Source organism: Glycine max, chromosome 17, assembly GCF_000004515.6.
Source record: "Glycine max cultivar Williams 82 chromosome 17, Glycine_max_v4.0, whole genome shotgun sequence".
In the NCBI taxonomy this organism is placed as follows: Eukaryota; Viridiplantae; Streptophyta; class Magnoliopsida; order Fabales; family Fabaceae; genus Glycine; species Glycine max.
The window spans coordinates 32,248,934-32,321,022 of NC_038253.2; the positions used below are offsets into that span (position 1 = coordinate 32,248,934).

The 72,089-nt window shown below is 37.2% G+C and overlaps 2 protein-coding genes across 2 annotated transcripts; one reads left to right on the plus strand and one right to left on the minus strand.

Annotated features, from left to right (window-relative positions):
* Positions 1-3,909: 3,909 nt before the first annotated feature.
* LOC100780195 (pentatricopeptide repeat-containing protein At5g14820, mitochondrial) lies at positions 3,910-5,537 on the minus strand. Its single transcript, XM_026126379.2, is given in 2 exon segments — positions 3,910-5,438; positions 5,534-5,537. Coding segments are annotated over 2 exon segments (1,533 nt in total).
* Positions 5,538-37,873: 32,336 nt separating this feature from the next.
* On the plus strand, positions 37,874-39,779 carry LOC100780730 (molybdate transporter 1). Its single transcript, XM_003549184.5, has one exon. It carries the CDS (start codon positions 37,965-37,967, stop codon positions 39,441-39,443), a length of 1,479 nt encoding a protein of 492 aa, XP_003549232.1. The 5' UTR covers positions 37,874-37,964; the 3' UTR covers positions 39,444-39,779.
* Positions 39,780-72,089: the final 32,310 nt, after the last annotated feature.

Here is a 72,089-nt window from a genome sequence, read left to right on the forward strand (position 1 = left end):
AAAGTTAGATACCATATTAGGAATGAAAAAAATGAAAGATAGATGAAAAACAGCTTTAGGATTCATTCATTGATTACAAAGTTGATGTATTTATACAAAGATAGAAAATAACTAACTTGAGTAACCAACACTAACTTACTCAAATGACTTCTAGTAACTATAACTTGAGTAACCAACTAACTTACTCAAATAACTTCTAGTAACTAACTATATTAATTTTATGTCTAATATGGTATTTCTGGGATTTGGGATTTTGAAGGGTATCATTTTTTTTTTATCAATGGAATGCAAGGTTTTCAAAAGGCAATTCAGTCTTTTAACACTACTAAGCCATATTTGTGACTGGTTTTTAAAGACAAATCGATCATTTGTCATGAGAGAACCATTATTTAAACGTTCTTATATAAATGATGGGAGAGTGTACATACCGATTAAATGTAACTACTCAGTAAAAAAAAAACGCATATGTACTATCAAAGTTTGTTGTCTATATAAATGAGTCTTGATACGAGTATTTTTTTTAATGTGGGTATTATTCCTTGCACTACTACAAAAGCTTGAATTTACGACGCGCCATCTATGACGGTTCTCAAGAACTGATTTAGAATATGGCGCAGTGGCAATTTTGTAAATAAGGAAACAAAAATTTGTTTTTACGTCGTACATTCTAAGGCGGTTATAAATAACCGTCTTAGAATGGGTGTTGGTGGCAATTTTGTAATTACTATAAATTAAGACAACATCGGTTTTTATCCTAAGACCGTCTTTGTATAACATAATAACCTAAGGCGCTTCTACTCCTGGCCCTCACCCATTCTCTGAGCCATCGTGTTTTCCTGAGCCATTCTCTCCCCACCTCACGCAGATTCTGTCCCTCAACCTCAACTATCAATTAAGACAAAGCTTGTTCCTCAGCCATTCCTCAACCTCACGCACACTCTGAACTTAGTGAACCACACCACACAACACAGACAATATCTCAGTCTCAATCTCAGGTACGTATTTTTCTTATCTTTCTTCTTTCTTTTCTCTCCAACACCTTAATTGCATTCATTCGCACTTTGTCTACACTTATTCTTCGAAATTAGCCTCTGCTTCGTTGAAACCCTTTTCTCTTAGTTTGCGAAAATCATTTTCACTTTTTTTTTTCGCACACGCTCAACCAAGTAAACCCTAATTACTTACTCACACAAAGTATTGGGTATAGTCAGTTATGAACTCCTACAAGTTGCTGCTGCTTCTTTTAGATTTCCTTGTCTTTTATTTTGCATGCGTTGCTGTTAGGTTTTGTAGGCATCAATAGGTTGCACGTTTGGAATTGGATGGTAATGTATGCAATATTTTCTCAGCTATGATAGTTTTTCAATGAAATTATGTGTCATATTAATTAGATTTGTGCTCTGGATTCCTTTTTTTTTTTTTCGTGTACTATCAAAACTTGTGTGTTGTTTTCTTCTTGAGATAATCTTTGAAAGTTGATATGGAAGCCCCTTTTTATTGCCAATAAATTATTGATTGTTCTATTGGGATGGGGGGAAATTGAGTGAAACTAATTAGGCCTTAGAACTAAGCTGAATTGAACCACGTATACCCTAATCCTTTAAAGCCTGTTGTTTCTACTCCAATTTTTTATAAGCACTGCTCGATACTGTTTATTTGTTACCTGTGCAGTTCGATGATTTTTTATTTGAAATGCCTTAACTGAATTCTGTTTTTATCTGTTTATTTCCCTGGTCTTTTTTTAGAAAAGGAAGATTTAAAACCTACAACATATTTGTTTGCATCATGTGAGTAGTGTTAGATTTTAAAGTTGCTGATGTTTGCCTACAGGTCATTGCTCATAACTTAGTTGCGCTTTGCTTTCTATTTTCACTTGACTGCAGTTGAACAAATCTATACTCACATCACAGGTGAGTAGCATATTTAATTTTGATTTTGAAACGTGATTTCTTTTGATCATTTTATTTCTTTTCTGTGTTTGGGTCCTTGTGGAAAGTGAATTTGATTTAATGTAGTCAGAGGAAGTGCAACCTTTTGACAAGAAAAAGAAAAAAATGAGAACCTCAAGAGAGAAAATGTTTAGAAATATTACCATAGTGGGAAAGAAGCTCTTGGGAAATTAAAAAGGTTCATTGGACATATGGCCAAAATAAGGGTTTTTGAAATATTATAATGCTAAAACTTTCTTTCTAAACCTAGTGAGCAATGTAGGCATAGAACTCCCAATCCCATAAAGTTCCACTTCTCAAAACAATTTCCATTGTCCCGACCCTATAGTACTAAGGGGGAACTATAAACAGAAGTTCAAGTGCTCTGCTTTTTCTTTCTAATAATGCAACAGAGGTTATGCATTATGTTCATTAAGTGATCAATTATAATGTGCATGCAGGGTGATTTTATCTTTGTATTTGGTTTGGGTGGTGGGCAGCATAATAATTTTCCAAATTATCTAAAGTTTAGTTTGTATTAAAGTATTAAAGAACTTTCTGAAGTTTTTACTTGTTTTTGTTTATAGGTTGCTTCCTATGAGTTTACCACCTTAACTTGCATCCCAGGTGTGATCACATATCGTGGAGCTAAAATCCAGGTATCTCCACATAAACATATTATATGTTGATAAATTTATCACCTTACTGTGCAAAAGATATTCTGCTTGTGGGTTGATAATCTTGGGATGCCTAAAGCTGAATTTAGTTGTACCTTTTTCTGATAATAGTTGAGAGAAGATTAAATGATATGTGAATGTTGCCTCTCTATATTAGTAGCCTCTGACTATAAGTTGCATGTGTGCTCGGGTCTAAGGAACATTGGCATAGGTGAATAATTGAAAATGGAAAAGCAACAAAGAGTTGCATTGGTGTGACTGAAAAAATAAGCAAGGTGCAGTGACCGCACCGCCTACTCGAACACACACTCAGTCATTATTAATTTATAGAAGAAAGTTGTCTTTTACCAAATAGAATGTTAGTTGCAGTTTGTTGCCAAGTATTTCACTGCTATATTCTTCTTATAAGTTATAACTTGTTTTCATTAATTTTTATAACACTTTATAAAATACATTAAATAAAACATAAATACGTTCAATGTCTTAAAAACATATAAAACATTTAATACTTTTCTTTCAGTAAGAGAATATTAAATAATATTGTAAAAAAAATATAGTTATTCTTTTACCTTTATCCTGTATAAATTTTTTTAGCATGCTCATGCAGCTTTAAATCTACTAAAATTTCCAGACTCATCCATGTTTCTAATTGCTAATTTGAATAAACAAACCTTTGAAATAACCATTCATAGTATGGATCATCGATGTTAGTATCCCAGTTGTCAATTTTATAAAGGTTACATGTGACCGAGAAAGTAAAGAGATCCTTATCAAGCATTTTGGCATATGTATGCCCATTGACAGTAGAAACTTCTTTTTTTAAAAAAAAAACTGACAGTAAGAACTTAGTCCTATACCTTATCACAAATTATTTGTTAGGGCAATCTCTTGTTATACCATAGATCAAACATAGAAGTGAAAAGAATAAAACGAAAATTTAGGCACGGGAATTACCAATCAACTAATAGGTTCATTGAATAAAAGTACAACAAAAAAATCTGATGTAAACCAGTTTGTCATGTGATGTGGTAGTTACCACTTGCCTGCTTCAATGTAAAACAACAAATTGACAAAGACTTCAAGAAGGATCAGCCAAATGTTTCATTCAAACTAGTACATGCCATTATACACACAACCAACAACAATATACAAAATAAATAGTTTTTTTTTAGATGGAGCGGGGGTACAAAAAAGAAGTTCACACAAAAACTAGAATCTAAACATGATCAGTAGCTCAGAGGATGTGTTGCCATAACAACCTTGGACCAAAGGGGTCCTTGGCCAATTGTAATTCAATCAAGTAATCATGTAAATTGCCTAGCAGATGTTGTAGGCTCTTTTCTCTTGGCACTTTTCTTCATCATGTCAGCCCAACTAGCCAAGACATTAGACACTTCAAACTTACCAACAAAATTCATCTTTCGAGCTAACTCCTCAAGAATGACAGCATTCCCAGTCTTAGAAATATCAGAAGCAAACTTGTTATAATCAAGCTTCAAAGCTTTCATTCCCTTCTCTAACATTTCCTCTAAATATTTACATGCCTCACCAGACCTGTCCTGTCTTATAAGCCCACCAATGTATACAATGTAGGAATTATCATCAGGACAGCACCCCTTCGGATGCATCTCATCCCAAATCTCATGACCCATTTCATAATTTTTTGTCACAAAATAGGATTTCATTATCATGTTGTAAGTGTGAATTGTTGGTTTGATGCCACTTTGAATCATCTTCTTGTATATTCTCACTGCATCATCTGGCATATGTTGGCTAGTCATCAGTTTTATCAAAGCGTTGTAGGTCCTTCCATCAGGTGGACAACCTCTTTCCCTCATTTCCTTCAGTAGACTATATACCATATCCATTTTCTTCTGCCTCCCAAACCCAGTGATCAAACACGTGTAAAGTGCAGCATCAGGTTGACACCCACGATCTACCATTACATCAAAATATTCTATAGCTTCTCCCATCAACTTTTGTTTGCAGAAATCCTGTATCATAATTGTATAACTCCTAACATTGGGTGAAGGACCTTTGGCCTTCATGATTTCAAACAACTTGATGGCATCAGACTTCTTCTTACACTTCAACAATCCTTCAAGCATAACATTATGTGCAACAATATCAGGGTTAAATCCCCTATCAATCATCTCATTCCACACCCTCCCTGCTTCCAGCAAGTTTTTTAACCTGCACCAACCACTAAGAAGTATGGTGTAAGTTTGCAAACTAGGTGTAAATCTATCTTTCAGCTTCTCGAAAACAGCTTGTGCTTCTTTACCAAGCTTTGCGGTGCTGAGACTATCAAGCAAGAAATTAATCACATCAACACCCACCTTAAACCCATATTTCTTCATCAGATCAAAGATCCCAACTTCCTTTTTCCTTTGCTTTGCTTCAGCAAAGGCTTTGATAGCAATGGAGAAAGTCTCCATTGTCAAAAGGCCCTTCTCACCCATTTCCTCAAGCTTTGCCACCATGGTCTCAAACTGTCTAGTCCTCCCAAGAACACACATCATGAAGTTATAAGTCCTAGAATCATGAGCAAATCCAGGCCTCTTCCCAGCCTAACAAAAGAACCGAAAGGCCGGCTTCCTAGCATGCTTGAACCTTTGCAGCACATCCACAACTAAATCATGGGACAACCGAACCCCACATTCATCAAGAACAACCTCCATGTTCCTATCTAACGCAAACAATTCATCAATCACCTTGCATACCCTCTCAACCTCAACAGGATCTGCACATGATTCACCACTAACACCTCTACCATCATAACCCTTATCACCATCACCATCATCACCATCATAAGGTATTAAAAGGTAGGCTTCTATTAAAAAAAAAGGTAGGCTTCTATTCAAATTTAGATCATTGTTGCCCTTCGGAAATAGTGATCATTTTTTATTTTGTGTCTAAATTTTAAACCCATTTTTTTATTAATTCAAAACATCAAACTTGTCCTATTAGATTTTTTTTTTATATTCAAGGGGACTGTCATACCCTAATTTCGTCCGGGGACCTTTGCTTGGTGACATGCGACCTTTCTTTGGTCCTTGTGAGGTGCTTGGCACCCATCGTTAGGCAATTTGTGAAATTCCAGGACATGCCGGAAAACCAAAAAAATATTGATGCACAATCCGTAAGTTTCCGTGACACACCGGAAATCAAATGGAAGCATCGTTGCATAATTAAGTGAGGTTCCGTAACATTCCGTTAGTCAAAAAGGGGATGATTATGTAATCCGCAAGGTTCCGTAACATTACGGAAAGAAAACAAGTATCGTTACGAAATTCGTAAGTTTCCGTAACTTTACGAAAAAAGAATCACCAAAAAAAAGCAGAGGGGGTGTACTTAGTAAAAATGGGGGTGCAAATAGCACCCAGGCCCACTTGGGCCCTCCAGAATATTCCTCTAGAAGGCTGTTGCTTCTGGAGGAAGCAACCTGGCTCGCCTGGGCGAGCTGGGCGGCAACCACCTCCCCTATTTTGCTATAAATAGGGGAGGAAGTGAAGAAGAAAAGGGTTCAGCCCCTTAGGCACTTCTCTCTCTTTTGAATTTGCATGGAAAAATTGTTTCCGTGAAGAAAATCTAAGCCGAGGCGCTTCCGAATCGTTTCCGTAACGTTTTCCGTGAAGAATTTCGCAAAGGTTTCGACCATTCTTCGACGTTCTTCATTCGTTCTTCATCGTTCTTCGATCTTCAACGGGTAAGTACCTTGAACCAAGCTTTTCGATTCATTCTATGTACCCGTAGTGGTCCACATTGTGTTTCGTGCATTTTTATTCTCGTTTTGTTTACTTTTTATACCCCCTCTTGACGTGCTTAAGCCATTTTACTTAAGTCATTCCTCGCTTAACTTAAAAATAAAATAAATTTCCACCGAACGTTTGAATTGTATTATCCGTTAACTTCGGTTAAAATGAATTCCGACCGTTCGGTCGTGCCGTAACCACGTTGGAAATAAAAAAAAAGGTAAAAAATAATATAATAATAAAAAAAACATCTTTCAGTAAAATAAAGCGGAAAATCAATCGGACGTTTTCTCTTTGGGATTTCTCATTCTTAATCGAATTGATTAATAACTAAAGCGAAACTAAGGTTAAAATCAACTCGCCTAGTCAAGCTCGTCCATAAAAAAATAGGCTTTTGAAGTTTGTCATTTCATTTTCTCACTAAGTAAAATGGATCATTTTTAAGGTCCAACGCCTTAAAATGATCACCTCTTAAAGTAAAAAAGAATCACTTGATAAAGAAAGAACTACGTAGGTCTAATTTTCTCATCCCAAATTGAGGAATACGTAGGAGCAAAGGGAAACACCCTTGTTGACCACAAAAAGAGAAAAAATATAAAAAGGATATAAAGGATATAAGGACATAAAAGGGAACGTAAAAATCAAAGTCATGTTTGCACATTCGATTAAAGGCTGCCGTCCCTTGTGACGGACGTGTGGGGTGCTAATACCTTCCCCGCGCGTAAATACAACTCCCGAACCTTTCACTTAAAAGTTCGTAGATCGCGTCTTTTCCGGTTTTTCCGACGTTTTCCTCAAATAAACGTTGGTGGCGACTCCGCGCGTATTCCTTTCGTGGAACACGCATCCCGCGAGTCACGCGTCGCCCTCCCGCCGAAGGGTAGGTTGCGACAGTTGGCGACTCCACTGGGGACTGTTTTTAGAGAGTTAGGCCATTTAATTTTGTGCAATGTTTTACCGTGACTTACCCCTTTGTTGGTTTCCTTTCATTATGTTCTTATGTATATAAACTCTTTGTTGCTTTTAGTGCATTTTAAAATGTATGCATGAAGTAAATATTTATTCATTTGATGCACACAAACACCAACACTATTTGCACACACTGTGAGTGAAAAATGGCCCTATACCCGGGTTCATGGGAGCATAAGGAGTGGAGGTGAATCTGTGATCATGCTAGGTCTCCGACTTGCTTGATTACAGTGAACCCTCATCTAGAGCTTTTCTCTTTGAAAACCTATTGTTGCTAGTAGTCCCTACTGCTACAATATGTTCTTCGAAGGGGATGATACCTCTAGAAACCATCAAGAGAGATATAACTACCTTGGGAATTATTGCTAAAAGCCTAGTTAGTTCTCTCCCTTATAGGTCCCTTAAATAGGGGCACGGAGCAAACACGCTGCGTGCCATTTTTCACACTGCCATGCATGAGTATCATATATCCTTTTGCTTATGTTCGGTAAATATTGTCATACTGTGTACATTCCCGCATTGTGTCTTTTGCATAGGCATTGCATATGGGTTCTGTCTTGATCCCTACTATAAACAAACCAACGGAGGGTCCGTGTCGCCTTCTTAAAAACGTGCGTTGGAGCATTTTGCTACCCCTGGACGTCGTATCTAAGAAGGGGACAAATTCCCCGGACCCCCGCATTCCTAGATTGCATCTGTGTCATATGCATTCCATCATGCATTCATCCATCCCACCCATGAGATATCGGAGTTTTGATTTGCACCAGCTTTTGTCTCACTTTAGTAAGCATGGGAACAAATCAAACCGGCAAGAGGTTCTACCAAGTCAAGGTCAAAAGCCTAGATACCACCAGCATCAAGGAATTAGGGCGGTTGATGGAACCTCTCCAAATGCAAACCTTCCGCAAGACTTACGGAAAGATCTTAGAGTTGACCATAGCAGAGGTGTCCATAGAAGCCATTGTATCACTTACCCAATACTACGACCGGCCTTTGAGGTGCTTCACATTCGGAGACTTCCAATTAGTACCAACCATTGAAGAATTTGAGGAAATTCTAGGATGTCCTCTCGGGGGAAGAAAACCATATCTTTCCTCTGGGTATCTCCCCTCTTTGAGCAGAATTGCAACTGTGGTCAAGGATTCAGCAAGAGGTATGGACCGCATAAAACAGACTCGGAACGGCATAGCGGGCCTACCACAGAGGTACCTAGAAGACAAGGCGAGGGGTATGGCCAATCAAGGAGACTGGGTCCCGTTTATGGATGTGTTAGCTTTGCTAATTTTTGGGGTCGTCCTCTTTCCAAACGTGGATGGTTTGGTGGACCTAGCAGCAATCGACGCTTTCCTTGCCTACCACCATAGCAAGGAAAGTCCGGTGGTAGCTGTCTTGGCAGATCTATTTGACACATTTGACCGAAGGTGCGAAAAGAGTAGCGCACAGATCATCTGTTGCTTACCCGCCCTCTGTGTTTGGTTGGTTTCGCACTTGTTCCAACAAGACAAGACATCCATGTCCGCTCCTGAGCCATCGCTCGTGTACTGAAAAGAGGAGAATAGATTGGGACCAGCTCTTGGCCGGGATAGGAGGTAGAACAATCAGTTGGTTCCCCCGATGGAAGGAAGGAAAAGAAGGAGTCCTTTTCTCATGTGGAAGATACCCAAACGTTCCGCTGGTAGGAACGAGGGGTTGTATTAACTACAATCCCGCGCTCGCTATAAGACAACTAGGGTACCCCATGAGGGGAGCACCGACGGAAGAAAGCATGTCTCCTTTCCTTGTGAGGGATTTCGGCGCACAAAATTCCAAGACTATACAAAGAATCCATAAGGCATGGGAAACCCCGTTAAGGAAAGATCAAGAGCTTAGAGGCATTCGTAATGGCATAATTGGTGGGTACCACGAATGGCTGAAAGTTCATATACGAGGTTTAGATTGGCTCGCCAAGTTAAAAGTCGTCAGCGAAGAGAGTTTTGAAGCACCGGAAGAGGAAGAAGAAGTCCAAGCTCTCAAAAGCGAGTTAGGAAAGGCAAAACTTGCCAAGGAGAAGTTCAAGTTGGCCGCTACACACGTTCGGAAGGAGTGTGCCGGGTTACGGGAAGAGAATGCAATTACCGCAAGAGCCCTTGAACAAGAGACCAAGAGGGCTCGCAAGGAAGAGTATGGCCGGAACAAATTTCGCGGAGCTCTATGGGGTAGCAATAGTGAACTCAAGTTGCGAAGGGAAGAAAGAGACCAGTCGCGAGCACATAGCATGGTTCTGAAAGAGGAGTTAATTGCTTGTTCGAGGTCCAAAAGAAGCTTGTCTCAGCGTTTATGCGAGACGGAGACCAACATGCTAGCTATCATCGCTAAGTACCAAGAAGAGTTGGGTCTAGCCATGGCCCACGAGCATAGAATCGCGGACGAGTATGCTCAAGTGTACGCGGAAAAAAGGCTAGAGGAAGGGTGATCGACTCTTTACACCAAGAGGCAACCATGTGGATGGACCGGTTTGCTCTTACCTTGAACGGGAGTCAAGAACTTCCCCGCTTATTAGCCAAGGCCAAGGCGATGGCAAACACCTACTCCACCCCCGAAGAGATTCATGGGCTTCTCGGCTATTGTCAGCATATGATAGACTTAATGGCCCACATAATTAGAAATCGTTAGGAAACTTGTATGGTCTCTCAGACCTTGACTAGATATGACTTCCTTTTTGAAATAAAATGAGTTGGTCCCATGTTTCTACTCCAAAAAGCTTGTGCAAATCAAATCACTCCTACATTTCATCTCTAGCATGCATTTTCTTTCTTTACCCACTCCTCACGTTTGGTTTTTTAGGGAAAAACACCATAACTAAACGCGCCGCAAGGTATCCCTATCGCACCAGATCCAAATCTAGAACGATGGGTGATCAAGAGGAGACGCAGGAACAGATGAAAGCCGACATGTCGGTTCTGAAAGAACAAATGGCCTCCATGATGGAGGCCATGTTAAGTATGAAGCAGCTCATAGAGAAGAACGCGGCCACCGCCGCCGCTGTCAGTTCGGCTGCCGAAGCAGACCCGACTCTCTTGGCAACTACGCACCATCCTCCCTCAAACATAGTAGGACGGGGAAGGGACACACTGGGGCACGATGGCAGCCCTCACCTGGGATACAACCGAGCGGCTTACCCTTATGGATTGCCGCCCAACTATTCACCACCCGTTTTGCAAGAAGATGCGGGCCACATTGCTTCTCCCGTCCATGAAAGAGAACCTCCTCAACAGCCCGACGAAGTCCACAAAGACCCTCAAGATTATGCTCGAAGGGATGTCGAGTTCTATCCCCCGATCCCCGAAGGGCCGGCACCAGGCACGTTGCCTCAACCCAACATCGCAGCACCACCAATAGTTTCGTCCACGGAAGGGCCACCCCCAGCAACTGAAGAAAGGAGGAAGCTCGATCTCCTTGAGGAAAGATTGAGGGCCGTGGAAGGATTTGGGGACTATCCGTTCGCAGACATGACGGATCTTTGCTTAGTACCCGATGTTGTTATTCCCCCGAAGTTCAAAGTGCCGGACTTCGACAAGTATAAAGGGACGACTTGTCCCAAAAACCATCTCAAGATGTACTGCCGTAAGATGGGCGCCCACTCTAAAGATGAAAAGCTATTAATACACTTCTTTCAGGATAGCTTGGCCGGAGCTGCGGTAGTGTGGTACACTAATTTGGAAGCTTCCCGTATCCGTACTTGGAAGGATCTGATTACCACCTTCCTAAGCCAGTATCAGTACAATTCTGATATGGCTCCTGACCGTACTCAACTGCAGAATATGTTCAAGAAAGAGGGTGAAACCTTTAAAGAATATGCGCAGCGATGGAGGGATTTGGCGGCACAAGTAGCTCATCCCATGGTTGAGAGAGAGATGATCACCATGATGGTAGACACTCTGCCAGTGTTCTACTATGAGAAGCTAGTAGGTTACATGCCGTCCAGCTTTGCGGATCTAGTGTTTGTCGGGGAAAGAATCGAGGTAGGATTGAAAAGAGGAAAGTTTGATTACGTTTCCTCCACAAATGCGAATGCCAAAAGAATCGGGGCAACGGGGGCAAAAAAGAAGGAGGGAGATGCCCATGCCGTCTCTTCAACACCCGCGTGGGTCAAACCCCAGCAAACACCTCATGGTACCCATCAGTACGCACAACATCACCCAAGTTTCTCGGCTCATACTGGGAACGCCTCTAGTTCAACACCCGTGCAGCCTAAGGCACCCACCCAGAGGGAAGCTCCCCAAGTCCCAACTCCGAACACGACTCGACCGGCCGGTAATTCCAACACGACAAGGAACTTCCCTCCGAGGCCATTTCCGGAATTCACCCCACTCCCAATGACATACGAAGATCTTCTGTCATCCCTCATCGCCAATCATTTGGCCGTGGTAACTCCCGGAAGGGTCCTCGAACCCCCTTTCCCGAAGTGGTATGACCCTAACGCAACTTGCAAGTACCATGGGGGTGTCCCGGGGCATTCCGTCGAAAAATGCTTGGCCCTTAAATACAAGGTCCAACATTTAATGGATGCCGGATGGCTGACTTTCCAAGAGGATCGGCCCAATGTGAGAACCAACCCGCTCGCCAATCATGGAGGGGGAGCGGTTAATGCAGTTGAGTCCGATAGGCCGCACAGGTCTAAACCTTTAAGGGATGTGGCAACCCCTAGGAGGTTTATCTTTGAGGCCCTACAAAAAGGAGGTGTGATTCCCCATAGTGGGTGTAAGGAGGATTCCTGTCTGCTACACTCCGGCGAGATGCATGACATGGAGACGTGTTTGGGAGTAGAGGAATTGTTACAACGGATGATAGATCAAGGTCGACTGAAAGTCGGCATTGAAGGAAAAGAAGAGCAGCATATATGCATGCAATCTACGGAGGGGAGTGGTGTTGCGAAGCCCAAACCCTTGGTGATATACTTCACTAAAAGCGCAGCTTCGCAAAAACTTGGACACCCCTTAGTAGCCAAACCTGTTCCTTTCCCGTACCAAAATAGCCACGCGGTCCCGTGGAGATATGCACCTCCGAGGGAGAAGGAAGAAGAAGTCACTGACGTCAGCTCGCTGTCAGCTAAAGTAACAAATATCACGGGACTGAGTGGTGTGACCCGTAGTGGTCGTGTGTTCGCACCTCCGGACCTACCAGTCCAACCCGCGGACGTCAAGGGAAAAGGAAAAGTGGTGGAAGAACAAGATGGCGAAGCACCCCACGCTTCGAATAAAGATATTCCGGCAAAGGGCCCCCCGGAGAAAAAGGATGGTAAAAAGGAGGTGTCGCTAGAGGAAGCCAGCGAATTCCTTCGGATAATTCAGCAGAGCGAATTCAAGGTTATCGAACAGCTCAACAGAACCCCGACCAGGGTCTCGCTGTTGGAGTTACTTATGAGCTCCGAGCCTCATCGGGCTCTGCTAGTAAAAGTTCTGAACGAGGCTCATGTGGCCCAAGATATCTCGGTAGAAGGTTTCGAAGGGCTGGTCAACAATATCACTGCCAACAATTATCTTGCCTTCGCCGAAGAAGAAATCCCTGCCGAGGGGAGAGGGCATAATAAGGCTTTACACGTATCAGTCAAGTGTATGGACCATATCGTAGCCAAGGTGCTCATCGATAATGGTTCCAATTTAAACGTGATGCCTAAGAGCACGTTGGAGAAGTTACCATTCAATGCTTCCCACTTAAAACCGAGTTCAATGGTGGTTCGTGCCTTCGACGGCACTCGCCGAGAGGTTAGGGGAGAGATCGATCTCCCAGTACAAATAGGCCCCCACACCTGTCAAGTCACCTTCCAAATAATGGATATTAACCCCCCTTACAGCTGCCTGTTGGGGCGCCCGTGGATCCACTCAGTGGGAGTTGTGCCTTCTACACTCCACCAAAAGCTGAAATTCGTAGTGGAGGGGCACTTGGTCATCGTGTCAGGTGAGGAAGACATCTTGGTAAGCTGCCCATCCTCCATGCCTTATGTGGAAGCCGCAGAAGAATCGTTAGAAACTGCTTTCCAGTCTTTTGAGGTGGTCAGCATTTCCTCCGTGGACTCCCTCTTTGGGCAGCCTTATCTGTCCGATGCAGCGGAAATGATGGCCCGAGTTATGTTGGGGAACGGTTATGAACCCGGGATGGGTTTAGGCAAAGACAACGGTGGCATAACTAGCCTGATAAATACTCAAGGAAACCGTGGGAAGTATGGTTTAGGCTATAAGCCCACTCAGGCGGACATGAAAAGAAGCATCGCGGGAAGGAAGAACAGTGGTCAAAGCTCGCGTTGGAGACAAGAAAGTGAAGAAAGCCCGCCCTGCCACATAAGTAGAAGCTTTATAAGCGCGGGTCTGGGAGACAAAGGTCAAGTGTTCGCGATATGTGAAGATGATGTTCCGAGTACTTTGGATTTGGTACGACCATGCCCTCCTGATTTCCAGCTGGGAAATTGGCGAGTGGAGGAACGCCCCGGCATTTACGCAACGAGCATAATGTAAACCTTTACGGTTTTAAAAGCTCTATAGTTGGGCCTAGGCTTTAGAGTTTTTTCTTTTGTTAAGGCTTTGTGTCTTTTGTTTTTGAATTTATAATACAAGGATCTTTCTTCATCTGTTCCTGGTCTCTACCCATTCTCATTCATTTGCATGTTTACTTCTTTTTCTGAAACGACAGATCCGATGACGAGTCCCCCGAAGGTACTAATACCTGGGACCCGCCTATCGACTTCGAGCAAGAAATGAATCAAACGGAAGATGAAGGAAATGAGGATGTAGGACTCCCCCCAGAACTAGAAAGAATGATCGCCCATGAGGACCAAGAAACAGGGCCTCATCAAGAAGAAACAGAGCTAGTAGACTTAGGAATTGGCAGTGGAAAGAGGGAAGTAAAGATAGGTACAGGTATTACCGCACCTATCCGCGAAGAATTAATAATCCTGCTAAAAGATTACCAAGACATCTTTGCTTGGTCATACCAAGATATGCCCGGTTTGAGTTCTGACATTGTACAGCACCGATTACCTCTAAATCCCGAGTGTTCCCCGGTAAAACAGAAACTGAGAAGGATGAAGCCCGAAACCTCCTTGAAAATAAAAGAAGAAGTGAAGAAGCAATTTGACGCTGGATTTCTGGCCGTCGCTCGGTATCCAGAATGGGTGGCCAACATCATACCATGTCCTTTGGACTCAAGAATGCCGGGGCAACTTATCAACGGGCCATGGTAGCTTTGTTCCATGATATGATGCATCAAGAGATCGAGGTCTACGTGGACGACATAATTGCTAAATCTAAATCCGAGGAAGAACACCTTGTCAACCTGCGGAAGTTGTTCGAAAGGCTTAAGAAATATCAATTGAGGTTGAACCCCGCTAAGTGTACCTTTGGGGTCAAATCAGGGAAATTGCTTGGTTTCATTGTAAGCCAGAAAGGGATAGAAGTAGACCCCGAAAAAGTGAAGGCCATCCTTGAGATGCCAGAACCCCGTACAGAGAGGCAAGTCCGAGGTTTCCTGGGGCGCTTGAATTATATTGCCAGATTCATATCGCAACTCACCGCCATTTGTGAGCCGTTGTTCAAGCTCTTGCGCAAAAACCAAACTGATCGCTGGAATGAGGATTGCCAAGAGGCTTTTGGAAGGATCAAAAAGTGCCTAATGAATCCTCCCGTGCTTATGCCACCAGTACCTGGAAGGCCTCTCATTTTGTACATGACAATCTTGGACGAGTCAATGGGGTGTATGCTGGGGCAACATGACGAATCCGGGAAGAAAGAGCGCGCTGTTTACTACCTGAGTAAGAAGTTCATGACCTGTGAAATGAATTACTCCTTGCTCGAAAGAACGTGTTGTGCTTTAGTATGGGCATCCCATCGCCTAAGGCAGTACATGCTGAGCCATACTACCTTGTTGATATCCAAAATGGACCCGGTTAAGTACATCTTTGAAAAGCTAGCTCTCACGGGACGAATCGCCTGGTGGCAAGTCCTGCTATCTGAGTTTGATATAGTCTACGTCACCCAAAAGGCGATAAAAGGAAGCGCTTTAGCATATTATTTGGCTCAACAGCCTCTTAACGACTACCAGCCCATGCATCCTGAATTCCCGGATGAGGACATCATGGCCTTGTTCGAGGAAAAATTGGACGAAGATCGGGACAAATGGACTGTATGGTTTGACGGAGCGTCAAACATTCTAGGTCATGGCGTTGGGGCAGTGTTGGTCTCTCCGGACAATCAATGTGTACCTTTCACAGCCAGGCTAGGATTCGACTGCACCAACAACATGGCCGAATATGAAGCATGTGCCCTAGCCGTCCAGGCAGCAATTGACTCCAATGTCAAACTACTCAAGGTGTACGGCGACTCAGCGTTGGTAATCCATCAGCTGAGAGGGGAATGGGAGACTAGAGATCCCAAGCTGATACCCTACAAAGCCTATATCAAGGAATTGGCTAAAACCTTCGATGAGATCTCCTTCCATCATGTTCCCCGCGAGGAAAATCAAATGGCGGATGCACTTGCTACGTTGGCGTCTATGTTCCAGCTAACACCGCACGGGGATCTACCCTACATTGAATTTTGGTGTCGTGGCAAACCCGCGCATTGTTGCCAAGTGGAAGAGGAACGGGACGGGAAGCCTTGGTATTTCGACATCAAGCGATATGTCGTTGTCGTAAGCAAAGAATACCCGCCAGAAATTGCCGACAACGATAAAAGGACATTGAGAAGGTTGGCAGCCGGTTTCTTCATGAGCGGAAGCATACTGTATAAAAGAAATCACGACATGACACTCCTGCAGTGTGTGGATTCCAAGGAGGCAAATCACATGATCGAGGAAGTCCATGAAGGCTCGTTTGGAACGCACGCCAACGGGCATGCTATGGCCAGGAAGATCCTAAGAGCAGGTTATTACTGGCTTACCATGGAAAGTGATTGTTGTGTCCATGTGAGGAAATGCCACAAATGTCAAGCATTCTCAGATAATGTCAATGCCCCACCACACCCTCTGAATGTCATGTCCGCCCCTTGGCCTTTCTCCATGTGGGGAATAGATGTCATCGGGGCCATCGAGCCCAAGGCCTCGAATGGTCATCGCTTCATCCTCGTAGCGATAGATTATTTCACCAAGTGGGTCGAGGCGGCTTCATATACCAATGTCACGAGGAATGTGGTGATCAGGTTCATTAAGAAAGAGATCATCTGCCGATATGGTTTGCCAAGGAAGATTATCACGGACAACGGCACCAACCTGAATAACAAGATGATGGGGGAAATGTGCGAGGAGTTTAAAATCCAGCATCACAATTCCACACCCTACCGACCAAAGATGAATGGAGCCGTGGAAGCGGCCAATAAGAATATCAAAAAGATTATCCAAAAGATGACCGTGTCATACAAGGATTGGCACGAAATGCTCCCATTCGCGTTACACGGTTACCGGACTTCAGTGCGAACGTCAACTGGGGCAACGCCGTTCTCATTGGTATATGGGATGGAGGCTGTGTTACCGTTTGAGGTAGAAGTCCCGTCATTAAGGATCTTGGCAGAATCCGGATTAAAGGAATCAGAGTAGGCTCAAACGCGCTATGACCAGCTCAACCTCATTGAGGGTAAGCGCTTAACGGCCATGAGTCATGGGCGTTATACCAGCAAAGAATGAAGAGTGCATTCGACAAAGTACGCTTACGCAAGTTCCATGAGGGAGACCTTGTGCTAAAGAAAATGTCCCATGCTGTCAAGGACCATCGAGGGAAATGGGCCCCGAACTACGAAGGGCCTTTTGTGTGAAGAAGGGCTTTTTCCGGAGGAGCCCTGGTGCTTACCAACATGGATGGCGAAGAGCTACCTTCACCCGTGAACTCTGATGTCGTCAAACAATATTATGCTTAGAAGCTGGGGCAATTAAGGATGTCGCTACATGTTCTTTATCTTTATGCGTTTTCTGGATTTCCCCAAGGGATTTCCTGTCTGTTGTATCTCTCGTTACAATCTTTCAAAGAAATGAACGTGGATTCGAGGCTTTTAGTCCTCACGTTAGTTTCAACCTTGCGTTAATCTGTGATCACCTGAGCCCTTCCGCTCAGTTCATGGGATCCCCAAGCGCTTAATTAGAATTGAACCTGAACCAACTTTCCCTAAATTTGCTGCGTTTGAAAACATTCATGCATATTGTTGTGGTAAAACAGGGGCAAGATCATCTTGGGCTACCTTCTGGGGTAGAGACAAAACATGAACGGCAGAAACCAATCAAGGTAGGTAATGACGCGGTCAAGATTGGCCATACCTGGTTGTTTATTACTTGCAGGTACTTAAGGACGGACGCAAGTGGGGATGGGGTCACGACCGACCGATCGTTGCCCCTTCTCTGCGAAACAAGCAGAGAATGTCGCTGCAAGGCAGCCCCGTATCCTTTGTATTTTGCAGCTTTCTTTTACTAATTGTTTGTTTTTAAAAAGTAAAAATAAGTATCAACACCTAATTCTAACCTAAGTAAGTTCAAGTTAGGCAAGATGCTAATCCATGAGAAGGGAGGGGACATGGTTATGTTCCCCTCAAAAAAAAAAAAAATATGCAGGTTAGCTCGCCTGGGCGGCCACCCCTGCACCAAATTATATGACGAAAGGGGGACGTTTTTGCATTCAAAAACTTCTTTTCCCCCTTTCAAAAGCCATACCCACGGGATTGACGAGTTTGCAGCCCTAGGGCATCCTTTTTCGCATTTTTGATTCCGTTTTGCGCTTTTGTTCATCACCAACAAGTAAGTGTTCCATCCCTAAGCTTTCTAGCTTTTCATTGGTGTATTTTGATCTCCTTTTGGTGCTCTAAATTGTGGGAGTGTGCTCAAATATATGGGGCAATTTTGGTTTGTTTTCTTGCTTGATTAGGTTGAATTAGGGGTGTGTATGGGATGGCCATAGGCCTATAATGCATTTTGAACAATGGGACATGCCACATTGTCCCCGTTCTTTTGCTATTGACGCCTAAACGCGCGCCCACCAAGTGTTCGGTGAAATGCCTCAATGGCATTAGCGCGTGACTTTTGTAAGGAAACAACCCATGGGCATTTTGGTTTGTACATATTTTCTATTTTTGGAATATGTATTCATTCCTGAAAAAGGCTAGAGTAATTGCCCCGCATATATCCTAGGCTAGGAACTAAAATTTTTATGCAAAAAGAACACAAGAGGAGGTGCATATTGGGTAAAGTTACCCTTTTTGGCCAGCAATCAGCTATGGGCCACTACAATATTTTCCCTACGCCTAGATGTTTAGGAATTTTGCTCGTTTAGAATAGGTAGCAAAATACCTTTGGCAATTTACACTTTGGGTATGATAGCAAAATACTTGGATGTATGTACATATAATTTTTGGTAGTCAAAATGTCTCACAAAAAAATATATATAAATATGTTGCATGTTATGTAAAGGAAATACATTACAAAAAAAAATATACCTTTTAATTTGAATACAATTTTAGTCAGCAAAGGAAAATATACTTGAATTTGCATGCGACTTTAGGTAGCAAAAACTTGAAAAGAGCATGAAATGTAGCACCTTATTGTGTAGATAGTCAAGATTCATCATGAAGTTTGTGTATGTATAGGCATTAGAAATACCAAGATGTGCACATGTGCAATTTTTGGTACCCCAAAATGCTTTGAATATGCATGTATGTAAATTTAGCCAAGGAGATGTGTGTGATGTAAGTAACAAATACACCTTGGAAGTACATGTAAATAATCTAGATAACGAAGCTGCCTTGATTGTATATGTGTGCATTTTTTCTTAGTTAATAGAATGTCTTGTGCAAGTGAACGTTCGTAAGGAAATATGCGCATAAGCTTGCTCTAAATTTACATTGATGTTTGTATTTATGGGGGAGGTTGTATGCCATTTTTGTTTTAAGAGTAGTGTCCCGCTGGTAAAACTAACTTTCCAAATGTTTGCCTTCGCAGGAAATGGCCCCGAGGAAGCTTGCCTCAAAGAGGTCCAGGAAGGACAAGGCAGCCGAAGAACTAGTTCCGCTCCGGAGTATGACAGTCACCGCTTTAGGAGCGCTGTACACCAGCAGCGCTTCGAGGCCATCAAGGGATGGTCGTTTCTCCGGGAGCGACGCGTCCAGCTCAGGGACGACGAGTATACTGATTTCCAGGAGGAAATAGGGCGCCGGCGGTGGGCATCACTGGTTACTCCCATGGCCAAGTTTGATCCAGAAATAGTCCTTGAGTTTTATGCCAATGCTTGGCCAACAGAGAGGGCGTGCGTGACATGAGATCCTGGGTAAGGGGTCAGTGGATCCGTTTGATGCCGGCGCTATCGGCCAACTCCTAGGATATCCGTTGGTGTTGGAAGAAGGCCAGGAATGCGAGTATGGCCAGAGGAGGAACCGGTCTGATGGATTCGATGAGGAGGCCATCGCCCAGCTGCTATGTATACCGGGGCAGGATTTTGCCCGGACTGCTGCAGGGAGGCGAGTGCGAATCATGCGCACTAACATGACCACTCTGACCCAGATATGGATGACGTTGCTCCTCAGCAACATCCTGCCCATCGATCATAATTCTGACCTCCCCTGCGAAGTGTTAGCTGGTGTACGCCATCCTGACACGGATGAGCATCCATGTGGCTCAGTTGATCGCTGATGCCATCTATATTTTTGCAGGTATGGCGCCCACTAGGCACCCTTTGGACCCAGATAAGTCCAACAGGGCCCTGGGATTTCCCGCACTGATCACAGGACTCTGCCAGTCGTTCGGAGTCCCCGTTGCACCTACTAAGGTGATTCGGCCGCCCATCACCCGGGCTTTTATTGAGAAGTACTGTACCCAGAGACAGGCTCAGGTGATGCTCCACAGGCCGCAGGCGCGCCACCACCACCTCATCAGGCTGGCCAGGCTGGGGCATTTGACATGGAGCAGTATTTACGGCATTTGGTTCACCAGCAGGCGGCCAACCACCGAGCACATGTACAGACCCATGATTGTCTGTACCAGATGAGCCTTAGCATGCAGAGCCAGGGCTTCGCTTCTTTTTCATGCCCTACTCCAGACCAGTTCAGGGCAGAGGTTGCATGGCCCGGAGATTGGCCCGAGGCCCAAGCAGGAGAGGCACCCCTAGAAGCTCCCGGCGATGGAGAAGAGGCCCACGAGGACGAGGAGATGGCCGATTTGCTTGACTTCTTGGGAGGGAGTGGAGATAGGTGACTGGGAGATCCCCAGATTCATGTTTTCTTTCATATTTCTTTTATCATTTTTATTCTATGTTATTGTTTTGACTTGAGAGACTAATGTTTGTTTTTGTTGTTTCGATTGTCATTTGTACAGCGCATACATTTTTTTTAGATTGTTGTGTTAGTGTTTATATATCATTACTATCGATGGTGTTTGAAATTCTGGAACCGTGTAGAGTTCTTCGTTTAGGAACATCGTCCAAAATATATATGTAAAATAAACAAAAATCATGATAAAAATAAAAATAGAAAAGAAAAAAATGGAATGAATGAAATGGAAAAGAGAACAAAAAGGAAAAAAAAGAGAACATAAGAAAAAAGAAAGCAAGTAAGGAAAAAGGTGGAAAAAGAGAAAATAAGTTGTCTAGCTAAAAACCGACATGCTTTTGAAAAGAGATGATTTCCAACTTTTCTTTGAAAAAAAATTCATTGATCATAACCGATTTTTGAAGAAAAAAAACGTGTCTACACCTGAAGGGTGAATGCTGTGAAATTTCCCCGGACGCTCGAAATGGACTTGGAGGAATGCACAAATTGATGAAAGAACATATTTTGGAAACATTGGGTTGATTTAAAATAGAGGAAATGAATCCTGAGCCCTAGCATCACATGACCATAAAAATTTGACACTTGAGCGTCCGCATAGGTGCATGCATGACCAGTTTTGCATAAAATTTCCAAATCATCATTTTTTGCATTTGTGTCATGGAAATAATGTGGGGCATCCCTTTTACCTTGAACCAAACCAAGCCCTGACATATATCATGTCTAGCCATTCTACAAGCTTTGAGCCAAAATCCTGACTCACCATAAACCTTGACCCAGGGTGAGAATGTCAATCCTTACCCTCGGAAGCGAAAAGAATAGAAGGGAAATTTCCAATCAAAGAAAGGGAAAGAAGGAAGATTTCCAATCAAAGAGAAAGCAAAAAAAGAAAAGAAGAAAAATTCCCAATCAAAGAGTGGGAGAAAGCAAAAAGAAAAGAAAGGAAATTCCCAATCAAAGAATGGGAGAAAGTAAAAAAGGAAGAAGAAGAAGGAAAGAAAGCTCCTGATCAGGGATCGAAGGAAAAACAGAAGAAATGTGCAGAAGGTCTTTGGACCGGACAATATCTGAACAATACAGAATTGTCACCAAATAACAAAAAAGGAAGGAAAGGAAACCACGACCTAAAATGGTCTTCTCCCTTTGATTACCAACCAAAATCCCGTGCGCTAGCGACTTTTTCGCCCCGCACTAAACAAAAAAAAAACAGAAAAAAGAAAAAGCCAACAAAAATCAAAAGCCAAAAACACACAAAAGCCGAAAAACCCGCTAAAAGAACCCATTCCCAAGGGAAGTCCTATTGATCCATGATCACGCATGTAATTTTTGATTTGATAGGAAATAATTTGCAAAGTCAAGTCATGACATATCTATGGTTCAGAATTAGGATGAAACACTTACCTATGCGAGATTGATACACTTTGAGTGGATTTCTTCTATTTTTGTCGAACCCAGTGTTTCCTCTAAATGTTCATTTAGAAACGAAATGCTAACATCCAAAATCTCAGTTAAGGTTATGGGGATTTCATCAGCAGACTCTCCTTCCCCGGTGAACGCATTGTTTTTCACTCAAAAAAGCGTATGCTGCTCTAATCAGTTGGAATATTTATCTCTTTACTAAAGCATGTTTGCATTTTAGCGAAGAAAACACCGAGACTTTTTCAAGTCTCACAAGTTATCCAGAACTACGTAGGTCTGAGTTCCTCATTGGAGGATACGTAGGAGCAAGAGCCTCGCTTTTGTCGACCACACCGCCTTTTGTTGCCATGACCCGAGAGCTGGTAGCCCGCGGAGACACCTTACGGTTATCGCACCTCGTCATTTAGTGACCCAAGTGTGATTGACGAGCAGAGGCCAATGTGGTAATCTGCGCCCTTTCCGGAGATGTCAGCATCTTCCGATGGAGACTTTTCAAGTCTCACAAGTTATCTAGAACTACGTAGGTCTGAGTTCCTCATTGGAGGATACGTAGGAGCAAGAGCCTTGCTTTTGTCGGCCGCCCCATAATCTTTGTCATACTGACCCTGAGGTCATGTGACGTGCACCCTTGTATCATCCAGAGGCGGCGGGCCCGATGATACGCGGAGATACCTTACGGTTATCCGCACCCTTTTGTCATCCAGAGGCGGCGGGCCCGATGACAAGCAGAGACAAAATTTGGTCATTCTGCACCCTTGTATCATCCAGAGGCGGCGGGCCCGATGACAAGCAGAGACAAAATTTGGTCATTCTGCACCCTTGTATCATCCAGAGGCGGCGGGCCCGATGATACGCGGAGATACCTTACGGTTATCCGCACCCTTTTGTCATCCAGAGGCGGCGGGCCCGATGACAAGCAGAGACAAAATTTGGTCATTCTGCACCCTTGTATCATCCAGAGGCGGCGGGCCCGATGATACGCGGAGATACCTTACAGTTATCCGCACCCTTTTGTCATCCAGAGGCGGCGGGCCCGATGACAAGTAGAGACAAAATTTGGTCATTCTGCACTCTTGTGTCATCCAGAGGCGGCGGGCCCGATGATACGCGGAGGTACCTTACGGTTATCCGCACCCTTGTGTCATCCAGAGGCGGCGGGCCCGATGATACGCGGAAATGCCCGAGTGGTTATCCGTATAAACTTTCTTTTGCTATCTGTAAGACAGAACGCTTGATAGCATGCAGAGGCTCACATAGTCTTCTGCACCTTTTGTTCCTCCGGGAACAACAAGTCATTTACATGCGAAAATTTCATGGTCGCCCGCGACTCTCGTCAACCGAGAGGAGCGAAATTAGTGTCATACACTAATTTTCGTCCGGGGACCTTTGCTTGATGACATGCGACCTTTCTTTGGTCCTTGCGAGGTGCTTGGCACCCATCATTAGGCAATTTGTGAAATTCCGGGAACGACAAGTCATGGTCACCCGCGACTCTCGCCAACCGAGAGGAGCGAAATTAGTGTCATACCCTAATTTTCGTCCGGGGACCTTTGCTTGATGACATGCGACCTTCTTTGGTCCTTGTGAGGTGCTTGGCACCCATCATTAGGCAATTTGTGAAAATCCGGGAACGACAAGTCATGGTCACCCGCGACTCTCGTTAACCGAGAGGAGCGAAATTAGTGTCATATCCTAATTTTCGTCCGGGGACCTTTGCTTGATGACATGCGACCTTTCTTTGGTCCTTGTGAGGTGCTTGGCACCCATCATTAGGCAATTTGTGAAATTCTGGGAACAACAAGTCATTTGCATGTGGAGATTTTATGGTCACCCGCGACTCTCGTCAAATCGAGAGGAACGAAATTAGTGTCTTATCTTTACTTTCCTTTTATCTCCAATAAAAGACAAGTAAAGAGGGGCAACTGTCATACCCTAATTTCGTCTGGGGACCTTTGCTTGGTGACATGCGACCTTTCTTTGGTCCTTGTGAGGTGCTTGGCACCCATCGTTAGGCAATTTGTGAAATTCCAGGACATGCCGGAAAACCAAAAAAATATTGATGCACAATCCGTAAGTTTCCGTGACACACCGGAAATCAAATGGAAGCATCGTTGCATAATTAAGTGAGGTTCCGTAACATTCCGTAAGTCAAAAAGGGGATGATTATGTAATCCGCAAGGTTCCGTAACATTACGGAAAGAAAACAAGTATCGTTACGAAATTCGTAAGTTTCCGTAACTTTACGAAAAAAGAATCACCAAAAAAAAGCAGAGGGGGTGTACTTAGTAAAAATGGGGTGCAAATAGCACCCAGGCCCACTTGGGCCCTCCAGAATATTCCTCTAGAAGGCTGTTGCTTCTGGAGGAAGCAACCTGGCTCGCCTGGGCGAGCTGGGCGGCAACCACCTCCCCTATTTTGCTATAAATAGGGGAGGAAGTGAAGAAGAAAAGGGTTCAGCCCCTTAGGCACTTCTCTCTCTTTCGAATTTGCTTGGAAAAATTGTTTCCGTGAAGAAAATCTAAGCCGAGGCGCTTCCGAATCGTTTCCGTAACGTTTTCCGTGAAGAATTTCGCAAAGGTTTCGACCGTTCTTCGACGTTCTTCATTCGTTCTTCATCGTTCTTCGATCTTCAACGGGTAAGTACCTTGAACCAAGCTTTTCGATTCATTCTATGTACCCGTAGTGGTCCACATTGTGTTTCGTGCATTTTTATTCTCATTTTGTTTACTTTTTATACCCCCTCTTGACGTGCTTAAGCCATTTTACTTAAGTCATTCCTCGCTTAACTTAAAAATAAAATAAATTTCCACCGAACGTTTGAATTGTATTATCCGTTAACTTCGGTTAAAATAAATTCCGACCGTTCGGTCGTGCCGTAACCACGTTGGAAATAAAAAAAAAGGTAAAAAATAATATAATAATCAAAAAAACATCTTTCAGTAAAATAAAGCGGAAAATCAATCGGACGTTTTCTCTTTGGGATTTCTCATTCTTAATCGAATTGATTAATAACTAAAGCGAAACTAAGGTTAAAATCAACTCGCCTAGTCAAGCTCGTCCATAAAAAAATAGGCTTTTGAAGTTTGTCATTTCATTTTCTCACTAAGTAAAATGGATCATTTTTAAGGTCCAACGCCTTAAAATGATCACCTCTTAAAGTAAAAAAGAATCACTTGATAAAGAAAGAACTACGTAGGTCTGATTTTCTCATCCCAAATTGAGGAATACGTAGGAGCAAAGGGAAACACCCTTGTCGACCACAAAAAGAGAAAAAATATAAAAAGGATATAAAGGATATAAGGACATAAAAGGAAACGTAAAAATCAAAGTCATGTTTGCACATTCGATTAAAGGCTGTCGTCCCTTGTGACGGACGTGTGGGGTGCTAATACCTTCCCCGCGCGTAAATACAACTCCCGAACCTTTCACTTAAAAGTTCGTAGATCGCGTCTTTTTCAGTTTTTCCGACGTTTTCCTCAAATAAACGTTGGTGGCGACTCCGCGCGTATTCCTTTCGTGGAACACGCATCCCGCGAGTCACGCGTCGCCCTCCCGCCGAAGGGTAGGTTGCGACAGGGACCAAGGGACATTGACAATACAATAAAATTAGAGTAGGGATAGTTGACACTAAATGAGAATTCAGAAAAAAAAAAAAAAAACATGTCTAGAAATGAGTTTTAATAAACACTATAACTTTGCATATAAATTCCATTCTTTGTTTTAATAAGATTCATTGCATATACTGATATGAATTTTCTTTTTAAATTGGTTTTTTTTATTGCCCTGCAATGTTATTATAGTTGAACCTCTTGAACCGTAGAAGTCCCTCCTTCCAGCTAGTAATACAGATCAAAGTGGAATCTGCATGTGATATCATATTTTCCAAATATGGAAACTTGAATTAAATGCTTTGCTATTCTGTGAGCTCCTTATACTATCTAGTACCTATATGCCTGTTGATTAAGTCATTTTCACACCAGCATGTGTACTACTAAAATTACTTGTAGTAGTAGTATTTTCCCCATATTAACTTCAGTTTGACCAATTGAGATCACAATAATATTTTGGTTCCCAGTAACCATTCTCGACTATGCTTCCAGCAAGACAAATGAGAGAAGATTATTTGAAAATATGGTGTCGTTGACTGCAGTAATGTTAATTCCTCTTGAGATCACAAGACAATATATTATATATTTTTGTGTGTACTTTATTTCTTTAATTTTTCTTCTAAATATTTATTAAAAAAATTGTACAAACTGAGTCCTATGATCATATCCTTTCTTAGCATTATTGGTAAAAATTAATGGATTGAAAGGTATTTCGATAGAAGGGGTCAAGTTATTTGTAATTGTAATAATAACATGTTCCAATGGAAAATAAGGGAGGTTTGATAAAAGTAAAAGGTAATTCCATTTCATATTTAACAAATGAGAATATTTTTTGAATTAATTTTCAAATAAGAATAAGTTTTAAGAATTTTTACGACTTTTAAATATGAAATTGTAAAAAAATTCACAATTTTTACCTTTTTTTTTTAATATTGAAGTCGTAAAAACTCTAATGACTTCAAAGTTATAATAAACACTAAATGAGAATCAGAAGAAAAAAAACATGTCTAGAAATGAGTTGAGTTCGCAGCTTTGACTCTAATACAAACTTTTATTTTTGACTGGTATTCAACCCGAACCAAACTTATGAGCAGTTGTTAGCTCAGTTTGATTTAAAATTATAACTATTTTAGATATTTTTATTTATTTATTCATTTACTTTGTACAATAAAATTAATTATTTCAATTTAATAATCAAAACCCTGAACCAGACTTGCTACCCTTTCATTGCAGTCTCGCATCTTTAGTTCTCTGCTCGCCGTCACCTCCGTCCTCCGCTGCATCTTTATTTATAGTTCTCTTTCTTCGACCACTCACTTTGTCTACGTAAGTAACCCTCACCCTTCTTTATTATTATTTCCACCAATTCGTTATCCCTTGCTACAATTCCTGACGCAGCAAATTGAATTTTGTTCCTTACTAAGGAAAATTACTTTATTCATATAGATTTGTGGTAGGGTTCACATTTGTTTGGTATCTATCTCTGCAAGTGCCTCTCTCGTCCTCATTGCGTTTCACATTCTCTGTCAGGTATCTATCTCTGCAATTTCAACTTTCAACATTATTACTCACTTGTTTCATTCAAATCATTGTTCCTAAGTTAGATTTTTATGTCCCTTTTAGACTATATTGTAAGTAAAACAATCACATATATAGATTTGTTACATATGGAGTTATGCTATTGGACCTCTCGATAGAGTAGAACATGAAATATGTGTGACCATGCATACCAATATGTGATATTTGACATATTTGTGTTTACTCTTTCACTCAAGTATAAAAGAATCAATGATCAGAACTTTACGAGAATAACACTCTTACTCTCGTGTTCAATTGACAAACATATGGACCAAGGGACATTGACAATACAATAAAATATGATTGCAAAGGTTAAAATCGGATAACCCAATATAGAATTATGGAGGCTAGCTTTTGAATTTGGGATAAAAAAAAGTAAACAATTAGAGGAGGTATATTAATAATTGTTGATAAAAAAATATACACCAAACCTAAAAATGCATAAATTCGTGCGCGCACACACATTGCTATAGTATATTTAAAACAATAAATTAAATCTACAAAAGTATAGAACATTAAATATTAAAACATAATAAATAAAATTAGAGTAGGGATAGTTGACACTAAATGAGAATTCAGAAAAAAAAAATGTCTAGAAATGAGTTGAGTTCGCAACTTGACTCTAATACAAACCGTCGTAAAAAGTCTTATTTACAACGACGGTTAATATACCCGTCTTTAAAATACTTGCACCTTCTACGACGGCGGCTGTTACGACGGTTCAAAACCATAGTTAAAATAACTATTTAACCGACTTAAAAAGTCATATTTGCAGTCGTATTGTTATCTGTATTTCTGAGAAACTAGTCGTTTTTAGTAAATTCAACTCTTATCGGTATTTTCAAGATCTATCTACGTACATATTTTTATCTTTTTTGTGATAATACAAAATTAATTAATTTGTACTAATTAATCATTAGTCTATAATCTATATTGGACTCATTTGAATAGACAACTTAATTATTAAGATCTTATTCAGTAAGTTCTTATTACATAAGGACTTGTGTTATCAGTACGTGCTTAAAATTCAATAAGTTATTTGCCTTTGGATATGCATGTTAAAAGTGCTTCCATAATTTTAAAGCGTTTGGATACGGTGTTACATAAAGTACTTATGAGATGTTGTCTCATTTTATAATTTTTTAAAAAAATCAAATTATAATTAAAAATAAAACAAATTTAAAAAGTAACTAAGTAATTAAAAATAACATTATTTATTTTATTAAAACATCACTATACTCACCATATATTATAAAATTGTGATTAAAATTTATGAATCATAAATTTGAAAGTTTTGAATTAGTTATATAATATAAAAATTAAAGCAAAGAGGTGGGCTATGAGAAAAATAGTACGAAATTCTTAAACATTAGAACCACAAATGCCTTTTGAGTCACGAAATCCTTTTGGGGGAAGAATGAAATATATTAGCAGAAGAATAAAAACAAAATAAAAGCGGATGAAACGTAAACGAAAAATCAAAGCAAAATGAATGAAAAGGTAAAAAAAAATATTTTTTTTAACTTTTGGTTATATTTGACAAAAGTAACTAGAAATTAATAAACTAACTAGAAGTTAAAAATTTAGCTAGTAATTAAAAATTATATTAAATAATTTATTCAAATGAGCTCAAAAGATCTTATAGACAACCCATAATACATTTTTTTTATTGACAAATATTAATTATTAGTAGATATGATTAAACTTGTGACCTTTTTCTTTTACTCGTTTTTTTTAAGCATCCAACAACCTTATATCTCTTCTCAAATGTTTTTATAAGTTCTCCCAAACACTCTTATGAACACTTACGATAAAAAAATAATATAAATAAGTTATTTATAAGTTCTTCTAAACGGAAACTATATGTATATTGTATACAATGACAAAATTGCAAGGTCGTTAATAGAGCGTGTGCTAGTTGGGACAATTGAATTGGACAAATGAGTCAATGATTTAGATTATTGTTTTATCAAGTATAAAGTCATAAGGTTGCCATAAATAGAGTTTTCCTGGTGACAGTGGAAAGGGGCAACATCTTGTGCTCGGTGATTAGACATTAATGGTTTGAGTAAAACTTAAGAGTGATATTGCTAGTCATGTTGAATATGGACATTAGACAATGTAATATGAGTGGTTTCACTAGTTTGATTGCTTGGTGACAATAAGACGATTTGAGATTCAATTTGGACCGAGGATGGTGTCTTTAATTATGAATGATGAAAATATAGAAAGAGTTTAAAGTCTAATGAAAGTGTCACCTCCTTTAGTTTGAGATTTGATCCTTGATTTACAACAAAGTTATGATTAGAAATATCATTTTACCTTTAATTAAATAAACTGATTTGATGAGAAGAGGATGAGCAAGTAATTAATAAAATTATTTTATTTTTACCATTTCAAATACAAATTATTAAAGTAAGAAATAAGATAAAAGATTTTTATGATTATTGGTAAGAACATATTAATTAAAAAATAATATTCAAGCAAAATTAGACTCTCCATACTATTTTATTAAAAGTTATTATCTCTTTTTTAAAAAAACATTTCTAATGTTGAAATAAAACATATAGGTTGATCCTTAAGTTTGTCAATATATGATTAAATATTTGTTGAATTTAGTCTCTTAAATAAATAACTTAAGAGATTAATTCTTAACCTTTGGTCAAGAAATATTCTGAATTAAAAAAATATAGTTTCACTTATAAGAATTGTTTCACAAAGTTAATTAGAGTACTTCTTTTAGAGTGATCAAATTTGTTATGTTATCCTTTTTTTCTTATCCTTATGAATTGAATAAGATATAATGGAGTTTACAACACTCATTTGTTTAACCAATTGAACTAAACCTTATTGGTTGTTATATATTCTCTTTAATTATATTTAATGTCACTTATATTTTACAAATATAATTTTTTCCTTAAAAAATATATTTTATTTGTTGTGCTATTTTTTATTTGAATGTTCTAGTCAAAATTACTTTTTTAGGGCTAGTCAAAATTAGTTATAAACTACTAAAGTGTCTTACTAATTCTATCTCTCCATTCCAAAAAAAACTATCTCTTTTCTATAAATATAACTTTTCTTTCGCTTAGCTTAAATATTCTTATCTATAATTTCAATCTATACTTTTATCATAAATTCTATTCAAAATAAATTTATTTTTATATTTAAACATTTATAATATATATTTATATAATAGGTTAAATTAGTTTTTTTCATCTAATTTATTATTTAGATTTGATTTGATATTCTATTTTTTAGTTTAATTTAGTTTTCTAATTTTTAAAATCAATTTAATTTGATTTTATCATCTAAATTAAACTAACAGTCTTAATAAAATATTTATTTTGTGGCATTTTTTTTTTTTTTGTGAATGGAAGGGGAACACCCCCAACAAGATAGCATTATAAACCACAAGGAAACATGCTAAAGCTTACATTTGTCATAACAACTTTATAAACAAAGCTTGGAACACAATCAAATATACGAAATTGACCATTCAAGGACAAACCATGATTCACCATAGAACCGTTACTTGATTACCTTCTCACAACGAATGAGACTAGGCACAAAGTTGAAGCAAGAGTGAGTGGGAGAATACCCCTTGGTCAACCAAGTGATTAAAATTTTAGAATCCGATTCAATAATAAGATCCTTAAATTGTCTACTTCATTTCATTTTGTGGAGGTTCAAAATTACTTACTGGCAATTATAAATCCTCACAAAGTGCAATCCAATTTATACGATATGATAAAAGTAAATCAATTTAAAGAATTATAAGATCAAATTGAACTAAAAAAAACTAGACAATCAAATTAAATCTAAAAAACACATTAGTGGACAAAAAAATAATTTAACCTATATAATAGTGTTCTTACCAAAATCTGAAACCGTGACACGTTAGGGTGAACGCGGTTATATGGGGAATCGAACTTCACATGTCGACTAGGAGAGGTACCTTTGACAGGAGGGGGGGGGGACCTGCAAAACAGATGACTTCGATGCTCAAGTAAGAATATGAATGAGGAAAGCAAAGCAAGTATATGCTTAAGTAAAGCTTGTATGAGCTAGAGAGAGAGAGAGAGAGAGGCACATGCTTGATGCTCGTGTGCTGAGCGTGTGATGGATTGTGTAGAGGGGTTCAATGGAACCTGTATTTATAGTAATTGAGGATGACTGTTGGCCTTTGTTTGTAGGGGCTATTGCAGCCTTTCTAGATAATTCTAGGCTTCTAGATAATAGCCAGGAGCTTACATATAATGTTAGAGATAAACATTTACTTATAGATAAAAGGTAGAAGATAATTGTACCTTGTAGATAATGTGTGAGCTTATAGATAATTAATTATCTGCTAATAGATAAGATATTCAAATACATTTGAATATTCATAAGTTAGAGATATAACCTGTTTGTTGGAGAGCCCGACTACTAAGGGTCAATCGTCTGTGCTCCTGTAGTAGGGCTAACATTGAGGGTGGACACGTGTCTTTGCGTGTCATATAGGATGTCACGTGTATTTTATGGGTCCTTCGATGATGAATTTTGCACTTTATTTCTTGTGTGTATGTATGTATGTTGTCTTTGGTCTTCACAACGCTCCGTACTTGTGACCATATGAATAGTATGAATAGGCCGGTGTGATGTAGACAACGTAGGAAGCAAAACCTTGTTGATGTAGAGTTAGGACCATGGTGGTCTTGTAAAGAGTAGAATGACATGGACTCATCTCCGATTTGATTTCAACCTAGTTAAAGGTCTTGTCACTCATTTGGTGGGACTTTCTTCTATTTTGTGGAGCTTTTCTCCTAATGGTTGTGAGGAGTTATGTTTGACTTTCCCTTGATTGAAGGTCTTGTCAACCAGTCGGGGGGCAAGTCGCTTGACTTGTTGAGTTCATCCTCTGATGGTATCAGGAGTAAATGTGAGTTGCACCTAATTAAAGGTCTTGCCAAATAGTGTGGTGGCAGTTCGTTTTCTTGAACTTGAACCTTGGACGATGGTCATCGTAGATGCTGCGAGTGAGCAGACCAAGGGGGTACCTTGGGTTTTGTGTACCAAGGGTGAACCTTGGGTTTCAGAGGTATGAGTACCAAGGACAGACCTTGGGTTTTTGATAAGCCTATATTATTGCATAGATAATAAGTTAGGAATAAAGAAGATTGTCAAGGGTAGACCTTGCGTACCTTGAGTTCTCGTGGAGATGGGACTTAGTACAAGAAAGGGCTTATCAAGGGTGAACCTCGGATTTCTCGAGCCATAGACCGGGGACGTGTTTGCCCTAAGTTTTGTGAAGCCTATGGAGCTGTGTCGAGGCTTACCAAGGATGGGCCCTAGATTTTGTGGACCTGTAAGGATCAGCAAGCATGGAGCTTGGGTTTGATGAGTCTTGTGTGCAACATAAGTGTTGTGCTCTTACATACATGGCACTTGTCGTGGGTGGCATGTATTGGATACAAATAGATATGTTTTTGCATACGTGCCTCTTACAAAGTGGCATGTACTAGAGGCATGGTGGTGTGAATCAGTGGGACTTACCAAAGGCGGACCTTGGGTTTTGCGAGCCCTTTGGAGGATTGACCAGGGAATTGTTTGACCTAGGTTTTAGGCACTGTATTCTTGCATTCATGCCACTCATCATGGGTGGCACGCACTGGGGATGTGGTGATATGCTCCTGCATATATGTCACTCGTTGTGGGTGGTATATACTAGAGTTATGAGGGTACAATCGTGCATGCATGTCACTCGCCATGGGTGGAATGCACTGGAGGCTTAGTAGTATGCTCTTCCATATATGTCACTCGTCGTGGGTGGCATATACTGGAGTTATGGTGGTGTGCTCTTGCATACGCACCTCTTACAAGGTGACACGTACTAGAGACATGGTAATGTGCTTGTGTGCACATGTCACTCGCCGTGAGTGACACATATTGAGCTGTGGTAGTGTGTTTGTGTGCACATGCCACTCGTTGTGGGTGACACGTACTGGAGCCATGATAGTGATACGCTCTTGCATGTATGCCACTCATCCTGGGTGACATACACTGGAGTCATAATATTGATACGCTCTTGCATGCATGCCACTCATTGTGGGTGGTATACACTGGAGTCGTGATGGTAATATGCTCTTTCATGTATGTCACATGTTGTGGGTGGCATATGCTGGAGTCATGATATTGATATGCTCTTGCATGCATGCCACTCATCTTGGGTGGTATACACTAAAGACTTAGTAGGATTCTCGTGCGCACATGTCACTCACCGTGGGTGTGGCATGTACTTGAGACACAATGATATGCTCTTGCATATGTGCCTCTTACAAAGTGGCACGTACTAGAGACTGAATGCTAGAAGAGAGGCTCACCAATGGCAGACCTTGGGTTTCAAGAGCCACAGAGCTACGACTATGGATGCTCTTGTCTTTATAAGAGAAATAAGAAAATAAAGGGATGTAGAATTTTTATTCAATGTAGTTGGTTGAGTACAAATTGCTTTCATTAGCCCAGATGTGCCTCGTTAAAACCCCTTAAACCAAAACCCTAATTTTTCTATTTTTTGGACAAAAGACATGAGTAGGAAAAAGAGTACAACATTGGGTTTGGAGTGTAGGTCAGATGAAGTAGAACTTCAGGTGGGTGGCATTCCATGTTCTTGTTGCTTTGTCATCCAGCTCTTGTAGTCGGTACGCTCTGTTGTCAAGGTTAGTTGTGACCCTGAAGGGGCCTTCCCCATTGGGGTCAAGCTTTTTCACTCGGGGATCTTTTCTGGCTTCACCTCGGACTCGCCATACAAGGTTACCAAGCTGAAAGGCTTATGGTTGAACCTTTGTATTGTATCTCCTTGCTGCTCGTAGTTTAGCAGCTTATTCCTTAATCCTTGCCATTTCTTAGACTTCTTCGGTGGTTTCAAGTTCCACCCTCACATTTTCTTCATTTTGTTGTTGCTGGAACAATAATGTCCTTGTCGATGGTTCCTCGAGTTCAATGGGGATCATGGCATCTGTGCCATTTGTGAGTCGGTAAGGAGTTTCATTGGTTGTTGTCTGGGGTGAACAATGGTACGCTCAAAATATGTTGTAGAGTTCTTCTTTCCATAGATCTTTAGACTTGTCAAGTCTAGTACATAGGGTGGAGGCGATTATGTGGGGTCCTGAACTTCACACGTCGGCTTGGAGATGTACCTTTGACAGGAAGGGGAAACCTACAAAACAAATGACTTCGACGCTCAAGTAAGAATATGAGTGAGAAAAGTAAAGCAAGTATATGCTTAAGTAAAGCTCGTATGAGTGCGAGAGAGAGGGACACATACTTGTTGCTCGTCAGCTGAGTGTGTGATGGGTTGTGTAGAGGAATTCGATGGAACCTATATTTATAGTAGTTGATCGTGATTGTTGGTCCTTATTTGTAAGGGCTATTGTAGCCTTTGCAGATAATTCTCGGCTTATAAATAATAGTCGGGAGCTTAATGATAAAAATTTGCTTATAAATAAAAGGTAGAAGACAATCGTACCTTGTAGACAATGTGTGGGCTTATAGATAATTAATCACCTGCCAATAGATAATATATTCAAATATATTTGAATATTAATAGGTTAGAGATAACTTGTTTGTTGGGGAACCCAATTGCTAAGGGTTAGGCGTTCGCGCTCCTATAGCAGGACTAACGGTGGAGGGTGAACACGTGTTTGTGAGTGTCATGTTTGTGAGTGTCATGTATGATACCACGTGTAATTTGTAGATCTTGGACATTACAAATAATGTGATAAAATTGAAATTTCTTTAAATACTTGTGCCTATATATATTTATTGATAAGCAAACAACATTTTCAGACTGCTTTGTAAATCTTAAGGTACTTCTCTTTAACTCAACAGATAAAAAGTAAAATACTTTGTTTTTTATATATTTTTCAAAGATAATTGTCTCCGAGCTCAATGCCCTTTCGTCATTAGGTTTCACGAAACAAATTTTCTTAATTAGGAAAAGCAAACAAAAGAAAAAGCAAGAAAGCATTTAAACGACAATGATCATAATTTTCCAAATATAGGAAATAATGATTGAACCTTAGACCATGAATATCCCCAATTTAATGACCTCCCTGTAATAATAACACTGATACGAATGACGACGGTACTTTTTTCTTTAATAAACAATACATGTATTGATTTTACATGCATTATCTTTCAACTACAATTACATATCGTTATCGGTAATTTGATTTGCTTTTACAAAATTATTTAAAAAATTATACTGATAATAATTTCTGACTAATTAATAGTGTAAAAACTTTTATACAACTATATTATTTTCTTGTTAGTTTTAATTATAGTTTATCTACTTTAATTTTGTAAAGTTTTTAAATTTGTCGCCCATGACCACTGACAGAAAATGATAGGGAGACAACATGCTTTTTAGATGAAGGTTGCTTATGGTGTCAAAATTAGTTTTGTGATTTATGAAAAAAATTGTAAGAAACTCGATCTGTAAAATAATTAATTTTATTCTGAAATATGGGATGGCTTTGGATATAATTAAATTTTGCAATTCAGTGATGTTGGGATTTTTATTTGTTGTAACCCAAATAAGCCTATCTTAATAATTATAATGTCTTCCTTAAAAAAGTAGTTATAATGCCTTTTTTAGGGCGACAAATGTAATGACCCACCTTAGTTATGAACTATTTCAGACAGAAGATCTTATTTTAATTTATTTAAAACTCATAAATTAATTTATTTAAAGTAGGTATTTTTCTTCCGTACATCTTTTAGTTGTAGAATTTAGGAGCAGTGGTAGCATAACCTTTTGGTGCCTATCTCATATCCACGTGTTACTTGTACAATTTGAATTGTGTTTGCGGCAAGGAATTATTGATTTGTACTTAAGAGTTCACATAGATAAAATCCGCATTAATATTACTTTATTATTTTTTATATTCTAATCCACATGTTGAACAATAATTAACCCGTGATATACTATTTGTTATCGTGTAAACTTGTATACATGCATGTATCGTAAAATCAACAAACAGTGGATTGATAAATGACAAGTTGCTATAATAGAAACTATTCATGTCTCTTGTTTCATATTCTTCTTCATAAGTTTTGGGTTCATTTCAACTCATACTGATAGAGATGTTCAAGACACATATGGTATATTTAATTTTATATATATATATATATATATATATATATATATATATATATATATATATATATATATATATATATATATATATATATATATAATTTACGCACACACAGGAGGATAGCAAAATATAGAGTGATCCAAGTTTGAATTCTCAAATTGGAGAGCTTTGTAATTTTTTGTGTATATCTAAGAATTAAACACAAACGAGCTGCCTAGTTAATTTTTTTTTAATGAGGATCAAATCTAAGTATTCATTCATCTACTTAACCTCTTATTACAAGGTCGATCCTAGTGAGTTCTGCCTAGTTCATGTTGGTTAGAGGCCAGCTTGATGGTTTAAAAACCGAATTTCAAACTATCGGTTAAAGGTGTTAAATTTGGGAGTTGAGTTTTAGAGAAAAGTAGATGAAAAGATAGGTAATTTTATCTTTAAAAATATTTTTTTTAAGTTTTTAGAATAAAAGAACTAAAATAATAAAATAATATTGATTAATGTATTCTCCTATTTTTTTTTTTTATAAAAAAAGTTATCTTCTATTCCTTTTATCTCTAAAAGCATTCTCAAATACACCTTTATTTAAACTGATTTCTGGTTGAACAAATTAAACCGCTGATTAATTAGGACTAATTTTCTTTAAATTATTTTTTTCTGAATTTTTAAATTATATTTCACATTTATCTAAAAATACTCATATACATATTTATTTAAATTATTGGCACATATAACTATAAGGTAATATTTAGAGGTAATACTTTTTGAACGTAAGAATGCAACCTTACACATACCAAATATTAATTTAAATGCTTAAGGTAAAACTAATTATTTATATAGAATTAGTCATCTATAAATTGGTTCATAATACTCTTTGATCGGTGAATAAGTAATTTGAAATATCCTCCTAAAAAAAACTAATTTGAAATTAAACTGAAAATGTACTATTATAAGAGCTGATTAGGAAAAATTCCCGGCAAGATAAAAAATAAGTTCGAATCACGAGTCCATATATCATATATACATGAAAGAATATTTGTTGGGTAAAAAATAAAAGAAAATGTTTCTGGCATTTTTTTTAGTACGAGGATCAAATAATCCTTATATTCATTCTGTCCCTGTACCCAAAAAAATAAAAAATCTTTCTGTCCACATCTTGCTCGTACAACTTGAGCTGTGCTTAGGGCAGGGAATTATTATTGACTTCTCTGTTGCTGTTTTTGTTTGGAAATAAATAAAACTAAGAATTCACATAGATAAAATGCGCGATTATTAATGTTTTATCATTTTTCATATTCCAATCCATAGATTCATCAATAATATATTAAACCGTGAGATAATATTTATTATCTTGTAAACTTGTACACGTTCATGTATTAATATAATCAAAACAGTAGATTGTCAACGAGGATTATTTTGTATATTTCCCTAATGCATTATTGTTAAATGACAAGTTGCTCCTAACATTGACTTTACAAATCCCTATATATAAACAAAAAATTTCCCATGTATCACATTCATATATATTCACTTCTCTTATAGTAGTTAACAAGTTTGCTTATTACTCAGCTTAATTTATTGCTCTTGAGAATCGATAGTTTCAAATTTCGAACCAAACACACATAACATTTTCCATGGCATACCAAAACCCTCCTTCAATTCCAATCTCAGATCCTGAAGCACCGGAAATCACTCCTACTCATACTCCTTCAACCACCACCCCACTAGCCAATGGATTTTCAACCAAAGGAGTGGTGGAAAAAATAAAAAACAACTTGGTTTTTCACTCAAAATGGGGTGAGCTCAATGGCGCCATGGGTGACCTCGGCACTTATGTACCAATTGTTTTGGCCTTGACCCTTGCTAGGGACCTCAACCTTGGCACCACGCTGATATTTACCGGTGTGTACAATATCATCACTGGTGTCATCTATGGGGTCCCTATGCCGGTCCAGCCGATGAAGTCCATTGCGGCCCAGGCCTTATCGGACACTGATTTCGGTGTGCCCGAGATCATGACCGCCGGTATATTAACCGGCGGCGTGTTGTTTGTTTTGGGGGTGACAGGGTTGATGCAGCTTGTTTACATGCTCATTCCTCTCTGTGTTGTGAGGGGAATTCAACTAGCACAAGGTTTGTCATTTGCCTTGACAGCTGTTAAGTATGTGAGGAAAATTCAGGACTTGCCAAAGTCTAAATCTTTGGGGGAGAGGCATTGGTTTGGGCTTGATGGGTTGGTTTTGGCCATTGTTTGTTTGTGTTTCATTGTGGTTGTGAATGGGGCTGGGGAGAAGAGTAGAGGGTGTTGTGATGTTGTGGAAAGTGGTGGTGGTGATGATGATTTGGGTGGTCAAAAGAGGAATAATGAGGTTGTTGCAAGAAGCAGGACAAGCAGGGTGAGGAAGGTTATTTTCTCACTACCTTCTGCTTTCATGGTGTTTGTGTTGGGGGTTGTTTTGGCCTTCATAAGAAGGCATGAGGTGGTGCATGAAATAAAGTTTGGACCTTCCTCAATAGAAGTAGTGAAGTTCTCTAAGCATGCATGGAAAAAGGGTTTTGTGAAGGGTGCAATCCCTCAACTTCCATTGTCGATTTTGAACTCTGTGGTGGCTGTTTGCAAGTTGTCATCAGATTTGTTCCCAGGGAAGGATTTCTCAGCCACTTCGTTGTCAGTGACAGTGGGATTGATGAACTTGATTGGTAGTTGGTTTGGTGCTATGCCGAGTTGCCATGGTGCTGGTGGACTTGCGGGGCAATACAAATTTGGTGGAAGGAGTGGTGGGTGTGTGGCACTTCTTGGTGTTGCCAAATTGGTGTTGGGTTTGGTGTTGGGAACTTCTTTGGCACACATTTTGAAGCAGTTTCCTGTGGGGATCTTAGGGGTGTTGCTTTTGTTTGCTGGAATTGAACTAGCCATGTGTGCTAGGGACATGAACACAAAGGAAGATTCCTTTGTGACTCTTGTTATCACTGCAGTTTCACTCGTGGGATCAAGTGCAGCTCTTGGCTTTTTGTGTGGAATGGTTGTCTATGTGCTTCTTAGGCTGAGGAATTGGACAAGGGGTAAACCACTTTCTACTATTTGGATGCAGAAAAGTCCTGAGCAAGTTTGAAGAAAAGGTGTATGTACATGATGTTGTTTGTTTACTAGTAATTGTCAATGTGTATGGTTTTCAAAAGTGATTGTTGTCAGAAAGTTTCTTTCTTTTCCCCCTACAGTTTGTTATCATTTGTTGCTTGACCAACAATGGGGACTTGGAAGGGTTTTAAGACATTATTACTCTATTTGTAATTGCAAGGAGTGTTAGTTAGTATGTAGGAACCTTTAGTTATTGATGGCTTTTGCTCTTTGTAGTTTGAGTGTATTCGCGTCACCAGAAATTGTATGTATATAGTAATCAATAATATAATTGGAATACATTAACGGTGTAAATCTTGTTTACACTGTTATCCCATATATTATGAATTGTTTTATAATTGATAAGTGTTGATTTAAGTAATTCTTAAGGGGTTTACACTTTTCTTTATCAAAATTAAACTCTGCTCTCAATTCGTATAAACTTTTGCACAGTAAAAATACATGTATTTGGGTATGATGGTTAACATGATTGAGAGATGACAATAACAATATACTCTTATCTTACAGGATGAGATTATTATTTTTCAAGAATCATTTTAGTTAATTTTTAATTTTTTTATTAGTGAAAAAATATATTTGACGATTTAGTAAACAAGGTTTTTTATGTAGTTTTTTTATGTTTTTTATAATAATTTTTATCATTTTTTGAAATAGTATTTTTTAAAACATTAATTTTTAAATCTTTATTTTTTATTTTTATTTTTTTTCTTAAAATATTTATTTAATTTTCTTATTATCCTTTTTAAATATGTCATTTTATATTTTTTAATTTCTTGAACCGTTATTTTATAGAACATTTATAATTTAATATGTTATCTTAAAAATTTTAAATTTTCAGTTATTAACTAATTTTTTAATTTTTAGTTAATTTTATCGAATATAACTAACTATTTGAATCAGGTCATTCGACTCTAATGATTGTGAGACATAAAAAAATATATTATAAAAAATGATGTAAAAATAAATATATAAATGATAGTATAACTCAATCACGTAAAAAACAAACATAAAGATCATTGAGCTAAAATCTCTTATGAGAGATCTTTAAATCGTATGAGATATTTTGATTTTGATTCTCATTCTATGGAGGACTTGTTTGTGGCTGTCTATGTTTATTTGTGCGGATGACGTCTGTGGGTAGATTCTTGAACTCATGGGAGCAAAGAGCAACAAATGGCCAAGATGAGTACATTTCCATTACGAGCTAATGTGATACACATGCTTTCAAATTGTGACTTAAGACGGGGTTGCTGTGGTGATAGACTTTGTTTGTGACTGTTATAATGCTGACAATTGCTGGGCCACCTTGGCTCAAAATCAAGATTGTGCCTATAAATTCTGAGGTTTTATGTTAATTTTATATTTGAGTTATTTTCTAATATAATTCATTAATTTTATTTATACTTTTATTTTTTTTCTAATGATATTGATATAAAGTAACTTAATTTTCAAGGACCTCAAACATACATTCCGGGACAGACTCATGATTTAATGACTGGGGTGGGATGGTGAGGGAAATCAATAAAATATATAAGCATTAAAATTCATACAAAATATTTATATATTTTCTAAAATAATTTAAAAAATATAACAAAGAATATATTTACACAGAAGATATTAAACATATTTTTAAATTTCCTAAATTACAATGACAATAAACAATTTCATATTTCACCAAAACATTTAATGAATTAAATTTATAATAAAAATTAGTATTTATGTTAATTATATCTTTCTTACAAAAATTCTTATTAATCATATTCCAAGAATCTACTTAATTTGAATAAATTATGTAGCTCACTAAATTATCTTTTAAGACAATAGTAGCCAACAACCATTGAAGAATAATTTACTATAAAAAAGTTGACAAATGGAAGAAGAAAAGTATTTGTTGTAAGAAAGGCTACAACTTTGAAAACAAATTATGACAATGAAAGAAATTAAGGACAAAGACGGAAAAAGAAAAATAAAGAGATTATAGGAAAGTGTTGATAGAAAGATAAAATATTTTTTTATGTGTTACAAAATTTGTCAATCTTATATATATAGTATTTGTAAAGTTTCATCCATAAATGTTAAAAAAAATCATTTGATTATAAACCATAATTATTTATAATTTTTAAAGTAGTAGTAATAATAATAGCATATTATAAAAATAAAACTATTTAAAAGGAAAATAAATAATACTAAAATATTTTATCTAGAAAAAAATATAATTATCTCTATTCTCTACCATAAATATTATAAAAGAATAAATTATTTTATTAAAATATAAAATAATAGGTAATACTTAAATAATATTATTTACATACTTAAATTTCCAAAGCAAAATAATTACTTAACATTATTTTTTTCAAAATAATCTGATATAAAAAAAAACTAATTTGAAAAAAATGACCTCGTGTAACCGTCCACCCCTACGCATAGAACCAATCATGATCCGAACCAAGGATCATTTACTACATTCCTTGATTGTTATGCTTATGGAAAAAGAATTTTATGCAATTAACATCTAACGGTTTCAGTTCACTGGCTGATTCAATAGATTGTATAATAAAAATGTGAATAATTTATTCAATCATTACTTGCAATATAATTGATATTAAATTGAATCTAAAATATTTTAATTATAAAAGTTTTCTTTTGATTAAAATAGTTGCAAGTATTATTAACAATATTTCATAAACATTACTTACATACATTAAAAAAAACTATTTTTAATATAGTTTAATACTTCTAATTAGGTTTGGTAAAAAAAAAGGCTTCTAATTTGCCATTTTAATTTCTTTTGTTAGTATATTCTTTTAATAATATATTAATTTAAGATAAAAAGTTAAGACAAATAATATCAATATAATGTTCAATAACTTAAATTTGTTTCAATTCAAATAAAAAAAGTTCAAAAAGTGATTTCATATTTTTAAATTTGTTTAAATGAGTTATAAATAAAAGAAAAAAAAATTGATTAGATATGTACGTGCACAAAATAACCAAAACAAAAATAGTTAATTTTTCTTGTAAGAACCAAAAGAATTATTTTTTTTACTGAATGTGCAATCTCATTACTGTTATTATCATAATTTTTTTATGGTTAATACTATTTTTTATATAAAATTTAATCTTTATTTTAATTTCAATGCCATTCTTTTGTTTGCATTCAAATTAAATGTAAATTAATTTTTTCTATTACTTTTTAAATGATTAATAAAACGTCTCAAATAACCTACAACATCATTTATATATATATATATATATATATATATATATATATATATATATATATATATATATATATATATATATATATATATATATATATATATATATATATATATATATATATATATATATATATATATAATCATACTAATATATTGTATTGATTTAAATTTAAATTAGTTTTTCTAAGAATGTATAAAAAAATTAGAAACTTCAATCCGGCTTAAGGCGGAGGCCTTATTTGCCTAGCTATAAACACAACCTTTACCCAAATGACGAATCAACCCAAATTGTAAGTGTTGACAGAAGTGTAAACTTCTGTACAAGATCCCTAATAAGGATTTGTTAAGAATAGATTGTACTTTGACTTAGAGCAAAGTGTACTTTGTCACTATATCAAGATAAAGTGTTATTGTTACTGAGAGACCTTGGACTTTGTACTAGTAAATTCAGTCCATCTTATACTTCTATAAATACGACCAACGTCATTGTAGCAGGGAATTATGGATACACACCATCATTCTAGTAAAATTTGTGATTTTATTGTCAAAGTGTCTTTTGTACATATTCATCCATTTTTCATGATCTCAATCTGTTGAAAAGCTTGTCATCATGAGAAGATCTTGAACTTCCATTCACTTATCTTATTTACAATATTTTTACATACATTTTTTTTCTATTCCTCTTTTTGTTTGTTACATTTTTTTCTCCATTCCTCTTTTTGTTTCTTACATTTTTGATAGAAAACATCAGTAGGAATAGAGTTTCATATGTATATTACATTGACAAAAGACTAAGAAACTTAGTCATTGTATCTAAGATTCTATTAATTATTATTTTTCCTCAAAATTATTGTAAAATTAACACTATTTTCATCATCTTTAATTTATTTATTTATCCCACAATTTGTTTTCAAAGATTGACACATACTGTTGTTCCCATTTTTGAATCTTGACAGATATTCTTTTCGACATAAAATCGAATATTTGGTGCTTGATTGTATCTAGTTTGAAACGGGCTTGCCGGCCTCTAACCCCTCTAATAATGTGCCTTTATCCAACAATAAATAGTGGCGTGACTCTAATTCAACTTTGCAAGAGATAGAGTACATAATTGCCTTAATGCCTTTATCAAACATTTATTGCCATTATTTGGAAATAATTGTTGGTATGTGAAACCAATTAAGGGCTTCTGAGGGGTTCTAAGATTCTTGTGCTATAATTTAAGGGGCATAGGAGAGTTATAACATTGATTTGTTAATGATTAATAAAGGAAGAAGAAAAGAAGAAAAAATTATAAGTTTCAATCTTAGTAACAAAAATTAATAATTAATATTTATTGATAAAAAATATATAAACAGTACTATAGGTACGAACTTTAGTTGTTGCTGGCTTTTGGTCCTTGTACTTGGCGGATATCGTCATGTACGTAATGCTTACTAGTTACTATCAATGAAGGAAGTTGCTTCAGTTTATAGAATCACACTCAAGGATTTTTTGGTCATGTGGAGCCTGAGGGAAGACTCTTGAACTCATGGAAGCAAAGAACAAAAAAAATAAATGGTAAAAAATAATACCTTTTCATTCAGAGCTAATTTGATAACACCTTTAGACCAAAAGTTAATGTTTTGGTGCTGGCATGAACCAAATTTGACAAGTGCCTTTATCCAACAATAAATGGTGGCATGACTCTGTCCCAACTCCCAACTTTTGGAAATCGCCTCAAAACCCATACGTGCCAATTGCCATTAGTAACAGTGTCATTTTGAGTCCCCCTTCCCATTTTTGCTTTTCCAATTTCAAGTCTTAATTACTATTTGTCAAAACTAATTAATAGTATTTTGTTCTTATTGATCGGATGATAATGGCCTAAGAATAAATCTTTTGGCATTAATCAATCCTCTCACCAACATCTTTTTTATTGTGAGTAAAATTAGACTTAAATTCTTTAAGTAAGATTTTAAATTTGATTTTATTAAAAATGATTAATTAAGTTTTTCTGAAGAAATTAATTATAGATAAAGTTGGTATTGTAAAAATTCTTAAGGAATTTCCTAGATTATCAAGTATAGGAAACAACAGGATCTTGAAACCTATGATTCTCATAAACAATCAATAGAGAAAATAAACAGATAATGCGTACCTTTCTCCATGGAAAGATTTCTCTCCGGTGACTTTGATTTCCTTGAAAGAGGAGAGAAATAAGATTTCACTTCCTTTGACCTTTCTTTATGCTATGAGTGAGAGAGAACACTTTTTTGTCAGAAAGGGGACCTTATTTGACGTTTCTGGGTATTAACCCCCTTTTATAACCACTACTCCCATCAAGTAGCAGTTCCCTCTAGAAACTTCTCATAATTAACCCAATTACAAATTAGTCCTTAATTATTAATTAATTAATTATTAGTTCCTACATAAGTCACATGTCTCTCACATGAGACATTAATTCTAACATTCTCCCACTTGGCTCATGTGACATTAATAAACATTATGGACTAAATAAATAAATAGATTAACTAACATAATGCGTATTAAAAATGACTAAATTGTTTTATACATTGGGTACATCATAATTTCATGATTAAGAATAGGAACCAATTCGAGTCATGGCGGTTGTACACCATCTAATCGACATAGTCCCTTCCATATACTACAAATTAGTCTTCTCCTTAATATGACCATTAGTTAGGAGTATATAATTGGTCCAACATAATGTCTTCATTCAAGACAAAATCTGTTAACATTACTCTAACACAAACATGCATGCAAACATAGAGAACATGTAATCAGAAACATATCATAATTGAGCTCAGAGTGTCACTAAAATGCATAAGATAAATTACACTTAATGATCATCAATAACAATATTGCCCATACTTTCAACATGTTCTATAATGTCTTGGGCGGTAATCCCTTATTCAAAGGGTCAGCTATCATAAGGTTTGTGATAATATGTTCTATTGACACTCTTTGTTTCTGAACTTCTTCCTTCACGACAAAGTACTTCAATTTCACATGCTTAGCACCCTTAAAGTACTTGTCGTTCTTACAAAATATTGCTGTGGAGTTATCACAATAGATTTTTAGCAGCCTAGCAATACTATCGACAATTCCAAGCCCTGAAATAAAGTTCCGCAGCCAATTAGCCTGAATTGTAGCCTCAAAACATATTACAAATTCAGCTTTCAGATGCAACAAAAACTGATGCATACAACATTGCTTCCATTTGTTTTCGTTCCATATCATTTTTAGGACATTGTGTGAGACTAAACTTGTCTCTCTTCTAAATTAGAACATGTGATATTAAACACCTTTCCATCTTGAATCTCTCTATTACTTTATTAATATATGCTTTTTGAGGTAAGCCTAACAATTCTTGTGATCCATGCAGAATATTTCTATCCCTATCACATAGCTTGCCTCACCCATATCATTCATTTCAAAGTTAGTAGAAAGAAACTTCTTAGTCTCATGAAGAAGACCAAGATCGTTAGTTGCAAGTAAGATATCATCAATATACAGAATAAGAAAAATAACCATACTCCCATTGACCTTCAAATACATACACCGATAAACAGTATTTTCCTTAAATCTAAAAGAAACAATGGTATCATTAAACCTCAAATACCATTGGTAGGAAACTTGCTTCAAGACTGTATATTGATTTCTTTAGTTTGCACACCATGTGTTCCTTTCCCTCAACTGAGAACCCCATTGGTTGGTCCATACAAACATTCTCCTCTAAATCTCCATTAAGAAAGGCGGTTTTCACATACTCCTAATCATATCCATTAAAGTTCTATTACGCCTTTCTGATACACCATTTTGTTGTGGTGACCGGGCATTGTATTGTGCACAAATGCCACGTTTCTGAAGAAGCTTAGCAAATGGACCTGGGTGTTTCCCAGTTTCATCATATCTTCCGTAATACTCACCACCTCTATCATATCTAATAATTTTCACATTTCTGTCTAATTGCCTTTTTACTTCATTCTAGTAAATTTCTTAGGCATCCATTGTCTGAGAAATCTCAGGCAGTAAGTAGACATAACCGTAACGTGAATAATCATCAATAATGGTGATAAAGTATCCTTCCTTTCCGAAAGAACTAACATCAAAAGGTCCACAAATATCAGTATGCATAATTTCAAGAAGCTGAGTGCTTCTTGTAGCTCCTTTCTTTGTATGTTTTGCTTGTTTTCCCTTTAATACAACCCACACAAATATTTAGATCCGTAAAATCTAGATAAGGAAGAATTTCATTCTTTATTAATCTTTCATCATTTCTCTAGAAATGTGACCTAAACGTTTATGCCACAAGAAAACAGATCGTTCATTCACTAAATTACGTTTAGTGCCAACATTATGATGCAGAGTTAAAACAGTTTCAGCATACAAATTGTCTAATTTCAATTTATATAAACCATCACAAAGAATACCAATACCAATGAGATGATTATGCTTAAATAAATTGAAACATCCATTACCAAAATTAAAAGAGTATCCAGTAACATCAAGTTTAGATAATGAAACTAAATTCCTAGATAAACTAGGTATATAAAGAGTTTCATGTAAATCTAAACGATGCCTAGTGTCGAGTTTTAAACAATAAGTCTCAACTGCTTCCACTGGAGCTTTCACTCTATTCCCCATGAAAATAAACTTCTCATTTGGGCTTATGGTTTGGACTGTAAAAAAATCTTTGTATAATGTTAGAAACATGAGTCATACTTCCAAAATTAATCCACCATGTATTATGGGAAACTTCAGTTAAGTTTGATTCAAAACATACATGAGTATTATGTTCGAACCAAGACTTATGCTTTAGGCAATCCTTCTAGAAATGTCCAGATTTCCTATAAAATTGGCAATTATTGTCCTTTGATACATTTTTTTGGATTTTCAAAGAGTATTCATCTTTAATGACCCTTTGCCTTTATCATGTTTCTTCATAAATTTCTTTCCAGCTCATTAATTCCCTTGGTGGCTTACATAATGGACTCAATGACTCCCTTGATTCTTAAGCCTCGCTTCTTCCTGAACTAACATACTGTGCAATTCATGCACATTCCATTTATCTTTCATGGTATTATAGTTCATTTGGAACGAGCCATACTCAAACGATAATGATTTTAGAATAAACTGAACAAGAAAGTTCTCATTCACAACCATTCCCAAGGTCTTAAGTCTTGCTACAATGTTTGTCATCTCAATGACATGTTCATACATAGTACATGAACCATTAAACTTCATGGTGGTCAATATACTCATTAATGTCACTTATCAGCTGTTTGAGAGTGCTCTCCCGCTAACCCCATAAACCTTTTAGCACTTTCAATTTTAGGGAGAGTTGTCTTAATACTGTCTGCAACAGTCATTCTCATCAACATTAGGCCGAGTCTGTTAGATCTTTCCCAAGCTTTATAATGAACTTTCTCTTCATTGCTACTAGTATCAATAATAGTAACAAACTTCTCTTCCAACATAGCAAGATCATGATCCAAAACACTGAGGTGAAATTGGACTTGCTCATTTTTGTCAGAGAAGTTAAGCCCATTAAAATTGGCACAGATGATACATAAGAATCTAATGAATTCAAAACATGTATTACATAATAAAATTCACATAAGTGTTTTGAGACATAAAATACATGTCATACATATGATTCATTCAAATAACGGTCAATGTATATTGATGTTCTCCTTTGGGTGATACACCAACACACAACATACAAACATAATGATGCTACTAAAAATTGTTAACATTATTTGGCAATTAAATATGCACCAATTAGTAGTATCTATTTCCTTTGGGCATATAAATAAAACTAATGATACACACAAATTGTCTACAATTATATTCATTAATTATAAGAACAACTAATCAACCTTTGAGCGATCCATAAATGTCTTATAACAATGAATTTCAATTACCCATAAACCAATAATCATATAATTTAGCATCCATTATTCTATGAGTAATTGAAATAATCATTAATTTGGAATTAAATAACCTTACAAATTTGACCACTTTGGTGACTAACAAATTCAACATACATTTAATTCCAACCAAATATAATTGAAATAATCATTAATTTGGAATTAAATAACCTTACAAATTTGGCCACTTTGGTGACTAACAAATTCAACGTACATTTAATTCCAACCAAATATAATTGAAATAATCATTAATTTAGAATTAAGTAACCTTACAAATTTGGCCACTTTGGTGACTAAAAATTCAACATACATTTAATTCCAACCAAATATATATGGCCTGCACATACTTATTGCTATTAACACTTCATAGCTATTTTATTAATTTCATTCCAGGCCATAAAATAATATTTGCATTTATTTGTGTTTTGCATTCAAACACATTCAAGCAAATATGTAGCATCTACATATATTTACTGCTACCAATAATTTCAAAGCATTCACGTTAATTTAATTACAGGGTATCAACTTTCAATCCTTTAATCACATTTAATAATAATTTCTGGAAAAAAAAGACAAGTGGGACTGAAAATAGCAAAATGAGTTGCAAATAGCAATTTCAAAATTCCTTCACCCCTACTAGGAAACCTACATGTAGCAGCCGCAACTTTTCCATGAATTGGAATTGCAACTCACACTTTCTTTCTCCATTATAAATAGATACTAGCAGCCACAATGGATTTTTCCAAATTTACATAATATTTATACCTGTAATGAACGTAACATACGTGCTAGCACTTTTCAAAAAGTTGAAACTTACGCTTACACTAATGTGACTTTCTCACATTATATGGCTTTCTCATATTATATGATAAAAATATCAATACTAGCCACCATTGTCATGGAATTAAATTAGATAGCACAAAAGGATAAATTTGAAATCTTTCTCCAAATTTAATATATACAATTCAAAAGTACCACTACATACAAATATCATAAGTTTTTTTTCATTGAACGCAATCAAAATAATATAATTTTACGCACTCATGTTCTTTTCAATATAAGATTTCATAATTAGGGTTTATGGATAATTGGGAGAAATTAAATCATCCCTAAATTTCATAATTATGGTTCATACATAATTGGGCGAAAATAAATCATTCTTGGAGAATCATAAATTTCATAACTCATGCTCTGATACCATATGTAAAAATTCTTAAGGGGTTTCCTAGACTATTAATTATAGGAAACAACAGGATCTTGAAACCTATGACTTTCACAAACAATCAATAAACAAAATAAACAGATAATGCGTATCTTTCTCCATAGGAAGACTTCTCTCCGGTGTACTTTGATTTTCTTGAAAGAGGAGAGAAATAAGATTTTACTTCCTTTGACCTTTCTTCTGCCTCTCTCCATTCGTGATGACTATGAGTTAGAGAGAACACTTTTCTCTCAGGAAGAGGACCTTATTTCACGTTAGTGGGTATTAACTCCTTTTTATAACCACTACTCCCATCAAGTAGTAGTTCCCTCTAGAAACTTCTCCTAATTAACCCAATTACAATTTAGTTCTTAATTATTAATTATTTATTTATTAGTCCCTACATAAGTCACATGTATCTCACATGAGACATTAATTCTAACAGGTATAACATGTCACACTAATAATATGGTAAAAAAAAAATAAATCAAACCTCTTACCAAATAATTCATGGAATATGGTGGATAGTTAATGGTGAATAATAGATTGTGTAGGATGAAAACTTCAGCGTTAGCTTAGCCGTGTTTTACCTCCTTTATGCTGGTTCCTAGTATGAATTTCTAAATCAATTTTTGGGTTGGTCCATTTTTATTTTATTTTATTGATATGGGTCCATAATCCACATTATATATAAAAATAGATATCTAATAAAAATAGATATCTAATATATTTTCATGTAGACTCTATTTTTTTTATCATGTAGATTTTAATTGAGTCATTTGATAATAATTGACTCAACACTCAAGTAGTGACTCAAAACAAAATTATATCTAAACTCTTCAATGCATTGTAGTATAAGATACAATTTAAGTCATTTTTAAAAGATACATACTGAGATTCTAATATATCCAATTAAAAGAGGTGAAGTAATTTAATTGTCTCAACTCAAACTTATTTTTTGGCTAAATCTCAACTCAAACTTAATTTATTTTTTTATTTTTGAAAATAATATGCAAGAGCATCACAATAAAATGGGAGATCCCAATTGTTCTTACAAAAATTTGGAGCTAGAGCATGTTAGGGTGGATGTGACCAAAGTGGGCTCTAGGACTTCACCTATTGACTATGAAAATGACCTTTGTTGAGAGGACAGAAGGAAAGATCTTCAAAACAAAGAACTTTGACGCTCAAGTAAGAATATCAGTTAGGGGAAAAAGCAAGTATGTGCTTAAACAAGGCTTGAGTGAGTGAGAGGAAGGGGCATTGGCTTATTACTCACGTGCTGAAGTCTGTGAAAGAAAGATGTGTAGAGAGTTTGATGGAACCTGATGTTTATAGTAGTTGAGCCTAACTGTTGGTCTTTGTTTGTAGGGGTTGTTATAGCCTTTGCAAATAATGCTCTACCTGTAGATAATAGTCGGAAGCTAGTAGATAATGTTAGAGATAAACAATAGTTTATAGAAAAGGTAGATGATAATTGTATCTTATAGATAACGTGTGACCTTATAAATAATTAATTACCTGCCAATAGCTAAGATATTTGAATATATTAAAATATTAATAGGTTAGAGATAACCTATTAGTTGGAGAGCCCAGCTGCTAAGGGTCGAGCATCCATGCTCCTGTTGTAGGGCTAACATGGAGGGTTGACACATGTCATAGAGTGTCGTGTAGGATGCCACGTATATTTTGTGGGTCTTGGGCAGTACACCAACTATATATGTTAGAACCTCAAATCTTATCTATCATCTACACCATGCTACATTTTATTGCCATAAAGAAGAGAATACAAAAAGAAAATTGCAAAGATCAATATACAATATCAATAGAATCTGTAAGAATAAGAACTAACAAGTCCTAATATATTTCAAAAAACAATATCCTTACAAAAAGTAGGACATGAGTCCCACCAAGTAAAGCACTAACTCTAAGTGTTATAGTTCAATAATTTGTCAGCACATGAGTGTAAGATGGGAGTATAATAGAAAATATAAATTCAATAAAATACCAACCCAGAACATTCAACTATGTAATCATTTAGAATTTAATTAATAAAATACATAAACATAATTTCAATCCTAGATTAATGTCGAATTATTTGACTAAATTTATTTAACAATCAATATTTCAAAGTATGTAATCATAAATAATTACTTAAATATAATTATACTTGCATTGTTTAAACTAAAGCAATGTGACTATTAGATCATAAAAAATAGGTTATATTAATCAACATGTTACTGAATTATTTAATATTTTTTTAAAAGGAAAAATGAAATTGATATATTAATAAAAGATGTCACAAAGTGTGATCCTTAAAAAGGAATACATCAACATGGAAACATAAAAAACAGAACGAAAAGAAAACCAAAATGCAATCAACCTAAAACAACAAATGGTTGGAAACACCAATTAACAAAGGAATATGCCAACGTCCCATGACCCATATATAGAAGCCGCAACCAAGACAAGGTCTAAATTTTCCACAAAACCATCTGTGCATTTGCTACCTCTCCATGGAAAATAATACGGCTCCTGTGAAACTAAAGACTCCAGCAAACCACATGCCAGATGAGATAGCGAATTCTATGCATCCTCTTACCCCTCCAGAAAAGACCATGCTACATGAAATGAAGCGAAACCTCTGAATGCGGCATTAAAGAAATACCTCACCTACAATAGACCTCACACCAAATCTGAAACGAGAAGGTGTACCCCAAGAATAGATGTTGCGACACCTCCTTATCAGCCCCGCAAAAAACACACCTACATCCTCCAAAATAACTCCCCTCGTCACTAGAGCCACACGAGTAGGCAGCCTATCCAGGATCAGCCTCTAAGAAAAAGCCAAGACCTTGGATGGGACATCACATTTCCAAAATGATCAAAAGAGAAAATTCACCAACTTCGGGCTATCAAAAACCTCAGATGTGATGGTAGGCCGAGCCCATTGAAAACGAGGAATCACCCCTAGTCCATAACCATCTGTCCTCCGTCATCGAATCCAATTGGACCACAGAAAGTAAGGCCTTCATCTACTATACCACCACCTCCTCCTGCTCAAATAAAGCTCTCTGCCATCTCCAACTCCACACCACCCCATGATCGTTGGCCTCCATTGACATCTCCCTTACACTGACCTCCTAATCAACCACCAAATAAAAAAGACGTAGGAAGAGATCCTTCAGACATGACTCTCCAAACAAATAGTCATTCTAGAAGGAGGTGTCCTATGCATTACCAATCCAACGAACCACCCTACTAGAAAACTAGTCGTCCTTCACATCGATCCTCATGAGATCTTGCCACTAACCTGACCCAGACTGGGCTTGACGCTCCCCAAGCTGGTCTAAGCGCCCATACCTATGAGTGAGGAAACCACACCACAAAGCATCCTTCTCTACTAGAAACCTCCATCGCCACTTAGCTAGCAAACTAGCATCGAAAATTGCTAAGTTCTTTTCCCCTAACCCTCCATCCGCCTTAGCCTTGCACACTGAATTCTAATCCACCCAACATATCTTATCTGAGTCAAACACACCAGACCACATAAACCTCCTCTGAATACTCATAGTATGGCTATAACGTGCTCGAGAACCCTATAAAAAGAGAAAAAAATAAACAGGGAGACTCAATAACAAAGAATTTATCAAGGTGATCCTCCCTCCCAAAGAAAGATATTGTCCCTTCCAACTCCCAAGCCGTCTCCTAAAAAAAGAAACAACTGGTTCCCACGTTGAAACCCTCTTAGAGATAACCTATTCTTTGTTGCGTTATTTTCATCCGTAATTATTTTTTAAGGAGGTTAATTTAGTTAATAGAGGGGTGTGGATAAATAAGGATCTAGCTTCTCAAAGAAGTCTCTTGAGAAAGCTTCTCAAAGAAGCCACGAGGAAGCTTTTGGAGGAAGCCTCTTAATGAAGCTTCTAGAGAAAGCTACATGAAGTTGCCTCAGTAAAAATGCTGCCCAGCCTTCGTTAACTGTTGGATCTTCTCGAAATTTGGTATGCAACTTCACAAGACACTTTTCCATGATCTGACCATTGGGATCTTTGAGAAGATGTCTGGAGTGTTCTAGAAGCCTGTTAATGAAGCTTCTAGAGGAAGCCTCTTAATGAAGCTTCTAGAGAAAGCTACATGAAGATGTCTCGGTAAAAACGCTGCCCAGCCTTCGTTAACCGTTGGATCTTCTCTAAATTTGGTCTTCAACTTCACAAGACATTTTTCCATAATCTGACCGTTGGGATCTTTGAGAAGATGTCTGGAGTGTGCTAGAAGCTTCCGTTCCCGAGAGCATATCTTATTTAAGCATTTCAGTCTTTCCTTTCGTGTAGCTTAGGAAAAACGCCATTTCTTCTTCTTTCTTTCTTCCAAAGCCATTTCTAAAGTTCCAAGATCTTTCTCCATCGCCCACAGCCACCATTAGCCACCACAAACCATCGTTGTTCTCCACACCGAGAGGAACCCTTCAACCGAAGCGGAATCTTCCAACTTGGCTTGCAGTTTCGGTAGAGAACGAAACCCTAATCTGACCTTTCGTTTTCTTTCGAGGTAACCATGGTTCTACGCTTGTTTCTTGTTAGTTTTATCTTGTCTTTGCATCTTTTCTGACTTTGGAACCGCCATTGTATGTCTTAAGCTTCCTTTGAAAAACCTTAGAGAAAAAGACTTTGTAAACGTTATCCTTTCATGAAATGCATGTTATTTTCGTAACCTACACTAAACCCCGGTCACATTGGCGTGGTCGGAATTTCCAAATGATGTTCCTTTGTAAAACCCGAAATGCTCTCAGCTCTTTCATGTAGTGATGTGGGTGTTTGACCCAGAGCAATATTACTAGCTTTGTTTTCTGAAATCCATACTAAGTCTCCTTCGTTTTGGCATAGTAGAGGCTTGCGTGGAATCAATGAGCAAGGACGAAAAGGAATCTTCAAGTGACGCGACGAGGAATCCGTGGGGTAGCTCACGATAGGTAACTCACGATAGGTAAGGGGAGTTTATTATAAAATTTACCGTTTTAACATCATAGTTAGGGTCAGGGAACCTAGCTATGAGGATATCTGCCTGTCCCTGTTGCATGCTGATTTTTCTTCAAAGAAAATTATGTTTTAACTAATGGGATGCAATATATATATATATATATATATGTGTGTGTGTGTGTGTGTGTGTGTGTGTGTGTGTGTGTGTGTGTGTGTGTGTGTGTGTGTGTGTTTGTGATGAATGATATTGTTTTGGTTGTTTGAAATGTGTTGTTTGAAGACCATGCGTGTGCAAATGATATTGTTGTGTTTGTTTGAATTGTTGTTGATGTTGCTATTGAGGATTTTAATTGATGTGTGATGATAATGATATTTATGATGATATTGATTTGAGATGACGTTGTTAATAAAGACCATGTCAACATGAATTGTTATTATTGATGAATATGTGAATATGAAATGAGGTTGTTGTTGTTGTTGATAACGTCATTGAGATGAGATGATATTTATGTTGTGAATGACATGGAAATGGAATGTTGATTGATGTTGGAAATGCATTGGCATGTGCATGTTGTGTATGTTCGTGGGGGGCACTGTGCACTGACCTTCCAGGGTCTTTGGCACTAGCTTTTGGCCACGATCATACGTCATATGGAGTGTATGTCATGGGGGGTAGAGTGCACTGACCTTGTCGGATGGCCCAGACGTGGGTAACTAGCATGGTTAGAGAATCTAAGCATTTCTAAGGGGATGCTTAGGCGCTGTAATTGGTCCATGGTCTTTGGCACTTACTTTTGGCCGTGATCATAGCTCATACGACACAGGAAATAGAGTAACTGTGGCCAAGTGTACTTTGTACTAGGGGGCTTATCACCTGGTAGGGAACACCTTTGGGCTCCCAGGCTGATCACCTATGGGAGGGGGGCTGTTACGTGCACAACCGGGTGGTCTCGACAAACTCAGCACAGTTCCCTAAGTGAGAGTGTCGTGTGGACACGCTTAGGCTATTTCCTGAGATTTGGTTGTTGTTGGTACGTACCACACTGCATTTGAGTGTTGAGTTAGGTGCATGCATCATTCTGTGCAGTCTTGATTAGGTCCATGGATGGATGATGAGTAATTGTTGGATGTGAATAATGAATATTTGTTGGATATGAGTGTTGAATAATGACTGTTGTGTATGCTTATCATGTTTGCCTATGTTCCTTGCTAATTGTGGTTATTTGGAATTGGTATTGGTTGTTTTATAATAAACTCACCCTTGCAATTTTGTATCGTGTGGTTGATACATGTGATGATCACGAACCTTGTTCGTGGGAGCAGAATGATAGTGGCAGGGTGTAGGGAGTAAGATTCTGGTGAGGAGTCGCCGAGCCGACGTGATGACGTTGGCGTTATTTTGGGAGGGAGTTGTGTTTTGTAATCAACTCCTCCGTAGTTGGTTTTTAAGTTTTATTTTGTTGAGTTAAAGATGTAAAACTGAAATTTTAATTATATATATGAACATATTTAATTTTCATTATGTGTATGACATGTACCGAATTATTGTTTCTATGTAATTATGCATATTCACTTAAGTAATGACGTGTTGTTGGATGAATTTATGTTGTGACAAAATCACTTCTATTTTCATAAGCAAAAATTAAGGGAGTTTTTTTTTTTATAAAAATTGAAATTATCGAATATTAGAGTGTGGATACCGTAGCGACGAGGCGGGTCATTACATTTAGGCTTATGTATATATTGGTTTTGTTCTGATGTTTGAACAAAGTACATCAGATCATGGAAATGAACATGAAGAGCTATTAATGAATCTAAAAATGTCATCTCTGACCATGATAAGAAACACTTCCTCTTAAACTCGTGTTATTTCTCTCAATGGAATGAAACAAATATAGGTATATTGAACTGAAACGAAATAAACAAATGTGTAGGCTATTTCTCCCAATGGAATTTATTTATAGAGTTCAATTGAGTTAGAGATATTAATACCCTTTGATAATATCTCCATACATCCAATATTTTCATTGCCCCTTTTAACAACACAAGAAGCAAGACCTAAAGACTGAAATTAAAAATAAGATAATCTAAAAATGAATGGAAAAGTCTAGACTTTTATTCCAAACTATAGTTGCCAAGGCATATCTTGGATCACAAGGCCCAACACCCTAATTAATCAAGGAAATCACAATAGTTGAATTTTGCCCATTTTACCTGTTGCCCCATCTTGAGCTCAGTCGATGGGTTGAACTTGCATCTAGAACATAAATAATTTTTATCCATGGAGAGAAAATGAAAGTTGGAATAATTATTGGTAGGAACTAAATGTGACACCCTCTACCCCGATATACATATTTATGTGATAAAATATATGAAAATGCAAAATTACATAAAATGAGTTTTTTTTATAATAAACATAAATGAGCTCACGTGGGTAAAAGGTCCACATTTGCGTTTATCACCAAATTAAAATCTTATCATTTAAAGGTATGAAAACATTTTCGGCTAAAAAAAAGGTCATCCTAAACTCTAGAGAATGAACTAAAGACCCAACATGTGAAACAAAATGATAAAAACTACGTGTCTAGAACTTCATGCAATTAATACAAAAACCCATGCCCCAATGTCATATCTTATCAGAGTATTGTGTTACAACATCCTCTAGCATGAGGTTCTCCATAGCCATCCACCTAACCATCTGCTCCCATGAACACAAAGTTCGAGATCATAACAGGATCCAAACAAACAACACAAGGGAGTGAGTTATCACCTTCCTAACTAATTGAGAGAAATTAAACAACATGGATATACATATCATATAAATGAAATGCAACTTACTTCAACACAACTCACGTCATTCCACCATTTATCGCGTAACATCACATCTCAACACTACACATTTCACATATTTTTACATCATTCATGTACTCAAGGATCAAAACCCAATATCACTCAACCAATCAATATTGATTAATACAAAAGCGTTATGCAAAAAATATACTAAGACTCAATCCTATATGCAATGTGGTATCATATCAATGAAAAATCTCGTCGAGTGCCCATGAGTACATGACAAGATAGACCATCCACTGGTAAGTCAGGTCACTCTCACTGGGTAAAATCATAGGGAGACCAGTCAGGGTCATGCTGTTTTGCAAGAATGCTCCAACCATGTGGGATTGACATATACTTAAAGGAGCACTCAAACCAGGTGTATTTACTCCCAAGGCCTAAACTTCGAAGAGTCCATTAGGGTCTCTCCCTCCTAATTCAGTCCAACCCAGAAAACATTTTAGCACACAAACTATATCTATGAATTGTACAAAACATATGACTCCTTAATTTTTCTCAAAGTAATTTTAACTCAATGCGCCTCAAATTGATTAAACTCATTGGGTTCCCAAAGTGGATCTCATCACAATACTCGTTGTGCATTAACTCATTGCTCTTAAGGGTCTTACAGTTATGTGATTGTATGATTCATAGCTCATAACTCAATGCACAGAACATCTCAATACACATGTATCTTACAATTCAACGCACACTCAATCTTAGTCACAATTTCATGATCCCAATATAACAATTTATCGCGCTAATATAGTAAATCTTGTCCAAAACACAAATGTTATACAAAAATTCTTCTCACAAAATGGGGAGTAAAACCCCTCAAAAAATTTCATATAATCATATCAAAATCAAATGAATCAAAATAGTAGGTTGAAAAACACAAAAAACACCAAGAGCACTCAATTTTATCAACCAATTTGCACCAGCGCTTCAATTGGTCCGTCAAACACAACAATCTCATAGTTATAATCGTAAAGGAAGAATTAAAATGCAGTAAACATCCCAAAATAAACCCCAATTTGGTCCTTTAAGGATCCCTAAACATGTTCATTCTAACCCCAATTGCGATAAACTTATCCCTTACCTATAAGCGGGCTCATGTGTGTAACTCGGCAGTGATAGCGGCATCTCTAGTGGTTCCCTATGATTCCTCAAACTTTTCCTCTAGTTACTTTACTAGGGTTTCCAAGTGTTAGAGAGAAGGTGAAGGGATTGGAGCCTTAATTTCACTATATGCATGCGAGGGGATTTTCTCCTTCCACATATATTATTTTGCAAATCCCAACGGTGGGGATGTGAAGAAATAAGTTCTGAACCTGTGTGAAATTTTTAGGTTGATCCAACGATTAACGAGTCTGGGATTGTAGTTTTAATCGAATAGGGGGTGTATGCGGGAAAAAAGAGGGTTTTGGGAGAGGAAGAAAGTAAATGGATTTGAGAGAAAGAGAGCGTAGAGACTTATCGTAAATGGAAAAACTGACCTAATATGTCTCTATTTATTGCTAGGGTACTCTCAGCCTATTATTTAATCTATTTTCTTTATTTTATTATTTTATAAAAATGAACTCTATTTTACTCCCTATCAAATAGATAAATAAAGGATTTTTTTTATTTTCTAAGAACATATATTTATTTTATTACCCTTAAAATCATTTGTCAGACCCTAATTTCATCCGGGTATAATACTTTTGTCATTCACATATGATGTTTTGATCATTGCTAATTGAATTGTGGTGTTTGACACCGGTTGCAGCGCAAGGCCGAGGGGTCACTCAGGGTTGATGTTTGATTGTCAGATTGAGAAACAAAAGCCACAAGAAAAGGGGCAAAATGGTTATTTTCTAGAACTTTCTAGACCTAAAACTTGCCCAGGCCAGCATCTAGCTCACCTGGGCCATGGGAAAGCTTCAGCCTTAAATAACCAGCTCGCCTGGGCAAGCTGATACCTTTAAGCCTAAGCAATTGGCTCGCTTGGGCGAGCTTCCCCTGCACCAAATGACTTTTTTCTATAAATAGCCATGCAGGGGAAGGGTTTAAGGGTTATGAGAATTGAAGAAAGAGAGGAAAAACGCAGAAAGGAGAAAGAGAAGAAGAGAAAAAGAAAAGCCAAGGCTCTGTCAAATCGAACCGTGGATCGTTTCCTACATCATTTCTCTTGCAAGCCTTGTACCCTGTGCAATAGTCGGTTAGTTTTTTTCTTAAGATTTTGATGTAATCTTGGTACCCTTATGTATCCCTCTTGATATTATATATGTAATCTTTTCTACTCAAATATCACTTGAAATCGTTTCAAGGTCCAACGCTTTACAACTCTTTGTTTGCAATTAAAAAAAAAAAAATCAATTCAACACACAAACATTCAGACTTAAAGAACTACATATGTCTGATTTACTCATTGCACCTGGGGATATGTAGGAGTAAGGGAAACACCCTTGTCGATTTAAAAAAATAATAATAAAAAAGGAAAATAAATAAAGTCACATTTTGCACACTTGATTAAAGGTTGTTGTCCTTTGTGATGGGCGCTTGGGGTACTAATACCTTCCCTATACGTAAACAACTCCCAAACCCTTCTTTTCAAAATTCGCAGACCTCTGTTGGTTTTTCTAACTTTTTCCTTGAATAAACATTGGTGGCGACTCTCACTCGTTTTCTCCCTAGGAGACGAACCTTTTTTTATTTTATTTTCTTTTGCCGTCCCGTCATAAGGTAGGTTGTGACAGATGACGACTCCACTGGTGATCGTTAGAGAGTTAAGTCATTTGATCGAGTGTGCAATTTTATCGTAACCTTTTATTTGTTTATTTATTTTTCATTTCTCTTTAATCCCTGCTTTGTGCTCATGTTCGTTAAAGTTTCATTCCGTTACCATTCGTTTTGCGGTTTAGCTTCGAACTCGTTTCCTTTATTTGTTGTTTCACGCATGTTTGTATATAACCTTTGCTACGTTGTTACTTCTTGGTTTGTATCTTTGTATCTATTACCTTTGTAGTTAGAAATAAATTGTGCCATTGAATCCTAGGATAGACGACATGTGCTATGGTTCTTGTATCTGCCTAGGAATTTTGTGTTTATTTTGCAGGTGGGGTTAGGTAATTCTTAGGTTGCTCTGTTCACACATGACACCCACACTTTATGCATACACTTTGAGATATGGAACCTTATACCCGGGTCTGTGTTAGCCATAGGGAGTGGAGGTCGATTTGTGGTCATGTTGGGTCCCCGACTCGCTTGATAATTGTGAAGCCTCATCTAGAGTTTTCCTTTTTTGGTGATGCATTGTCACTGATAATCCCTATCACCATAGTGTATTACCTAAGAGGATGATATCTCTAGAGGCCGGTAAGGTTACATGAAAATACCCTTGGGAGTTGTCACTAGATAGTGGACTTTTGGATCCTTTCCATTAGGTTCCTGAATTAAGGACACGGAGCAAACTCACCATGTCTGGTTTCCTTGATCACATCATGCATCTCTTCATGGCATCATAATGGACATATCATTCCTGCATTTATCATTTATCATATTCATGCATTGCATTTTCATAAGTCATTGCATTGTCATACATATTCATTTAGCATGTTTTTGTTCAGCCAATTACATACATTCTGTTATCATGATTCGCATGTTATGCATAATCCTGTTGTATAGTTGTTCATGCCTTGCATTCCCTTCTTCGTCGCCAAAAGTCACAGTAAAGAGTGAAAGTTTACACCGCGTTTTTAGTTTCATGTGTTGGGTACCATGGTAATAGCTATAAATAAACCATGTAGGGTTTTTCAATCCTTTCTCCCAAAAATGATTGAAATCTCATGAACATGGTACCCAATGCATTGTTAACAAGAAAGGGTAGTCTTTCGGGCGTCTTGTGTCGATTTGATAAATACATTTGTCATGCATAGCATAACTATGCCCGGATCATGATAGGTTGTTGAAATATTGGTGATCAAAATTTCTATTCCTACGAACATAGGGTCGAACTAAGCGCAGTCTTTTAAGAAAAGGATTTTATCAAGTCAAGGTCAAAGTATGGAAGTAACCAGCTTGTGAAAGTTGGGGCAGAAGATGGGTCGAATTTACATAGCTTCTTTGACTATTGCCAACACATGATTGAGCTAATAACTTAATAAATTAGGAACCATTGATGTGTCATGCATAACATAACTATGCCGTGATCATTCATCATATCTCCTCTATGATAGGTTGTTGAAATATTGGCGATCAAAATTTCTATTCCTACGAACATAGGGTCGAACCAAGCACAATCTTTTAAGAAAAGGATTTTATCAAGTGAAGGTCAAAGTATGGAAGTAACCAGCTTGCGAAAGTTAGGACAGAAGATGGGTCGAATTTACATAGCTTTTTTGACTACTGCCAACACATGATTGAGCTAATAACTTACAAAATTAGGAACCATTCATGTGTCCATGTTTTATTTCCAGTTGCACTTTGACTCTAACGAGATTTAATTCGACCCAATGTTCTACTGAATGTTCTATGTAAAATTCGCAATACTTCAGCAACGTACCATTCACATGCATTCATGCTTGTTTGTCTTTCCACTTTGGTTGCATTGCTCATTACATTCTTTCCTTGAAATCAGAATCGTAATAATTGTAACCAAAGAGAAAGGTCATGCTTTATTACACCCTTACCAGACGCATTCTAAGGCCAAAATAATGAGTGAAATCGAAGAAGTACAGGAACAAATAAAGGTCGATATGGAGGCCATGAAGGAACAAATGACAACGATGATGGAAGCAATGATGAGCATGAGGAAGATGATGGAGGATAACACTGCTATAGTTATTGCTGCGAGTACTGCTACTGAGATGGACCCGATTCACCCAGCTGGTTTCAATAAAGTGAATCATCCAGTCTCAGATGTAGTAGGTCAAGAAGGTGAGGTAGTGAAAAATGCATATGGGCCTCATCATGTTCAGGTTCAGAGCAAGCATTTCTTCCCACCATATGGGTTGCCTCCTAATTATACACCGCCCACTGTTATATGTTGGATCAAGTGGCCTCAGAATAATTAAGAAGGGGGGTTGAATTAATTATTCCTAAACCTTTACTAATTAAAAAATTACCCTTCTAAGGCTTTTACTAAATTTTTAAGAGAATGCGGAGTAGAAGAGAAACTTAACAGAAAATAAAAGCGGGAATTAAATGCACATCGGAAAGTAAAAGAGTAGGGAAGAAGGAAACAAACACACAAGAGTTTTTATACTGGTTCGGCAACAACCCGTGCCTACATCCAGTCCCCAAGCGACCTGCGGTCCTTGAGATTTCTTTCAACATTGTAAAAATCCTTTTACAAGCAAAGATCCACAAGGGATGTACCCTCCCTTGTTCTCTTTGAAACCCTAGTGGATGTACCCTCCACTAGAACTGATCCACAAGAGATGTACCCTCTCTTGTTGTCAGTCAAACCCAAGTAGATGTACACTCTACTTGTACCACAAAGGATGTACCCTCCAATGTGTTAAGACAAAGATCTCAGGCTGCTAAACCTTTGATACTTTGTGAATGGGGATACAAAAGAATTCTCAGGCGGTTTGTCCTTTGAACACTTTTGTATTAGGGAAAGGGAAGAATCAAAAGAATTCTCAGACTGTGTCGTTTTGAATTCTTTGACAAGGGAGAAGGGAGACACAAAAGAATTCAGGCGGTTAGTGCTTTGTTCTTTTGGAAAAGGGAGAAGAGAGACACAAAAAGAATTCAGGCGGTTAGTCCTTGGCGAATTCTTTTTGGCAAAGGGAGAAAAGAATGAAAAGATGAATAGCACAAGTTTTCAAGGTTTGGAAAACCAGAAAACTTCATAAAGCTTTTGGTACAAAGAAGAAGAAGAAGTTCAAAGAGATTCAAGGCTTGTAAAGGATTGTAAGAAATTGATTGGAAAAGTATTCAAGATTGTTGAAATGCAAAACAAAGCCTTACTTTTATAGACTCTTCATGTCTGGTCAAGACAACCATTAGAAGAGTTATGACTTTTAGAAAAACTTAAAAACCAATTTGAAAAAGTCAAAAAACTATTTGAAGAGTTACATCTTTTGATTTTATTCAGAAACAATCACTGGTAATCGATTACCAAATTAGTGTAATCGATTACACAAAGCTTTTATGTGAAAGGATGTGACTCTTCACTTTTGAATTTGAATTTCAACGTTCAAAGGCACTGGTAATCGATTACCAAAACATTGTAATCGATTACAGCTTTTTGAAATTAATTGGAACGTTGTAAATTCAGTTTGAAAACTTTTCAAAACAATTTTGCTACTGGTAATCGATTACACCAATCTGGTAATCGATTACCAGAGAGTAAAAACTCTTTGGTAAACATGTTTTGAGAAAAATAATGTGCTACTCAATTTCTGAGGAAAACTTTTCATACTTATCTTGATTAAGTCTTCTCTTGATTCTTGAATCTTGAGTCTTGAATCTTTATCTTGATTCTTGAGATCTTGAACCTTGAATCTTGATTCTTGACTCTTAACTTTCTTCTTGAGTCTTGAATTCTTCTTGATTCTATCTTGAACTCTTGAATTCTTCTTAATTCTATCTTGAACTCTTGAATTGTTCTTGATTCACTTGAGTTGTTCTTTGATTGGTCTTTGAGCTTTTTGTCATCACCTTTGTCATCATCTTTTGTTATCATCATTGTTATCATCAAAACACCTTTGAATCACCTTTGATTCACCATGAAGCTTTGCTTCTACTTCATATATGCTTATGGTGAGAATATCAACAATTTGAACCCGTACTCATTGAAAATCAACAACCCCAATCTGATCATGCACATGTCTCTCAACCCATGGGGAAACACATGAAGTTCCCCAAGACCATACTCTAGTCGAGTTCGGGGTTTATTCAGGATATACCACAGAAGGGCAGGCTTTTTTTGGCATCCCTGTGATGAACGCTCATGGAACATCTCAATGTCGACCGTTATCACAACCCTTGCATTTTGTAAGGGGAGAAGGGCCTTCCACAGTACTTGAGAAGGAAAGGATTGAGCATATGGAGGAGATGCTATGCGCCATTGAAGGAGGAGGAAATTATGCCTTTGCTAACATGGCAGAGTCGTGCTTGGTACTCGACATGGTTATTCCTCCAAAGTTCAAGGTGCCAGATTTTGATAAGTACAAGGGAACCAGTTGCCCAAAGAATCACCTAAAAATGTATTGTAGGAAGATGGGGGCGTATGCAAAAGATGAGAAGTTGTTGATGCATTTCTTCCAAGAGAGTTTTGCTGGGGCAGCTATTACCTGATATACTAACCTGGAACCTTCCCAGGTCCATTCCTGGAAGAACCTAATGGCTGCTTTCATTAGGCAGTATTAGTATAACTCTAATATGGATTGCTCTAGATAGAATGCAACTACAAAATATGTGCAAGAAAGGCAATGAATCTTTCAAAGAATACACTCAAAAGTGAAGAGATCTAGCAGCTCAAGTAGCGCCCCCGATGATGGAGAGAGAGATGATAACAATGATAGTGGACACAATGTCAGTGTTTTGCTATGAGAAGATGATACACTACATGCCTTCAAGTTTTGCATATTTAGTGTTTGCTGGAGAAAGGATCGAAATGGGTCTGAGAAGAGGGAAATTTGATTATGCTGTTATTACGAGTTCTAGTAATAGAAGACTTGGGATGAATGGAGGGAATAAGAAGGAGGGAGAAACCCATGTTGTGACTGTCGTTCCTACATGGCCAAATTTCCCACTAGACCCCTTTAAATCCCATGTACCAATATCCTTCCCAACAATATCAATACTTAGCCAATATCAATCTTTCCTATTACTCACCACCCTACCAACCAAGAATGCCCAATCATCCACAAAGGCCACTCCTAAATTAGCCACAAAATCCAATTGCTGCACATACAAGACCAAACACCACCCCGAATACCAATCAAAATACCAACCAGGGAAGGAACTTTCCAGAAAAGAAGCCTATAGAATTCACCCCAATTCCAATGTTGTATGCTGGCTTACTCCCGTATCTGCTCAATAATGCAATGGTAGTCGTGAGCCCATCAAAGATTCCCCAACCTCCATTTCACAGAGGATACAACTCCAATGTGACATGTGCTTATCATGGGGGAGTTTTGGGCATTCCATTGAGCATTTTATGACCCTGAAATATAAGGTGCAAAGTCTAATCGATGTAGGCTGGCTGAGATTTGAGGAGGAGAGTTGCTTGTGAATTATGATGTCGTCAAGCAATACTATGCATGATGCTTGGGGCAATTTGAAGGTTGTTGTTAAATGTTTCCAATGACTCATTAGGATTTTCAGGTTTAGGCTTTTACTGTAAACAACAATCGCAATGTTAATAATATGGATGAATTTGATGTTGTTATCTCTCATTCTCTCACAATTACATCTTTGCTTATTTAACTTTCACTGGAATGTGAATGTACATCGTTGGTTTGTTTGCTTAAGTGACTTGCACTCCTGAGTTGATATCCAAGTCCGCCCAATCAGAAATTGCACGTTCTACACGTTTGGTGGGGGTGCCATTAGTGACGAGTAAAGTTGAATAAACATTTGGTTAACTGTGTTTCCAAATCGAAAAATAGGAACTATAGAAATTTATGTGACCTCATCTTATCATTCTTAAAAGTTGTCTTTCTCGAGAAAAAAATGAGTTGTGAAGAACAAGAATCATTTGATTTAATCTGTCAATTGAAAATCCTTCAAATATTTCTTGTCCTTGAAAATTATTTTTCAAGAACTTGCACAGTTTCTTTCATTTCTTCTTGCTACAAGGTCATGACAATTGACAACAACATATACCTCCGAACCCTACATTGGGGCAATGACAGGCACCATGCATGAGCTTCAAGCGAACCTAGGGGCAGACAAGAAGTCCTCACCCGTTAGGTTGAAAACCGAAAAGGGTGGCCTAGGCAAAAGTTAGGGAAATAAAAAAGGGAAAAACAATCAGGGACGTGTTATCAAAGGTTTTGTCCCAAAATCCAAATTGTAAAAGTCTCTAGTCAAGATTTGAAATGACACATAGCCGTGTTTCATCATCCTAAAAACTAATTTATCCCTTGTTACCCCTTTCGAGCCAAAGCATATTTATTTTTCTTTAAAAAAAACAAAAACAAAAAAAAACAACAAAAAACCCTAAGTAGGAACCATAGCTAAACTGGCGGAAAGAGCAATGCAAACAACACATGCATGAGGTTTACCAAGCTCTAGGTTGAGCAACAATGATGTTAAGAAAAAAAGGAGGCAACTCCGCCAAATGTGAGCAAGGCAAAAGGAGACAAAAGATCTCCAAATTTTACAAGGAAGGCACAAAAGTGCAATAAAGGTTAATGAATAAGACAAAAGGAGTAGAGCCCAACCCAAAAAAGTTGGAATGAATGAAAGTACAAACAAGGTTCTTAAGGTTCTTACTCAATATAACCCTTAAACACTCTTTGAGCCTCTCTAATCCTTTCTTTCATAGCCTTCTTACCTCTGACCATGTTACAAGCTCAATAAAGTCCATGTGGATCAAGGAAAGACTAATGTTGCTTTTGAGTTAGGATTTTGGAATAGAACCCGCACACTCTTATGATTGCCAAAAAACCCCGAGGTTTGCACTTGCACGTTTGAGAAGAAAACTCATTCGACCAGGAGCTCATGGGAAATGCCCAAAGACCATTGTGATAGTAGGGTACATCTGATGTTAGTCTCTCATGTAAACTCCTTAGGATTCCTTTCGAATCCAAGGGTAGCCTTTGTTATATAAATTCTTGCATGGTCAGCCCATGTCATCAAGTTTCAGCGGGATCGACAAACCCTTGACATCACTTTATGACCTTAAATTAGGAAAGTTTCACTTGGTCATATACCAAAGTGTATTGTCATCCTTCAATGGTGCATGCGATCGGTCCCAAAGCCTTATATTTTCTTGATGTGCATAATAATCAAAGTTTTTAAACAAAAAGGGACGAACTTTAGGATCAATATTTTAGTTGATTGATTAAAATGTAAAATGGTTCCACTGCCATCATCCAAAATTGTCAAGTGATTAAGTCAAACAATATATACACTCTGAGGGAGTCTTCGTAGGGATCTACAAAAGATAGGATGAGATTGCATGAAATATCACGTATTTGAGAAAGAGGTGGCCAATCTGTGTTCTTCACAAAAAAAAAAAACACAAACAAAAAAAATCACAAAAGAGGGAAAGAATGTCATGAGCATTGCACAGTTTTCATGATTCAAAACCTTTTGCATTGATAGATACAAAGCCTACATTTAATGCATTTCAGGATGAAATTTGCACGCCTCTGCATTCCATAACTCATGCTCCATATTAGGCTATAAGTGCATAGATTTCTCTTTATATGTTAGTTTCCAAAATCCAATGTCTTATCTTTTGAGTTTGGGATGAGTGACCCTTTTAAAGAGTCAACCTCTTGCTTTCTTATACGGTTGAGCCCTTGGGTACTAGTACCTATTGGCATGTTTCATAGGACTTAGTGTCCTCTGTCTTTATGCTTTTATAGGACCCAACGTCCTCGCCTTTATGTTTCCATAGGACTCAATGTCCTCGCCTTTATTTTTCATAGGACTCAACGTCCTCTGTCTTTATCTTTACGTTGGATTCAACGTCCTATTCTTGTTTCAATTCATGAAAATGAGAGTAGGACTTGCACTAACAGCTATTGGCACATGTATAAAGAAATGATTGTTGACTGAAATTTATTTGGATTTAAAAAGAGGTGAAAGGAATGAAAGAGGGGATGTAGTTTACCTAATTTCTTTAATAAATTAAAAAGGATGTAGCTTTTAATTTTAAAAAAATAATCTAAAAACCTTGTAACATTTTCTGTGAGAACAGAGAGAGACATCTCTGTTTTAAAGGTGCTCTCCTTTGCTATAAAGCCTTTACACCAGTGATGAGAAATTCTTTCCTTTTTAGAATTTAGATTAATTAAAAATACATTTATCCCTCTTGGAATTTACCCTAATATTGTTGCTGTTACAGGATTTAGTATTATATTTTTATAAAGCATGTATTATTATTGTCTACAAAATAGTCTTCTTGCTGATACAAAATTTGTTGCGACAACAATCTCATTATGCCTAACTTCATCTAAATTACTCATTCCTTGAATTTATGCATATGAGGCTTATTCCTTCTAACTCTAAATAAGTTTTTTCTTTATTTGTTTTCTTCAAATTAAACATGAGAATCAAAGCTTCAATATGTACCAAAACAACAAAGTAATTGTAGGTTTGTTGTGTTTTGAAAAGGCTTTGTAAGTAAATCAAGGTTATATAATATAACTTGGTTTGGGTGTCATTGATAACAGAGCTTTTATATCTTAAAAGCCTATGTACCACAACAATGGTGGTTCTTCCTACCATAGTCCTATCAAGTGCTTCTTGCACAACTTGTTCTGATTGCACATCCAGGGCACTTGTTGCCTCATCAAGAAGTAGTATCTTTGGGTTGCGAATTATGGCCCTTGCAATTGCAATTCTCTGCTTTTGTCCTCCTGATAGCTGCACTCCCCTTTCTCCATATTCAGTAGTATCTTTGGATAAGCAAAGTCAACATTCTTCAACTCTATTTTTCCACTCATCTTTTCCAACTTGATGTCGTTAGTGTTATCTCCATCCTAACCAAAGAAACATGTTGATTCATTGGTTAAAGTTGTATCATATAATATCAATGATATGCAAGCAGAGTTGTATTTATGACTTCTAATGTGCGGATAAGATTACTCATTTGAATGTCGTCGTTAGTGTTGTACGGCTTCTTTTGTTGGCTGAGAAGAAAGAGATTTTCCTCTTACATGTGATGTTGTACGATAGCTCGTTGTGCTATATGTTTATTTGAGTTTTTTCATTTAATTTTGGGGCAGTAAGCAAACTTTTGCAACATACTTCTTGCCAATGGGAGTCATTCTTAATTATATATATATATATATATGTAATTATCTACAATTGGAAAGAATTTATTTTGTACTGTTGCTTCACCTAGCTGTTTTAGTTTGACGTATATATTCTAATTTTATTACTTGGATTTTGCAGGAGAAGTTTGCTACATGAACACCAGCCCTTTTATTTAATCTTCAAATAGACACACTATGGTATATGTTGTACTCTTTTTTTTGGCTCATTGAGTTTTCATGCATGCCTAATTGGTTGACTATTTGACATATTTATGGTTGACAAAATAATTATTGAAATTACAGTGCTGATTTAGGCCTTCAGGGATTCCCACCCAAGGATTTGCACTATAGCTTTCTTCCTCAATTCAGACTAGTGTTCTACATCCGAATCAGAGAGTATTCAAAGGTACGACTTCTTTATTGAATGTTCTCCGGATATTGATCATTTTATACAATAATGGACATTGAATTAATTCTAGAATTCAAGAATAACAGAGGTATAGAAATGAAAGGCAACACAAGGTGTTTCACAGATCCTGCTATTTTCTTTCCTTTTTCTACTCTCTCTAATTTTGTTCTTTTGGCGATATGGGTTAACTTGTTGTTTTGGTTTCTTTTTATTCCCTTAGTTTGAAGTAAGGATGGCATCCTATGAAAGATACCTGTAGGAAACGAAAATCATGATTTGAAGTAAGGATGACCTCCTATGAAAGATTCCCTTAGTCTTTGTGTTTATGCTCCCTAGTTTGGTTTGGTTTTAATCTTGTCCATGTCTCGAGCCTAAAACCATTGACTTGGTACTGCAATAAGCAAATCCATTAGGCCAGGTTGAGGACAGACATTTGTGCTCCCTAGTGTTCTCTGGCTTTTGTTCTTTGGTGTTAAAAAAGTTAGTATTAAAGGTTTACGCTGTCATCATCAGCCCACGCTCCCCTATCCTACTAGATAATGCTCTTCCTCAACACTCTCATTCAAGATCTTATTTATTTCTACTCGTTGGGAACAATAAAGGAATCAAACACTGCCCTGCCCCTGAGTTGGTGTATCGACATGTGTTATAGAGACACTTAGATAGTGAAAGCTAGGGAGAAAAAAAAAGGTAATCAAGAGAGTGAGATTAATGTATGTAAGGGCATAAAAGAATCACGTAGACTAAAACCAAACATAGTATGAAATATCCAAGTAGAGCCATACTTTTTGAACATGTGACAAATTAAAATTTCCAAGGAATTCTAGCTAAATTGATGTGTGTATATGTCTCTTTGATGGTTCTGGTTGTCTAGTTAATGTATCTCACTAATGGTTCTGGTTGTTGTGTTACCCATGGTAGTTTTGATCATTTGCTCCACCTTGAATTGAATTTATTGTGAACTGCTGATTGTATTTTACACTTGTAGTTTGATCTCCTTTTTTTAATTTAACTTTGGATTATGTATGCAAAGCAAAACAAGCCCGTTACATGTTTTTAATTTATTTTTATAGCTTTTTTAGATGAAAGTTAGATAGTTTGTGGTTAACAAAATACCATGGGAAATTTGATGACCAATTATGGAGTGGTACGACAATATTAGATGATGTCGTGATTCTTTTATGTAGAAAAAAGTGGTACGACCAATGAATTTTTAATTGCAGGTTATTAAATATTTAACACTGTTTCTTAACTGAGCACCGATGTGAAAATCGCTATTTTACATCGTTTCTTATGATAACACCGATGTAGAAGGTCTAACTTTTACATCATTTCTTAACTGAGCACCGATGTAGAAGGTCTAACTTCTACATCATTTCTTAACTGAGCACCGATGTGGAAAAGTGCTATTTTACATCGTTTTCTTTGATAACACCGATGTAGAAAGTCTAACATCTACATCGTTTCTTAACTGAGCACCGATGTGGAAAAGTGTTATTTTACATCGTTTTCTATGATAACACCGATGTAGAAGGTCTAACTTCTACATCGTTTCTTAAGTAAGCACCGATGTGAAAAAATGTTGTCTTTCTACAACGGTGGTTGGAGGACCAATGTTGAAACTTTTAACTTTTAACAACATCATATTCAACATCGATTGACCACCGATGTAAAATGTGTTTTTCCACCGATGTTGAAACTGCCTTTTCTAGTAGTGTTAGGACAACTGATGTAGAAATCCGGCATTCTAAGACGGGTTTAGAGACCAACCCATCTTAGAATGGACACATTCTACATCGGTTCGACACCATAACCGATGTAGAATGATTAGAATTCTAAGACGGGTGTGGCTCGAGACCTGTCTTTGAACTGCACCATTCTAAGACGGTCGTTCAACCGATGTAGAAAGACGCGGGTGTTTCAATGACGCCGGCTACAATGACGCATGATAATCGATGTAGAAAGGTGCTTTTAACCGATGTAAAAAGGTAATTTTGTAGTAGTGTCGCCACCATATCCACACCCTTAATCTTGGAGTCACCTCTCTACCTGTCTTTATCCTTATGTACCATTCCGCACCATACAATAATTTTTGAAATTACATTGTTTTTGCTT

What these genes read in the sequence shown, in the direction of transcription:
- LOC100780730 (XM_003549184.5), top strand. Translation starts at nt 37,965, where the DNA reads ATGGCATACCAAAACCCTCCTTCAATTCCAATCTCAGATCCTGAAGCA.